The sequence below is a fragment of the Macaca nemestrina genome, chromosome 14 (assembly GCF_043159975.1).
Source record: "Macaca nemestrina isolate mMacNem1 chromosome 14, mMacNem.hap1, whole genome shotgun sequence".
Taxonomy (NCBI): Eukaryota; Metazoa; Chordata; class Mammalia; order Primates; family Cercopithecidae; genus Macaca; species Macaca nemestrina.
The window spans coordinates 24,367,056-24,439,144 of NC_092138.1; the positions used below are offsets into that span (position 1 = coordinate 24,367,056).

The following is a 72,089-nucleotide window of genomic DNA, read 5'->3' on the forward strand; positions in this document are numbered from 1 at the left end:
GCTTCAAAAACATATTGAAATCTCAATTGTGCAAGGCAGTGATTCTCAAAGTGTGGTTCTTGAACTATAAAATCAACATGCCCTGAAAACTTGTTATAAACACAAATTCTCAGATCCCAACCCAGAGTTACTGAATCAAAAACCCTGGGTTTGGGACCAGCAATCTGATTTTAAAAGCTCTCCAGGGCATTCTGAAGTATACTAATGTTTAAGAATCACAGTTGTAGACTGTTGTTATATTTGTATGTGACGAAAGAGAATGCAATGTTTGATGATAATTTGCATGCACCTTCTATAAATTAGCAAAGCAATATGCCAATTAAAAAATATTTAATGAGTAAATTTAGTGAAAACTCCCTAGTATATAGTCAATCATGTAACCAAAAGCAGGAAAGAAAAATAGCACTAACATAATATTAAGGAAGAATGCATCATCCATCTCTACCTAAAGTAATTATCAGTAAAAGGAATGAGGAAGAGCCATTAAGAGATTCAAAGTTAAGAAAAGCATTGATTCAAACTCATATATCTGTATAAACGAACTTTAAAGTGATGATGTATCAATTTGCATAAGAATGGCAATTAAGAAAATATTTAACTAGGCAGAAATATGTGCTAGGGATTTCATGATTTTTATTTCATTATTAAACTTTGTAAGGAAAACTACAGCTCAGAATCCTACTGAGGGATCATCAGTCACGTTTTGTAACTTGTGATCTCTTGGCCACATCTGATATCAAAGCTCAACATCTGATACCAGGGGAGATCTATAATTGTTATGTGGCCCCAAATGATGTTTCTCACATCTGGAATTCTGTTACCAAGAAATTTAAAAAGAATTAATAGAAAAAAAAAAGTGACATGAAGTAGAGTTAGGGCAAGAGGAATTAAAACAAACTAAAGATCAGGCATGGTGCTTGCACCTGTAATTTAGGCAATATGGGAGGCCAAGACAGGAGAATCACTTGAGCCCAGGAGGTCAAGACCAACTTGGTTAAGATGGAGAGAACCTGTCTCTACAAAAACAAAAACAAAATTAGCCAGACACAGTGGTATGCACCTGTAGTCCCAGCTACTTGGGAGACTGAGGCAAACGGATTCCTTAAACAAAGGGGGTTGAGGCTGCAGTGAGCTGTGATTGTACCACTGTACTCTAGCCTGGACAAGAGAGAAAGACCCTGTCAAATAAACAAAAAAACACCACCACCAAGAATAAACTGAAGTTATAAGGAGGCAAGAATTGTAAACCAGAAAAGTAAATCAACCGAGAAAGAAATAAATGAGCAAATAGGTAACGGGAAGCAGAAGAGTTAGAGAGAGAACTGTCGTGCTGTTCAGGAGAGAAAAGTAAAAGTGGAAATACGTTTTGTAGACTGTAGCAGAAAAAAGGGAAAGAAAGGAGAAGGTAGGCTAGTTAGAAAGTTGTATGAATTTAGGCCGGGCGCGGTGGCTCACGCCTGTAATCCCAGCACTTTGGGAGGCCGAGGCGGGCGGATCACAAGGTCAGGAGATCGAGACCACGATGAAACCCCGTCTCTACTAAAAATACAAAAAATTAGCCGGGCGCGGTTGTGGGCGCCTGTAGTCCCAGCTACTCGGGAGGCTGAGGCAGGAGAATGGCGTGAACCCGGGAGGCGGAGCTTGCAGTGAGCCGAGATCGCGCCACTGCACTCCAGCCTGGGCGACAGAGCGAGACTCCGTCTCAAAAAAAAAAAAAAAAAAAAAAAAAAAAAAAAAGAAAGTTGTATGAATTTAGGAGAGAGATGGTGATGGTCTAGACTTGGTCAGTAGCAGTGGTTATGTAAAAGAACAATGAATTCTAAAGACTTTTTGTAAGTGTTGGAGGAAGAGGTATGGGAATCCCAAGTCTTCAGCAGCAGAGATTAGAATAATGAAGAAAGATGTTGTTGAGAGTTTTCAGCAAAAAATTAAAAAGGGTTGAGATCTTAATAGTCAGGATTCTCCAGAGAAACAGAACTAATAGGATGAATGAATGGATAGATAGATAGATAGATAGATAGATAGATAGATAGATAGACAGATACAGAGAGATGATACACAGAAAGACGATAGATCAACTTATTTTACAAAATTGACTCCTATGATTGTGGAGGCTAGCAAGTTCAAAATCTTTAGTGTAGGCTATCAGACTGGAGATCCACAGAAAACTCAATGTTACAACTCAAACCTGAAAACAATCTGGGGGCAGAATTCTATCTTCTTCCACTGACTGGATGAGGCATGCCCGTATTATGAGGGGAGTCTGCTTTACTCAAAGCCTACTGATTTAAATGTTAATCTCATCTAATAAATACATCACAGTGGCATCAGACTGGCATTTGACCAAACACTCGGGTATCATTGCTACCTCCCTAAGTTGACTCATAATATTAACCATCACAAATTAGAAATACTGTGTATTATGAGGCAAGTAGTAATATGCTTCACGTAGAGTAAACAATCAATAAATGTAATTATGACTATTGCTGGGTCAAAGGAGAGGATATCAGGCTCCTCCCTAGTGAAGAGAAGTGGTAAAATATCAAGGATGTTATTGAGAAGTGAGCATCAAGCACAGGCAGATTCTCTCTACCTCCTTCTTCCTCAGCTTCTACTCTCATTGTCAGTACTTATCAGGCTTTATTTTATTCCTCAATAAACTCCCAGAGAGGCAGGGTGCATTGTAAACATTTTTTTTTCCTATGCTCAGCCTTTTCTTGCCTTTCAGTAGGATTTAAAATAAAGTCATCACTAGGACAATAACCAATGCGTAATGAGAATTTTGAGACTTGGATGTTCCCACAGTCATACTCTCGTTTTGACTGGATGTCCTCTATTGAGATGTTGGATTGAGAGCAATAGTCTCAATAGGCTCAACATCTGCATGGCCAACTCCTATATCTCTTAATGTGTATAAGTCTAAAGTCAGAAGTTATTAAATGAGAGACTTCTTGTTCTTGAGAAATACAGAGCCAAATTCACTGAGATTTAAAAAAATGAATGTGTACATATTAAATATTGTCAGAAAATATATAAGAGCAAAAGTCTACATTGAATCACCTATATTAAAGAACAGCAATATTTTTATTTTCAGGAGACAAACAGTTTCATGTTCAACAAGAAGAAATGCATCTTTCCTCCATAACAATTGCAAAAGAAATTCTGTTATAGAAAACTTTTTCCAGCATAATAATTCATATGGGCTCTAGAACCAAAAATCCAAGAATCTTACCTCCACCAGTTACTATGACTGTGTTTAAATTATTCAGCTTCTTTGTTTCTCTACCTACAAAATGAGGACAAAATGGTACTGAGAAAGAGGAAAGTGGCATCAGACAGTTAGCAGATAGCCTGGCACTGAGCTAGGCCTTGTTGTTAAACCTGCCTCACAGTTAGGCTGTGGTGTTCTCCCATTGAACACATAACGTCAGACATCGCCACCATCAGACAGTCGGTCTGTGACTGAGATAAAGTGAAGCAAAATCAACGTTACTTCATGATCATATCTGAGCAGAGACAAAAATACTGTGATTGCACAAACTACAATCCTCTCCCAGCTAACATCAAAAACATAAGCTTATTCATCAATTACATCTTAGCCCCTCTTCATTCATACTATGTTCTACATAAAAATTACTATGTCAAATTCTAGAATTCCCTAGGCTTCCTGGCAATGTCCTATCGAGAGAAAAAGTCTGCTTCCTTGAATTTTCACTAAAATCACCCAAGACTAAATTCCCTAAGTCCCTTCCAACACCTTCTTACTCCACAGGATTTCTTTTTTTTTTTTTTTTTTTTAGCTTGTTGACTTTTTTTAGGATTTTAGTTTTTTCGTTGTAATGCATCAATAAGCCCAATTTTTCATGATTTGGGGTGTATTTATCTTAATCTTTGGCTGCAGACTGTGGGACTGTTATAAATATTAAATTGATTAATGCACAGTTTGCATTTAAAACAGCATCTGGCATATAGAAAGTTTAAGCCATCATTACTTTTAAACGCAGTCAAAATGCCTCATGGAATGTCAGTATTCATATTTAGGTATGTTTATTTTATTTATTTAACAAATGTATTTTTATTCAGCATCTTCTACATTTTAAACCCATTGCTATGTACATGGATATAAAGAAATGATAGTTTTCCTGTCTTTAAGTTAAACAGTAGACACCTGTGGATTTCCAGGACTATTTAAATTTTCCAGATAACTCCTTCTTACTGTTCTCTGTACCACTGCACAGAGATAATTACTCAGCCTCCCTTACCTTCATACCTCTACAGTTCCACAGGCACAGATCTCTGTTACATGGAAATCATCATGGATAGTTGAAGATAATAGGAGGGAATTTCATTGCAAATATAATGTAACCTAAAACAAGACATGAGGGGTCCTTATAAACAAAAATGGCCATCGTCAGAGAGATTACTAACAGATAAGAGCAATTTTCTAGTTTATATAGCCAATTGAGTATATTCCTGCTCATTGGGTATAATTATAAACAGGGACTCTTCCCTGTCAAGCATATCTTGGTTTGGATGGTAAATTTTGCAGTTCCCTTGTTTAGTGGTCATCACTCTTTTTGATACCTCATCTTAAAATTGGGGTCCACTTTTCCATCTCTGCTCTCTCTTTTCCATTACAGGCACCACAAATGACATCGAAAGACCAAGCAAGCAATCACTCTTACAATCTATTATTTAGAACCATTTCATTTCATATTCATCTTAACATGACTTATCCAAAAGATAGGATGGTTGTCCTCCTAGGACGAATATGTTTCAGTACTTCCTGGAATAGTTGGAATAAATGGCAGCTGGATTCTAATACCACAACAATGTTTTATAACACAAGTTTTATTCAATAAAATATTGGTAAATTTTCATCAGTGATATAGTAAGAATACATATAGCATTACTTTCTTGATAATATTGTAGTCCACTATATTACTATAACATAATTTGTTAATATGTTAATTTTTTACTGTTCCAAAAATGTTTTAATGATGGCATTTCTACAAATTTCTTTATATTATTTTCTTTTTTTTTCATTATTGCTCCAAAAAAATGAAATACATGTGCAGAACGTGCAGATTTGTTACATAGATATACATATTCCATGGTGGTTTGCTGCACCTATTGATCCATCCTCTAAGTTCCCTCCCATCACCCCCCAACCTATGCAACAGGCCCTGGTGTGTGCCTTTCCCCTGTCTGTGTCCACGTGTTCTCAATGTTCAACTCGCTTTTATGGGTGAGAACATACAGGGTTTGGTTTTCTGTTCCTGTGTTAGTTTGCTGAGGATAATGGCTTCCAGCTCCATCCATGTCCATGCAAAGGACATGATCTCATTCCTTTTTATGGCTGCATAGTATTCCATGATGTATATGTACCACATTTTCTTTTCCAGTCTATCATTGATGAGCATTTGGGTTGGTTCCATTTCTTTGTTATTGTAAAAAGTGCTGCACTAAACATATAAGTGCATGTATCTTTATAGTACAATAATTTATATTCCTTTGGGTATATACCCAGTAATGGGATTGCTGGGTCAAATGGTATTTCTGGTTCTAGATCCTTGAGGAATCTCCACACTGTCTTGTACAATGGTTGAACTAATTTACATTTCCATCAACAGTGTAAAAGCGTTCCTATTTCTCCACAGCTTCGCCAGCATCTATTCTTTCCTGACTTTTTAATTATTGTCATTCTGACTGGCATGAGATGGTATCTCATTTTGGTTTTGATTTGCATTTCTCTGATGATCAGTGATGTTCAGCTTTTTTTCATATGTTTGTTGGCCACATAAATGTCTTCTTTTGAGAAGTGTCTGTTCGTATCCTTTGCCCACTTTTTGATGGGGTTGTTGTTTTTTTCTTGTAAACATGTTTAAGTTCCTTTTGCATTCTGGATATTAGACCTTTGTCAGAAGGGTAGATTGCAAAAATTTTCTCTCATTCTGTAGGTTGCCTGTTCACATTGATAATAGTTTCTTTTGCTGTGCAGAAGCTCTTCAGTTTAATTAAATCCCATTTGTCAATTTTGGCTGTTGTTGCCATTGCTTTTGGTGTTTTAGTCCTGAAGTCTTTGCCCATGCCTATGTCCTGAATGGTAATCCCTAGGTTTTCTTCTAGGGTATTTATAGTTTTGGGTTTTACATTATTTAATTTGGGGATCAAAGTAAATGCACATTTAAGGCTCCTGATACATATTGCCAAACTGTCCTCCAAAGAGCTTTTATCAATTATAGGCCCTCCAATAGTAAATGTGACTTCCTATCTTGCTTAGATTTAATTGCTACGAATCACTAGTGACATTGATTATAATAAATATTTTAAATATTTTCCAATAATGGGTATATTTAGTTATTTGCATTTCTGATTGTTAGAAGTGTGAACATTGTTTGACATGTTCATTTATTATGTATTTCTTCTTTGGTGATTTACCTAATCTTATTATTTGCACACTTTTATTTCTGTGATTGTTTCGATAATTACTCTTTATATGTAAGAATATTAATGCTTTGTTTTATAGCGAGAACAAACATTTCACCAGTTTATATAATTATTATAATTAAATCATGCAAGTATACATTTTTAAAATTTTATAATGTCAAATATGTTGATCATTTTTAGCACAGATTCAGGGAGTTCCAGGTGTGAATTTATTAGATCTTCATATTATCACCTCTCAGTTTCCATGTTCATGGTCAATCAATTAAGGTTAAATTAGATAATGCCTGCAAGGGATTTGAATTTCAGTGCTTAGAAATTTGTAAAGTCTCAGTCAATAATTACTGAGTTACTTTTTAATAATGCTTCTTCAACAAAGTAATGTATTTATTTAACCTTATTATCTTTCAATGCTTTAGTGGTTCTTGTTTATATTTTAAGTCTTAATTAGAATAGAATTTGCCTTTTATATATGGTAAAACATTATTTATGTACACTTATTTTATTCATAATGCTCAGTACTCCAGAATCATTTTTTAAGTAAATTACATTTTTCCAAATTATTTAAAATGTAATTTCATAATAGACTGCATACAGTTCTCCCTCCCGACACATGCACTTTCATGCACACACATGAACACAACACACTTTGATCTGTTTTGTATTTTTTGTTCTGTAATAGGAACGTGTCTATTCTGGTTTTAGTATGATACTTGACACTTTAATGATTTTATCTTGGTGCAACATCTTTAACACTGTAATTTATTTTCAAGAAATTATTTGCCTTTTAGACAAGTTTATTCTTCAAAATATATTTTGGAATTATTTCATCAAAGATCAGAATAAATATAACAGCACCTGAGTATTTTTATGATAATTCTTTAAAAATAAACTAGTGTAATTTTTATTTCAGATTTGAGATTTTCTTAAGACTCTTGTTATCCTAAACAGATTTTTAATATAAGATAGATATTTTAATAGTACGTTTTGATGATCTATTAAAAATGTGATTCGTCTGTCACAGTCTTAAAATTTTCAACTATTGCAGAATGATGTCACCTACTGAATAGAGTCCCATTTTTTGAAGAACTTAAACTTTCTCCTTAGAGGTGTAAGAGAGATTAATACATCTCTATGTAGTAAGCACATTGAAATATACACCATAGCAGGATTTTAGAGGTTATTGGCTATTGTCTTTAGAATATTAGTATAAAGCTCTGTTACAAAGCACTGTTTAAAAGAAAACAATGAAAAAGAAGAACAAAGTTGACTAACTACACTATATGACTAAGACTTGCAATATGGCTCCAATATCAAGACAGTATATATTGGCATAAATATAGACATAGAGATAAATGCATCATAATAGGAAACCAGGTTATACCTACCAATATTTGGGCAACTGTTTTTGGAAAAGGTGTAAATGTACTTCAATGGGGGAAAGATAGTCTTTTCAACAATTGCAAATAATTGAACCTCTATCTATACCTTGAACCATACTCAAAAATTAACTTAAAATGAACATAGATATAAATTAAGCTAAACCTACACATTTCTAGAATATAACATAGAAGAAACTCTTTGTGATCTTGGGCTCAGAAAAAATTTCTTAGAAAAAATAAAAAATGCACAAATTATAAAAGAAAAAATGATAAATTAGACTTCATTAGAATTAAAAGCATTTACTCTTCTTAAAGTAACTATTATTAAAGGTTTAAACAAGTCACAGACAGGAAGAAAATATTTGCAAAACAGAGTTGACATCGTATTTGTTCCTCCAATGTATTTTAATAAACTTAGAACTCAACAGTAAGAAAACGATCAAATTTTCAAAAAGAGCAAAAGATTCGAAAAGACACTTTACCAAAGAAAAAAGCCAAATGACAGACAGGCAACACAAAACAATGCTCAACATCATTATTGACTGGGGAAATAGAAATTACAATAAAATTCCACTACACAAAGCTTAAAATAGCTCATGAGGATGTAGAGCAACTGGAAATCTCAGACATTGCCTATGGGAATGCAAAAAAAATAGTCCCTTTGGAAAACAGTCTGGTAGTTTCTGCTTAAGTGAAACATACAAACAAATATATTTATGACCCGCTATGTATTTACCCAGATAAATGAAAATATAGGCCCGTACAAATATATATACATGAATGGTTATAGTGATTTTATTCATAAATGTTAAAAACTGGACACAACACAAATGCCTGTTAACTAGTGAATGAATAAACAAAGTACTTCCATTCAGTGTAATACAATTTATCACTAAAGAGGAATTAACATGCAAAAATGCAGATACATCTTAAAATAGCGCTAGGAAAAGAAGTTTACACAAAAGACCACATACTGTGTGATTACAATTTTATGACATTTTAGTAAAGACAAACATATGACGACAGTAATGTCAGTAGCAGCCAGCCAGGTTGGGAAAGTGGATTGACCATAAACAGTCATGAAAATATTTTTCTGTTGACTGTGGTGGTGGTTACACACTTAGAATATTTGTCAAAACTCATAGAAAATGGTGCCTCTTCATGTAAGTTATACTTCAATAAATTTGACCTTTAAAAGAGTAGAGAATGATGCCTTGACTAAAGGAGATACTGACCTTGTAACTTGGGTGGAGTTTTCTAACTTTGAAATTTCAGTGTACCTATCACACTATTGAAAATAATCGTAGCGCATACAAAATGCTTGACATAGAGCCTCCTTCTGAGTAAGTGTTAGTTATCATAAAAAGGATGTGATGATCATATCCCACTTAGCAAGAGGAGTGAGGAGTGGTAATGAGGTAAGTTAAAGTGCACAAATGTTAACTCTTTTTTTAAGATGAACAGGAAAAACCCATGTACCCAACACTTTTGAAGCTAAGTCTTATCTTGTCAAATAGATTCAAATAGAAGATTCTCACAGCTTACAGAAGGTAATTTAAAAAGTTTCATTGCCAACACAGGAAAAATATAAACTATAAATATATGTGTGTGTATCATATACAGTTTGTTAATTGAAGTGTGAATGCAGTAGAAAGAGGGTATGAGTAATAGGTGGCTTAAGCCAAATTTAGTTTAGTCATATCCTTGCTCTGCCAATATACCTCAAGTTTAAATGGTATCACTGAAACTGTTTCAGACTTGAATTGCTCCAAAGCATTATTCTTGTGCCAACTGGGCTGAAATCTGGTGGTAGTTTACTTCTGCAGCCAGATAGGCAGTATCTTTTATGTTTTATTTATTTATAGTATCACTTAAGCCATGCATAACTTTATATGCACTTATAAAGCTAAACTCACAATTTGTGAAGCAAACTTATGATGGGATGTAAGCAGTTTACAATGTGAAACACATTATTGGATAAGAAAAGTTATTAGAGAGAGTGTAGTAAATTAAACATTCAGCCCCACACAAGCTATTTGATTGCCACATGGAACAAGTAACGCTAGAGGTCTTAACCAATTTTTGTGACTTTTTCATGGACAAATTTATTTCAAATTTGACTCTGATTCCATAAATTTAGCTCCTCACTGCACCCAAGTAATGATGAGAAAATCCTCTTCTTTTCCTAGAATCTAATAACAGAAAACAAATGCTAGTTATCTGTCACCCATTCAAGAGGCAGATTCGTGGTAAAGACCCAGATTATCCAAAGCTATAGGGATTTTTTGTTTGTTTTTCCATTACACCTTATGACCTTTCTTTAGAATACTTATCCTGTTAAGGAGATGGATAGTATATGTTTACAGTGTGGCTATACTCATTTTTTAAATACTCAAGGATTTGAATTTTTAAATGGTAGATTTATAATTGGTATTTTTATTTACCATTTAACATTTAATGACAATGAATTATGAGCTCAAGTGCCTAGGAAATGTCTCCTCTTGTCCATAGATCATAAACAACTTGACTTGAGGGATAAGTAATGGTTAGTTTGAAATCTTCCGTTAAGAATAACTGCTCACTGAAAATCAATAAAAAAATGAACTCACATAGTTTTGTGATTCTGATGCAATCTAACAGAAGTTATTCAAGCTATTATAAAATAAGCCATCAATTAATATTATGAGTAGTTGTAATTATGTAAGCAACATAACCACAGTACAGAGGAAATAGTTGCCATAATTTCATTCCCCTAAGACAACTATTGTCGTTTTATAGCCTTTTAAATGTGAATGCAACTTTTGCAGTGTAGTCTTTTACAAAGTAAAACAGACCTGAATTTCTATAAAGCTCCACCAACTATGACCTAATGGCCCCTAACTTTTGACCAGTGAGCTAAGAATGATTTTTATGATGTTAAATACTGAAAATTGAAAACAGAAAAATATTTCATGCCATGTGAAAATAATATGAAATTTAAATTTCAGTGTTATAATTTTTTGAAATACAGGCATGCTGATCTATTTATGTATTGTCTGTGGCTGTTTTTGTGCTACATGGGGCTGAAACTAGGCTAAGGCAATTTAGGTACTCACCTCAGGCACAGAACCTAAGGGTGGGGAGGGGTGCAAAAAGTTCAGTCATGAAGATAAATCATATCTAATGCAATATGTTAAAAATTAAAATTAATTCAAAAGAAGTTATAAGCAAAATATCTAAATATTATTAAGACAGCATAAGTTCTACAACAACAGAACTGAGCAGTTGTGACCAAGACTGTATCACCTGCAAACCTAAAATATTAACTATATTTAGTTTATTTGCTAACTCTTACTCTACAACATTTAGGCCTTAGAGTTATTTTCATATTTCCTCTTAACAGTTTCTACTTTAGAATATAATGTAGATTAGTAAAGTTTTGTTTGACAAAGATATTCCTTGCCAAAGACTCTTTGTCAATCAGAAAAGAAAAAATAAAATAAAATAAAATATATGTGGACAATAATATGGCAAGCATAAACTCTTTTGTATTCTTACTTTGGTTTTCTTAAAAGGAGGAGGAGAAAAAGGAGGAGCAGGAGTGGAGAAGAAGGAAGTCTTAGGCTGCATGACCCGGAAGATATTCTGTGGAAAGGGTTGATTTTATCTAATATGATACCAAATAAGATACAAGTGTGGGAGGCCATAAAGGCTTATAAAGACCATCACTCACCCATATTTACCGAACAATGGTTGTTCTAAAAAAATTACTTTTCCTTTAATGTTCTGTATTGAGTATTCTCCACCATAATCGCACTCTGAATAAGTTAAAGATGTGAGGCACCAAGCCTTAGATATTATCTAAACTCTTTAACAACAGAGGAATAGACTCTGCCAAGCCTCAGGCTACACTTCTCCATTATTTTCAAAAACTAGTTACCTAATGACAGTTGCTTGGACATTAAGCCTAATGCTAACTATTGGAGATACTTCATACCCTGTCATATGCTTAAATATCAGAGGGAATATTCTAAAAACCTGATTTCTAAAGATTACTTTAGAAATTCTTACTTGTTTCTCTGAACTCTAATTTTTTCACACATCAGTTTTTATAAATAATTTGCTTCTTACTGCCATTAAGAAGGGGTAAGCTGGCCGGGCGCGGTGGCTCACGCCTGTAATCCCAGCACTTGGGGAGGCCGAGGCGGGCAGATCACAAGGTCAGGAGATCGAGACCACGGTGAAACCCCGTCTCTACTAAAAATACAAAAAATTAGCCTGGCGCGGTGGCGGGCGCCTATAGTCCCAGCTACTCAGGAGGCTGAGGCAGGAGAATGGCGGGAACCCGGGAGGCGGAGCTTGCAGTGAGCCGAGATCGCGCCACTGCACTCCAGCCTGGGCGACAGAGCGAGACTCCGTCTCAAAAAACAAAAAAAAAAAAAAAAAAAAAAAGAAGGGGTAAGCTGACAGTTTCTCATATTTGCTCAAAGAAATCTTTGACACCAGTTTGTCAGAAGTCTTTTATTACTGTTGAGAAACTTGAGAAAAATATTTCCTGGAAAACACACTCAGGATTCCCTGTCCCTTGGGAGTCATTCTGCTTTAGGAAGATTCTGTTCTGTAACAAGGATTCATGTGCTTGTTACCAATGCAAAGTTATGTTTTACCTGCTTTTCTAAAAACAGGAAGATTGCATAATATTTTATTTTTATTTTTTTCCTAAAATGGAAGTGGTAATTAAGCACAATATTTTAAAATCGTATTCTAGTTTTGTAAACAAAAATGTTTAATTCTACAGATTTGCAACAAATTAAAGAATGAAAATTTTTGTATTGTCATCGTATTACTACATATAACTGACATTTAGCTGGACGCAGTGGCATGCACCTGTAGTCCCAGCTACTTGGGAGGCTGAGGCAGGAGGATCACTTGAGCCCAAATTCAAGACTGTATCACACTACACTTGTGCCTGTAACTAGCCACTGCACTCCATCCTGGGCAACATAGTGAGATCCTGTCTCTAAAATAAAGTGACGTTTTATTTTTGCAACTGTGGTAAACACTGAAGGACTTTACACATATTTGTGATTTTAAATTGTTTATTTACCTATCAGGGGTTCAGAGTGGCAAGCTTTATAAACATTCTAAATTACATACTGATCAATCAACTCAATTACATAGTATGGTTAGAGCATCTAGTATCTTATAAAACTTACCTTTGAGGTCTGTCACCAGCAATTCCACCTTTACTAAAATAAAATATTTAAAGAATTCTAGAATTTAAATATTATGAAAAATTGATATTATGTCAAGTTTAACATTGTAAAATTACTCAAAGGCATAATATGTACCTGAAGAAATGCATGGCATCTTTGCTATGTAGAGTGGTTATTAAGTGCTCAGTGGTTGGCTCAGCATTTTTCTGTGTGTATGCAGTGAATTGCATAGAGTTCTTTTTTGATAAATATTTGCTGAATAAATAAACTTAGTAGATTGAACAAACACTGATAAAGTCTTGTTAACACAGGCTATCAATGTGAACCTTGACAAAGCCTCATTAAGCATTTTAAACCAGTCTTCATTAAAACCTGAGTCTATATTAGAAATATGTATACAGATAAACAGATAATTAGGTATATAAAGTACATAATAACTCTGTAAGTAAATTTAGGTTCATGCATAAAAGAATCAGAAAGTTTATTTAAGGCTTTATGTCTAACAGGAAATATAGCAATCTCTATCTTTTCCATTTTGATGATAATTTGGATTCGGAGTAACATTTCAAGTGAAATTTCTTAAGGCACATTAAATATCCATTGTATTCAGGGCTATCACTCTGAGCGGATGCTGGTGGAATGTTGGCTCATTCTGTAATATCAGACTGTCGGATGGCTTTCATGTGTAATGTCTTCTCCCTATCATAACCTCTAGGTGGTCCCATAAGCAATTCTCCAAATCAAAGGACTGACAATTAACATTTTGAAGTAGTTACTAAAGAAAGAACAGCATTAGAAACTTTGAGAATTTTAAATAGATTTTAAATCTACTTATACCATTAGGTATACTTTCTCTCAGGTCAGAAACGTGAAAAACACCTGGAAATACCTGAAGAGTTTGTTTCAAAGAATACAAATGGTATGTTGTACAGAAGCACTCGAAGTGCTAAAGAACAAAAACGAAACACTCATCTGGGCATCAAGAGATGTGTATTTTCTTCTCAGCGGAGCTAATGACTGGTTGTGTGATCCTGGACAAGTCACTGACTTTGTCTTGGCCCTTCAGTTTTTCACCTGTTAAATGAGAGAAGTCACAGATGCGTTTGATTATTGTAAACCCTGAGAGTTTAAGCCCTAATGGATTCTACAGAAAGTAGAATCAAGTCAGGGGAGTATGAAGAAGGCACCTGAGTTCTGTTGGCAAGGGAAGAAGTTGGCCATCAAAAGTTGGGGTGCAAGAAAGGTAGAGGGTCAATGTGCCACACATTGCTTCATGCTCCGAGGAATCTCCCTTCTACTGCATAACTTGCTAGCTCAGTTCTTTTGGTTTTTCTGATTCTTATCCACAGGACACTGCAATCACTTGCTGGATGGTGTGTATGTGCTCAGAGTAATCATTTTACATCCAGCGACTTAGAGTGTGGTCCTAGGAAGTGGCAGCATTTCAGCTGCAGAAAGGAAGAGGATCAGTCTGAGCATTCTTGAAGAAGATTGCAAAACTGCTTTTAGTTCATGTAGTGTATTTCTAGTCCAAGATTTCTTTTAATGGGCAAAAAGAGATTTTTAAAAGAAGGAGAAACTTGGATGTTTCCTAAAGCAACATTCAAAGCAATTAAATGGAGCTTTTTAAGCAACATGATCTTTTTCACTCTCACAATCTCCTCTTTAGCCTTAAGTAAAAACCAAAAGAGATCTTTGAAAAATGATGATTTTTTATATTTAATATATGATCTTTTCATGTTTCTGCTGTTGTATGCTTTTGAGCTGTCTAACAACTATAGCTATGTAGCCAGCAGAAGGGCAGACTTGTCTTATATCCTGTGAAGAGGTGACTACCTGAAGTGTGAGAATGAAAGAAAAAATAAGAATTCTATGAAAGGTTTTACTACAGAGAATATAGGGCCAAGACCTTCATCTAACCCTGGATACACATTATTCTTAATAATGCATACCGGTATCCTTTTTTTTTTTTTTTTTTTTGGCCAACTTTAAGTCATGAGCTTACAAAAACTGACAATATTTTACAGAAACAGATATTTTTTTAAAAAGCATAATTCTATTTCCTGTATCTTTCACAGTTCTTTAATTTGAAACATATCACTTTTATCTCGTCTTGCTTTAACACCAGATTTGGTTTAATTAAATTTATGTCAAATGAACACATGAAACGAAAGGAAAATCGGAAAGCCTGCAGTTGCCCATTAGTGAGTCAGTGACTGCAGTGAAAGGCTTTTGAAGCCTGGCTTACTGCCAGGACAAGCTTGCAATGATGCTCGGAGACACCCATGATGCTTTGAAGGAAAGGACTTAGCTGACCTGAGCCTGCTCAATGGAATCAGTCAAAATCCTCATGGGCTGGATATAAAATCTGTAAGTCTTCTGTCTTCAACCATTTACCTGTCAAAGACAATGAGTAGGGGGCGTGAAACCACAATTCACATAGAAAATTAATTGTACTAGGGCCATTTCTTCTTATTATGATTACAGCATTATTGATTATGTGGGTGATTTTGTTTGTTTTGAAAGCTACATGCCAAGCCTTTGAAAGGCAGTGCCAAACTGTCAATCCTTGGAGCTACTCTATCAAAACAATGTTTAACTTTGGCTCTCTTAACTGAAATACCCGTCAATTAGTCAAATAATACATGCTATTAGCGAATATAAAAAGCATAACCTTCAGGAGCTAATATTTAGAGCTTTGCAAATTTGTCACTGTTAAAACACCTACGTTTAAAAATACATGAAGCCCTAAATGTTTTGACACTGCTGCTAAAATGCAAAGTAAAATCCCTTGTCTCATACTGTTTCTGATACCACATGATCTTTGCATCTTTGTACTTGAACACATTTATACATTCAGCTTCTGCACTGTCATATAAAAATATATCGAATGACTCCATGAATCAAATAATGATGTTTGTTCTGATTTTGTATTCAAACAACATGTCCTTAAAGGATACATATTATTTGCTTTCCTCTTTTTGCTTAGTGGGATCTGATCCACAGGTTCAGTTGTATTTTGTATTTTCATACTTTAGACATTAAAGGCTTTACACAAACTTTCAACACTAAAATAAATAACTCATTAGGGAGCAGCAGGGTGCGCTGATGTTAGTAAAACACGATATTTAAAAGTAAGCTTGGTTAGCATCTAGGAATATCAAAGGGACTAGGGAAGGCAAGAGAGGGCTATCAGTAGCTATTTTTTCTTTGTCCTGCTTAAAAATAATTCAAAGAAAGGTCTAAATGTTCCAAAAGTCAAATGGATATTACTGGAGGTGCTTCAACAATCCATTCATACCAAACATCATCAATGTGCTTGTTCAATTTCTAATTTACTCAGTTCTGCTATTCTCCTACAGGCATACTGTTTTATATTTTCCACCTCTTCTGTATGCTTTGCTTTTTTTCCCCATTATTTCATTTATAACTTAAAATAAAAGTAAAACAAACCAAAAGTAAAAACCCTCTAAGGGTTGCGATTTTTCCATGTGAAAAAGATTCCATTCACAGATCCAATGTGTCTTTCTATGTTCTAAGATAAGTGTCTGCACTGGAAAACCATATTAAGAGTTTCCTTCGGTAGAACATAATTTTGAGAAGAGAAATGATTTCTGCCAACAGTTAAAGATGAGACATCATTTCTTGGCCAATAGAAAAGTCCTTAATTTTGTGGAATCGATGAAATATGTTCATCTGGATTCTGCCACTTGCCTCTAGTTAGATATTAGTAGTCTTTTCATTTTCACGAGATCAAATAAGATATGAAAATATTCAGTGTTTGCAAATTCCACAGGATATAGTACAATCCTAGTAATATAAGAAAAAAGATGGGTTTAATTTGCACTCACATCACCTCTGATGAGGTTGAAAATGTAAGTTTATATTTAAATAATTTACTCCTTAAAATCATTCTATCTTTGTTCTCAATATACATTTAACATGTAAAATATTTTATAACACCAACCACACTTCTTTAAATGTACATACTTATAACTAAAAAGGAAGAACTGCATGTTTATGAAACAGGAATTATTATACTTTAATTCAAAATTCTCAGGGCCATATTTTTCTGTATAAAATTTTGTCAGTTCTTTCAAATATTTTGTCTTGTAAAGTATGAATTATATTATTTGTTACAAATTGCACATGATCATGATAACTGAGAATAATTTTTAAATGCTCTAAGAGGCTAATAATGAAAGTTTTAAGAAATTGATTATATTTGTCAACATGATATGCAATAGTCTTGCTTGCTTTTTATTGTGTTAAGATATTAGATATCTGCTTTACTTTATTCTTGGAGACTTTTTCAAAGGGTTAGAGAAGAAAATAAGCAACCACTCAAAACTATCCTAGAGACTGCGCAGAAATATTTATTTTATCTTGCAAAATATTTGCCAAGTAAGGTCTTTTCCAACCAGAATACATAATGACCACAGTATTCAGGCAAATTTTATCTTTTTTTTTCTTTTCTGAATTATTCTAGCAATTGTGTAGTAGAGCTTTTCCCCCTGGCACTAAGGACCTAGTCTCTTTATTTCACATTTTAAAACCAAATTGCCAGAAGTGTCTGAAAGACTGTACTTCAGGGGGAAAAAAAAAAAAAAAAAGCACTTCAGGGCCAAGCTTTTGCTAACACACTGAGCATTAAGAGATGAATCAAGGGCGTAACAGAATGCTGAGAGCACCTTTGCACTGGAATCAAAGGCACATCACGAGGAGTCAACATTTTGCCTGAAGTTGCTCGCTCTGACTCTCCCATTGCCTGTAATAAAGTAGCTAAAAGGACATTTGGGACAATCCTGGGCCAAGCAGAGCTGTTTCAGATCCACCTAAAAAATCATAGCCAAAAGAAAAAGTGATTCTGAGAAACATCTCAATCCAATTCTTTATACCTGTCCATAGAGAAGAAAACGTATGGTGAGGCATGGCCACACTTACTGGGATTGAGGTTCAGTTAGTTGTTGCTGAACAGACTCCAATAACTAGCCACCAGTTTGAACTCTGCCATCATTTTGATTCAGTCAGTGTTAGTTTTGGAGTCTCTGTTTCACTAAGATGCAAATTCCCGAGTTGTATTTTCTGATTTCTTCAGGTACTCAAAGTGGAAATTTTGGGATGAAATGACAAGAGAGAAGAACAAAATAAGTCTTTTAAAAATGATCCATGAAGGTGTTTTTTTACCCCAGGTAGCTGTCAACAGTAAGAATATCCATCAGGAAGGGCTAGTTCAAAGTAGAGATTAATACAGAAGCCGTACGGTTCTGATTTTGTTAATGCCTCACAAAGTGTCTTCATATCACTGCCAAAGAAAAGAAAATTGCTCACAAATGCCATTTATTCATTTATACTTGTACAATGAAACAAACAGATCAATAAATGTATATAAAGCAGTTGAAGCGTTGAGAAACCAAACTTCATTGCACCAATTTTTTGGTTGTATAACTAACTGCATTCCTAATTTCAAACAGATGCTAAACTGCAAAGACAGTCCCATAATTTCAGGTACCTTTTCAACACAGAATTCTTTTTAAGAATTAAAAGTAGATAACTCATTTTCATATTATCCCCTAAATAAAATAAATGAATATATAAATATGTTTATTTTCTTAGGTTAAAATGGTGCCATTGAGAACAGATGGTTAGAGGTTAAAAAAACTGTTTCTAATATAATGTTAGAAATATGATTATTCCTCATATAAAATGCAAAATATTTAAATGGAACAAAGATCTTATTTATGCAACTCTAGCTTAAAACTCAAATGAAAGCATTTTTATTCAACTTGAAGATAATATTTTTTTCATAACTGCAGTCATCCACAGGAGAGCCCGTGTCACTTTCGTTTTTTAGAACAATAGCTTGTTTTGTCTCTTGTCAACATTGGCATGTAAAATGCTTGTAGTCATATTTTAGAAATCACACAGGGTTCGTCTTCAAGTTCTGTCATTACAAATCTCCTAATTCTAACAATATAATTACAAAATATTAAAATGTTCACAGCAAAGGGACATACAAGTTTGAAGGTTCCAGTCAAACTGATTATACAAAATGATAACACTAAGGTTGTCCCAACATAAAAGCTGACAAGTCAAAAGTGGGGATAATGTGCATTTTCACTAACAAATAATAAAGATTCTGTGCATCAGGACAGCCATATTCTCATGATCAGAGCCATTACTGGAAGAAAGGGCTTTGATAAAGACCACTAATTTTGCACAGAGGCAGATTTGAAAGAAACAATAAGAGTGAATGTGCCCAATCCACCTCTAAAATATTAATTAGTACACCTCTGGAAAGATGAGCCCTTATGTTCCAGTTACAAAGACAGGGTTCATTCACGAACTTAGTTCAACATTCACCCTGCATAGCGATGGGGTGCAAAAAGGAAGGCAGCGATGAAGTCACTTACAGTTTGCAATTCAGCTGTCATGTGGAAGTCTGCAGTAGGTATGAGCAAAATATACTGTGAAGAATATGTGGCTCAATATTATACAGCAAAATCGAACTTTGCAACTGCTTATGCATAATTAACTACCTGGGACTAGCCTGCTCTGGTGCACCACTTTATAGAGTAATAAAAATTTAAACTAAAAATACAGACTCCTAGGTAACTGTGGTCACAGTACAACTCTATCTTCCTTTGCAGGCTTATTATTTCCTGAAGCTGTGGCTGACAGGTTCTATGAGCACACATTTTTGCATATATTTTGTTTATGTGCAAGCCTTGGCATTTCAGCCATCTCCTGCTGAGGCCCCTTCCAACCATATGCTTCTGTTTTTCTTCATTAGGTGATGTGATCCCTTTTGACTGTTGCATGCACGTGAAAGGACAGTGGGCTTTGGGGGGAGAAGAAGCCCTGCTTTAAGAGAGTACACGTCAGTTGGCCTTCAGCTGTTTGGAGTTGATTAGATCTGACAAGTGTTGAAGCTACTCATCGTAATGGATGTCTCTGCTTTAGCAGAGAGGGGGTGAAAAGGATGTAATTCCCAGTGAAAGAAAGCAACATGAACTATTATTTAATTACTGCTTAATATATAACTCCCTAGGAGTCCCTGTTGATTTACAGTTATAGCTTCTTCTTTTCTTTATTAATGGAACAATCTAGCCTTTCAATGCGATGTGGTTGAACCACACCTGTTATTGATAGGGACTTTCCCAAATGAACAAGGCAAATAATCCATTATAATACCCAAGCATGTATGATTCTGAAATGATTAATTTCTTTTCAAATATAGAAGTTACTGTTTTCACCCCATTAAAAAACAAAACAAAAAACCAAAAACCTTGCGCTAGTATTGCCCAGGCTTATTTCTTTCACTGGTTTAGGATATGGTGTGCATATTTCTGAATACTCTGAACACCAACCTTTTTAATTCTCTAGATTCTAGGAATCAATTAGGAGCCTCCACTCTCTCCTTCCCACTTCAGTTTTCACACCAATAGGATGCCGAGTTAAGTAGACATAGCTTCGTATTGTTCTTTGATCACATGCAATTTCTGGATGCCCCAAAGCTGACTATTGTCAACAATCCACCTTCTACACAGAATTTGTTGTCCTACTGGGGAAATGCAACTTTAAAATCTGAAAGTAGTATTGCAAGTCTGTTATTCATTTCCAAATTACAGTACTTTTTGGATACAAGTTCTAAAGTATTGTTTTCATTCCTTTCTTTTACTGGGAAAACAGTCAAGGCAAAAGAGTGATTGGGTTTTGGGTCTGGGTTTGATTCTACTCACATAGTATATTAAAGTTGCATACTCACTGAAAATATTTAAGCAGAAGGGTTCTGTCCACATATTAAATATATAGCAATAAGATTATTTAATTTTTTATTCTCTTCAATATATAATATGTAATAATTACATTGGTAATGTTTCTTCTATTTTCTTTTTTTGGCTACAGTTTATATTTGCCTTACCCAATTTTGCTGAAGGATTATTCTTAACATATAGCATCTATAACATATAGTAGTTTATGACATTCATGCAAATTTTTCAACTAACATTTCACAAATACACATTAGCTTATATCATTTTTAAAGTATTTTGCTGTATCCACATGTAGGCTGATAAAACTTTGAAACTTGTGGCTTTCTTTTAAAGGTAGCCAATTCACTAATTTGGATATTATCAGAAAACAGTTCATATGATAATACTAGACTGTCTAATGTTTTTATACTCTACATTTTTGTTTTCCTGAGAAATTATCACATCCAGCTGACTTAAGTATATATAAAATAGAAGCAAATACCTCACAAATCACAACAACACAATTTTATTTTGAAAGTTTTCATTTAGGTTTTCCCAAGCTAAATCCTGACCTCTTCCACATATTTTAATGTTTTCCCTTGCAGTCATGTAGGGAAATACATTTTTTATCCGATGACTCTCATTAACGTAGATCTTTGATTTGTATGGAAGGAGGGTTTATTTTCCATTTGTGAGTATGGAGGCTGTTGCCTGTTTGCTTTGGAATATTTTATTACTTTGAAACAGAATGCAAGTGTATAATTTTGTGAATGATCTCTTTCTTTAGTTTACTTGTGTAAATATAGATCAAATATTGGTAATCTTGGAGAAGGAAGGGCTATTTACGTGGCAGTTTCTAAAATGAAATAGTAGCTATGCCAAATTGAACAATTTGAGCTTTTATGCCAATTAAACAGTTTGACTCCTGATATAAAACTTGATGGTTTGAAACCAAATGTTAAAAATAGGGAGCAGAATTCACCATATATTGTGAAGATAAAATTGTATTTTTAAGTTTGCAAAACAATTTTTTTTGTAACTAATATTACTATGTCTAAATTTTCCCTGATAACACACGAATGGTTTCTTTCTTTTGTGGTTTCTTAAGAAAAAATAATTTAATTAAAAATTTAATTCTAGCATTTTGAATGTAAGGTCAATCAAGCTTCATATAATTCCCAATGTTTTTACATTCTTACTTTTTTCTCTGTTCTTTACAGTTTTTTTTGTTTTCAGGGAGAAAGCAAAAATAAATAAATAAGAAAAGTAACCATTTTATGTCTTATGTGACAAGAAGTCATCGTCATTCATAATGAGAAACTAGGGTATTTCATTCCGTAGTGCAGCATAGAGCAAAAACTGCTGATTAAATTCAAAGTGTAAACTCCCTCAGTAATTGAGCTATAACAAAAGAGTATTGAAAGAGTAGGTGGGTCTCTTCCCCCCAAGACAAGTATCTTACTGTTAATTAATCTGGTTGGGGGATTATGAGATAGAATAATTTACAATACTACATTTGCTATACAACAGATCATCTTCTATTTTAAGGATTTTTTTCATGATTTATGGGATTTTACAGGTTTAAAAGAGAATTGAATTTTAAAAAAGTTTCTATGTGGATAAATATAAAGCTACCTAAATCATACAACTTTGCTGATGCAGAAGAAATTTCAGTGCTTAGGTCTGGAGGTAAGAAATTTCCCTCAGATGATCAGAAACATTAATATCCCTTTTGCTTCTACTTTTTTTAAAAATGAAAAACACACATACACACACACACAAACACACACACACACACATACACACACACACACATACACACACACACACACACACACACCCCAGGTTACCACAGCTGCATAACAGGCTCCTGTTGGCCCTAAGGACAAATTCCTGGGTAGTTTTAATGACTAAAAGAATTCTAATAAGAAATTATTACTTAAGGGCATCAAAATCCCTTATAAGGTAAAATATTTTAAAAAGTGTTTCTTGTCTCATACTCCCAGACAACAACAAAATAACCAACACATAAAATTTTAGGGAAGCAGAAAACACTTAAACTAGATTTTGTGTCTAAAGAGAAAATTTTATCCACAGAGCTCATAACAGATTTTGAGTTGCTTTTACTCAAATCAGAAAAAACACTTGCCATTACTTTCATGTTTTCAAAGCAAGTTCAAACATGACTATTGCATAAACGATGTAAAGGTTTAACCTGAATCAAATATATAACACTTGTCTAATTACAAAGAATCTTCATGAAACTCATACAAAGTATCCTTCTATCATTTATGCAAAGAGATCTGTAGATGAGAATTTTGTACCACACAGATATTCGATGAACATTTAAAAGAATAAAATGATCTTTTTCATACATGTATCAAATGGATTATTAGTAGCGGTTAAAATAAAATCTTAGGTCTCCTACTTTATATTCCTATTTGATAAGTATTTTAATTTTTATTAAAATAAATTCTTAGGTCTTCTAATTCCTATTTTAATTTGATCTAATATCCAGAAAGAATACTGCTGCCCAGAAATTCGTCTAGCAGCAGCAGTTTTCTCCAGTAATACACATGAATTGGATATCCGGTAGAGGAACGGTGGTTAGTTTAAGAGGAGACACATCACCCCAAAATACAGGTACTACGCAAATTAACAATTCAAGTTCTATCTCCTTGTTTTTCAGAGAGCAGCGCTCACTTTACATGGCTCTATAAGCTGTCTGCACTAAAGACTCAATCCTAAATCTAAAGGAAAACAGTGGAGGTTTACAAACTACTTTTCTTAATCATCAAAAGTACAAGGGTGGTATTCTTGCTTCATTTGTGGGTCCACTCCAACTCCAAACTCCAGATCTGAAACCATTACAACACATGGCAGTTGGTCGATAGTGTGGAAAAACCTCATTTACTGACTGGCCAGACAGTTTTAAAACCTTCAGATTTTTCTAAGTCTAGGTTATTAACTGTCTGACTGTAATCACATCTTCACCATAGGGAGCTTCAAAAGCTTTTCATTTGCATTGAATCAGTTGCCTTCCTCTCTGTCTTTCTTTCCCCCTGGAAATAAGCTTAAATAATTCAACAAACTACACACATGGCTAGTGATTATTGAACCATTCTGAAAACACTCAAGGCAAATGGGCCATTATGTGGTGGGAATTAAAACTTTCCTTCCAGTTACTGGGAGGGTACGTATCCATACATAGCACATATATTTATCTGAAGCATTTCTTTGGTACTCTCCTTTCGCCTAAAACAATGTAGAAAAATACCTACAACTGTGCTATAACTTTTATTTGCCGGTGCTGTTTTTGGAGGTTATTAGGTCAGATAAAATGCCTTTTGGTGTGCAAAACACTTCTTTCCCCAAGTGTGGAGACTAAGTTACTTTAAAATAAAATATAGTACTTTTCATAGACATACTACAGATGAATAAAAACAAAGAAATTACATTAGCTTAGTCATTCATTTTCATACTTGGATCATAACAGCATTAAACATGTTTGGCCACTTGATGTAGCCTTCACTACAAAGATTTATATTTGGTAAGGACTGTGTGTAAAAGTGGTTATGGATGTTTTACAATTACAGACACACCAACTTTTGAATTATCCAAAATCTGAAGAATATTTTGTCATTTGTGTTGCCATCTGTTTTTGTAGATTTCATGATTGAAGATAAAACCCCCAAGCAATGTCAGAAATTACAATTTGATGCTAGATTTTAACAATAACAAAACATATAAATTTTAAAAAGAACATTTTTATTGTCATCGTGCTTTTGTTTCTCTAAGCAGACAGCAATGAAAAAATCAAAGAATAAGGGGCAGAAAAAACAAATATTTTACGAGAACAATAAATTTTCAATGGGATATTGAATAATTGTCAGTGGCTGCAGAGTGGAAAATTTATTAAGAATAGGTATTTTTTTCTTTAAACATTGACTTTGAAGTCTTAAAAATGAATACTACTACATTGCAGAAGGCTAATTCATATTTTTATTAAAGCACCAGCTATTAGATATTGTGTGTGCCCTGACACTCACCAAAGTTAAGAATTTGGCTGCTAACAATTTTATAGTAATGTATCTTTTGTGATTAGAGAGACAGACATATAATTTCCATTTTTGTTTTATATTTTAGTATTTATATAGCTCTGTAGCTGACTTCTAGCAGTGTACAACCTTTGTCAAACAAGATACATTTGTCTACATTATGATCTATAGAAACCATATATGTAAATGAACTCAAAAACCTTGTGTTCAATTAACATACCATGTATACTATGTGGAATTAAACTGGCCTCTATTATAGATGCAAATAAATAAATAAAAATGTTTCCACTGATTGAAAAAATAAAAGATTTTTGGGGAATGAGTATTTTATTGCAGATCTTATTGAGAATTGCCAGTTCATGATGATAATGAAAAGTAAATCAACTTAAAAAAATGCATATGGATTCGACAGAAAAGAATCGTGTGTGTAATGAGTGATCAGTGACAACACGTGTTGTTTCAGTTCATGTATCTTTGATCTTCTGTATACCATTTTTCTAATTCTTTATCACAGAATGGATCCTGGCTCATAACCAGCTCTTACTATTTCCTGTTGAATGCACCTACTTGCTTTACTGTTTCTAGGTAGATATTACCATCAAAAGCAGTCACAGGGCACAGCGTGGTGGCTTTTGTTTGTAATTCCAGGACTTTGGGAGGCCAAGGTAAGCGGATCACTGGAGGGCAAAAGTTTGAGACCACCTTAGGCAACACAGGGAAAACCTGTCTCTACTAAAAACATAAAAAATTGCCAGGCATACTGGTGCATGCCTATAATCCCAGCTACTTACGAGGCTGAGGCAGGAGAATCACTTGAACCCGGGAGGTGGAGGTTACAGTGAGCCTAGATGGTGACACTGCACTCCAGCCTGGGTGACAGAGTGAGATTCTGTCTCAAAAAAATAAAATAAAATAAAATCAAAAAAAAAGGAAAAGAAAAATCAGTCAGAGCCATCCAGAATTTTATTTTAATATGTGTTTTTATGATTTGTTTAATTTAATATAGGTTTTGTTGATTATATTTTTATTACATGTGTCTTTACTGCTATTTCCCTGTGTTTGCTAATTACTCCTGACAATTGCTCCAACAGCTTGGGTGTCTTAACTACTCTTACTTTACTATAGCCCCAAGGCAGAGGTTCATCCACTTCTTTGAGGGTGAGGGTAAGAAGTGGGTTATTGGCTGCTTTGAGAATCTGATTTCAATTATGTGTCCTCTTCTTCAAAAATATACATGCCCAAAACATTTTACATAGAAACTTCAGGGTTCACAGACCCAGTGAAATCTATCTACAATTAATGGAACTCAGATTAAGAGCACTTAACCTAAAGAGGGTTATTCACCTTATTGCATTGATTTTTAATACAAGTAGTGCAGTTCTTGTCTGACTCTGTTGGACAAAATAAGAGGTGTGCAGACTATTGTCCTCAAGTCATGCCTTGCTGCCATCTATTTTTATAAATAAAGTTTTATTGAGACACAATCCAGCCTGTCCATTTATATATTATCTCGTGGCTGTTTTTGTGCTACAACTGCATTGTTAGTAGCTGCAACAAAGACCATATGTCCAAAGCCTGCAATAATTACCATGTGACCTTTTACAGAAAGCAGTTTGCCACCCACTGGCCTAAATGTGTGGTATGAATACAGAGAATAGTTCATATTCTTCAAGAAGCTAAAACTGTATGTTTAACATGAACTAATATAACCAAGTGTCTACAGAACAAGTGATTTTTATTTTATATAAGTAAAAAAATAAGAATAATAGTATGATGGTACCTGTCTACAATGGACATCCAAAGGACATTAGACAGTTCTGAATATCACATTTCAATAGAGTTATTAACATATTAGTGCTTTCTTTTGTTTTGTTTTCCTGTAAGACTAACTTGATGAAAATACACAAAACAATATGTTTAGAAAAAAGCAGTTGAACAAGGAGGTTTAACATGGAAAAGAAGAGATAGGAAGGTAGTGGCGTGGGTAGAGGGAAATAGTAGCCATTCTAAAATATTTTAGTAACTTATTGTGAAATGTGGAGTTTAATGTATGTTACCCCAGAGGCAGTGAGATGTTGGTAAACTAATTTTTTGAAGTAAAAATTCTGATTTGTGGTATTTGCTGATTTTTGTAGTGTAAATATTTCCACCACAGTTAATTTCAGGCTACCAATGTGAAGCCATTGAACGCAGAGCTGAGAGGAGATACACAGGATTGCTTTTCAAAGCCATCAAGCTCAGCTCCAGCACACCACTGCAGCCAGAGGGCAGAAGTGACACATTCAGCTTGAAGCTATCTCTAGAGAGAAAACATGGCTTACTGTAAGAAACCTTATGATTTCAACTGATTTCCTCAGACTGTGGTAAATTCCTTTTCTGAGAACATGTTTACCAGAAACTGTGTATGCACTTGATGAGCACACTAAGTAACTAAACGGAAAGTAAGAAGAAAGTTGTATTTTAATCTCATGCAATGGTTTATGATTCTACGATGTTTAAATATGAGTTAAGACACGTAAACTAAACATAGTAAATAACTAGAGATGACATCTTTTACTTCTTTTCCTGTGGCTTCTTGAGGGAAGGAATCTCAGAAAACCTCCCCCGATGTATGTAAGACATTGTGTGCGAGTGCCTAAACACATCATTGATACGTAGAAGAATTAACTTCCTTAAATGGCTGAAGGGAAAAAATGGCTTAATGTCAATTTCCCCTCATAATTCTCATTTTATGAAATGAAAAACCAATGCATTTGACAAAATCTATTTCTTACCAAGTTGAAATAATAAAAGTGAGAGCAGGTCTAGGCTAACTCTCTTGGTTGTCTACCCAACAGCCAATTCCTACTCTTACAGAACTGCAATCGCATCGGAGCAGTCTTCCATGTTAGGAGGATCTGGGCCTCTGTACAACCTTCAGGGAAAATGTTAGTAGCAATCTCCTTGTTAAAGAGTATTTTAAAAGTAGGTAGGTAAAGTTATTCAAACCAATGGGCAATGAGGAAAACGTGCTCTTTGTGTTCTGAGAGAAGAACAAAGAGGCATTCTCTTTTCAGGCATTCATGCACCAAACTATAAGATTCTTTGGACTGATCCAGCCATACTATGATTATGAAGGTTAAGACAAGAGCCAACATTCCTAGGGTGGCAGAGAATAAATATTTTTAAAAACTGAATGCTGAATGGAGCTGTTGAATCACTGGTTTAACCATCCCTGGAACCATGCTGCTTCTGAACTTCTTTTAATATAAAGATAAAATGAAGGTAACATAAATAAAAAGATAAAATGAAGGTAACAAAAAGTTGAGATAATTCATTAACAGCAGATCTGCATTACAAAAAAATATCAAAGAAAGTCTTGCAGGCTCAAGTATGATACCAGCAAGAAATTTTGATCTACACAAGAAATGAAGAATTTAGTCTTTGCAAACTAAGAGTAAATATATGATGCATTTTGTTTTTAATTTCTGTGAAGTATAATTATCTCCAGAGCAAAATACTAACAATATATCATTTGCTTTATAATATATATAAGAATAAAATCTGCAAAAACAATAGCCAAGTATGAGAGGGAAGAGATTAATACTACACTGTGAAGTAGAATAATACTATTTGAAGATACGGTTTGGTAGCTTAAAAATGTATATCTATTTTCAATTTATTCTAAAATAATTATTCTATGTACAGGTTTGTTACATAGGTATATGTGTTCCATGGTGGTTTGCTGCACCTATTGATCTGTCCTCTAAGTTCCCTCCCCTCATCCCCTGACCCCCACAACAGGCCCTGGTGTGTGATGTTCCCCTATCTGTGTCCATGTGTTTTCAATGTTCCACTCCCATTTATGGTGAGAACATGCAGTGTTTGGTTTTCTGTTCCTGTGTTAGTTTGCTGAGGATGATGGCTTCTGGCTTCATCCATGTTCCTGCAAAGGACATGATCTCATTCCTTTTTATGGCTGCATAGTATTCCATGATGTATACGTACCACATTTTCTTTATCCAGTCTATCATTGATGAGGAATTGGGTTGGTTCCATGTGTTTGCTATTGTAAATAGAGCTGCAATAGACACACATGTGCATGTGTCTTTATAGTAGACTGATTTATATTCCTTTGGGTATATACCCAGTAATGGGATTACTGGGTCAAATAGTATTTCTGGTTCTAGATGCTTAAGGAATCACCACTCTGTCTTGCACAATGGTTGAACTAATTTACATTCCCACCAACAGGGTAAAAGCATTCCTATTTCTCCACAGCTTCACCAGCATCTATTGTTTCCTGACTTTTTAGTAATTGTCATTCTGATTGGCATGAGATGGTATCTCATTGTGGTTTTGATTTGCATTTCTCTGATCATCAGTGATGTTGAGCTTTTTAACATATGTTTCTTGGCCACATAAATGTCTTCTTTTGAGAAGTAGCTGTTCCTATCCTTTGCCCACTTTTTGATGGGTTGTTTGCTTTTTTCTTGTAAACATGTTTAAGTTCCTTGTGCATTCTGGATATTAGACCTTTGTCAGAAGGGTAGATTGCAAATCTCTTCTCCTATTCTGCAGGTTGACTGTTAACTCTGATGATAGCTTCTTTGGCTGTGCAGAAACTCTTTAGTTTAATTAGATCCCATTTGTCTGTTTTGGCTTCTGTTGCCATTGCTTTTGATGTTTTAGTTATGAAGTATTTGCCCATGCCTATGTCCTGAATGGTATCGCCTAGGTTTTCTTCTAGGGTTTTTATGGTTTTGGGTTTTACATTTAAGTCTTTGATCTATCTTAATTTTTGTAAAAGATGTAAGTAAACAGTCCAGTTTCAGTTTTCTGCATATAGCTAACCAGTTCTCCCAGCACATTTACTGAATAGGAGATCCTTTCTCCATCGTTTGTTTTTGTCAGGTTTGTTGAAGATCAAATGGTTGAGATGTGTGGTGTTATTTCTGAGGTCTCCATTCTGCTCCATTAGTCTATATGTTTGTTTGGTACCAGTATCATGCTCTTTCGTTTTGGTTACAGTAGGCTTGTAGCACAGTTTGAAGTCAGGTAGTATGATGCCTACTACTTTTTTTTTTTTTCTTAAAATTGTCTTGGCTATACCGGGTCTTTGATTCCATATGAAATTTAAAATAGTTTTTTTCCAATTCTGTGAAGAATGTCAATGGTGGTTTGATGGTAATATTATTAAATCTATAAATTACTTTGGGCTGTATGGCCATTTTCACGATATTGATTCTTCCTATCCATGAGGATGGAATGTTTTTCCATTTGTTTGCATCCCTCTTATTTCCTCGAGCAGTGGTTTGTAGTTCTCCTTGAATAAGTCTTTTGGCATACCTTGTTAGCTGTATTCTTAGGTATTTTATTCTCTTTATAGCAATTTTGAATGGGGATTCATTCATGATTTGGCTCCCTGCTTGCCTACTGCTTGTGTAAAGAAACGCTTGTGATTTTTGCACATTGATTTCGTATCCTAAGACTTTGCTAAAGTTGCTTATCAGTTCAAGGAGTTTTGGGGCCGAGATGATGGGGTTTTCTAAATGTAAAATCATGTCGTCTGCAAACAGAGACAATCTGACTTCCTCTCTTCCTATTTGAATACTCTTTATTTCTTTCTCTTACCTGATTGCCCTGGTCAGAACTTCCAATACTATGTTGAATAGGAGTGGTGAGAGAGGGCATACTTGTGCCGGTTTTCAAAGGCAATTCTTCCAGCTTTTCCTCATTCAATTTGATATTGGCTGTAGGTTTGTCACAAATAACTCTTACTATTCTGAGAAACGTTTCATCAATACCTATTTCATTGAGAGTTTTTAACAGGAACGGATGTTGAATTTAATCAAAGGCCTTTTCTGCATCTATTGAGATAATCATGTGTTTTTTGTCTTTGGTAAAAATCCACGTAAAAAAAAAGTGTATATTGTAAACCCTTGAGTGACAATTTAAAAATTAAAATGAGGTACAAAAAATAAGCTGATCAGGAAGATAAAATAAAGTCACTTTCAAATGCTCAAGTATCCCAAAAGAAGAAAAAGAAACAAAAAAACATTAGACAGTAGAAAAGTAGCAAGATGGCAGATGTAAATTGGATGATATGAAAAATTGTCTAAAACATTCATGGTGTAAACACCTTAATTAAAAGGCAAAGATTGATAGATTTGATAGAACAGAAGAACTCACTTCTGTATTGTCTATAATAAATCCACTTTAAATATAAGGATATAGATAGGTTAAAAGTAAAAAGACAGAAATCAGATATACTATGCAAATTCTAATCAAAAGAAAGTTGGATTGGCTGTGTTAATATCAGACAAAGTAGACATTAGAACAAGTCATACTGGCAGGAATAATGAGAAACATTATATAATGATAAAGGATCAGTTCATCAAAACTGTATAACAATCCTAAATGAGTATGCATCTAACAATAGGCTTCCAAATTTGACCTTGATATGTACTAAGAATGATCCTGTTTGAGAGATCGTTCTTATACACACTTGTTTTTTAAAAGACTGTTTATTCTTCAACTAATAGTCATATCATGTCATACGTCCACTTGCAGAGGTAATTTTCTTAGTTTATAATTAGTAGCATACATCTCTAAGATATATTAATAAATAATATGAGCCCGGTGTGGTGGCTCATCCCTGTAATCCCAGCACTTGAGAGGCCGAGGTTGGTGGATCACTTGAGGTCAGTCGTTTGAGACCAGCATGGACAACATGGTGAAACCCTGTCTCTACAAAAAATACAAAAATTAGCCAGGCATGGTGACATGTGCAAGTAATCCCATCTACTTGGGAGGCTGAGAATCACTTGAACTCGGGAGGTGAAGGTTGCAGTGAGTCCAGATTGCACCATTGCACTGCATCCCTGGGCAACAGAGCAAGACACCATCTGAAAAAAAGAAAAGAAAAAAGAAAAGAAAAGATAAGAAAAGAAAAGGATAAAGAAATATGAATAACCACTGAGAATTCCTTCTCCTCCACTGGTTTGGCAATTTGACAACTTTGAGATCAGAAAATGTTCAGGGTCATATCTTTTAGAATACCTGGGTACAGAGATGAGTCTTGATCTTTTTTTTAGAATATTGAATATGAAAACCTAGGCAGACATAAGAAAATGCACTCTGCAAAATATGACAATTTAGTGGATCAGTCTTTTTCAACAATACACATCTCTGTTTGGTAGGCATTAGGTTGGGCAGGATTTATTTCTCCTACACATTCCTTCTCTTATTCAAAGTAATATCCTAATTTTAGGATGGGAGATTGCATATGCAGAGTTAATCAGATTAAAAATATAATCAACTTGGTTACTTTTTTAAAGTAAGATTTCTACAGATCTAAGTGTCTGCAGTTTTATATTTTGCTATTATATGTTCAATTAGATTCTGTTATGTCTACAATTTTAATACTAAAATGTCTTTCAAATGTTCACGTCAGAATATAGTTCTTCTTTTAAAAAATCTTACAATTAAAACATTTCTTGGCAAATACCTTAATGTTCCTTTAAATGATGGCGTTCCCTATGACTGTAAGAGATTAATCGATTTGTTCTAAATTGTTCAAAATCTGAGCCTTTTCATAGAAAAGCAATTTTCAAATATGTCACTTTCATATTAGGCCCATACACACTCTATTAAAGGGTTAACACCGTTAATTACTGCTTCAAAAACATAAATTATAATCAAACATGCACAAATATAATTAATTTCTTTAGAAAGAAGACTACATTTCTTTTCAAAAAATTTTAGTTCATTTAGTCAGTCATCATATATATTTTGATTGAATTTACTATTCTTAATGCTGGGAACACACAAGGGTATAAAAATTCAAACTGGTTTCTGCCCTAAGCAGCTTAGTAGAGGAGACAGAAATATTTACTTCATAAGACAGAGAAATTTCACCTTGGAAAGTTGAAAAAACTACACAGTGCAAAGAATGCCCCTAAAAGGAGGAGTTAGTCTATGGAAATGATGCTTAATCTGAGATCTAGAGAATGCATTAAAATTACTGGATGAAAAGAGAGGGAAGAAAGGTCGAGGGATAGACATCAGGGGGTACAAAGTCCCTGTGGCAAGAAGAAGCATGGTAAATAAAAGGAATTTTTTTAAATCATTTAACTTAAATGTAGAGACTGAAGAGAATCTGGTAGAAGATACAGCTAGAGAGGTAGATAGGACCAGGCCGTGCTACTTACTGTATTCTTTGTAAAAATGTATTTTATTTGTTTCCTATCAAGAGCAATGGGAAACAAAAATAGAGTTTAATTTAGGGAATAAAATGATCAAATTTGTGTTTGAGAAAATTCTTCCAGCATTAGAGAAGGGAACAAAGATGGATCAGAATTCGTTTTGGTACTGCCTGGCAACTGTGACGTATAGAATTCTATGATAGTTCCCAAAGTCCTTACTTCCTATGTATATACCCTATATAATCCATTCTCCTTGAATATGAGTAAGACTTATGAATAGGGTGATATTTCACACTCATGATAAGGCTATATTATATGGCAAAGGTGAAGGAATTTTGAAGATGTCATTAAAGACTTTGAGATCAACAAAGGCAAATTATCCTGGACATGAGCTAATCAAGTGAGTCCTTCAAAAAAAATTCAGTCCTTTCCTAAAAGAAGAGATTCAAAACAGGAGAGCTTCTGCTGCTGGCCTCCAAAAAACATAAACAAACATATTGTGAACTGCCTATGGAGACATCCACATGGAAGGACTTAAAAGTAGACTGTAGGGGCTGAGAACATTCCCTGGCCAACAGTTAGCAAGAAAACAGTCCTCATTTTTATATCCACAAGTAACTGAGTTCTGCCAACACTCTGAATAAGCTAGGAAGAAGGCCCTGAACTCCAGACGAGAAAGCAGCCTAATCAACACCTGGATTTAAACCTTGAGCCACCAAGCAGGGGACCCTCTCTGAACTTCTGTTCTACAGAAATTGTAAGATAATAAATGCAACATGTTTAAGCTGCTAATTCTGTGGTAATTGGTTATACAACATGGAGACTATTACAGCAGTTCTTATAATAGACCTGATGGAAGATGATGGTAGCCTGGCTAAGCATGGTGGCAGCGTTGGAGAGAGATGCTTGAGAAAAATTCGGAAGATAGAATCATCAGCACTTGGCAGTGTATTGGATGTTAAGTATGAAGGCGGGGTGTTAGGTTTTCTCCAAAATTCCTAGTTAGCTGAATTAAATCCAGGATCTACCAATTACTGAGATAAAGAATATCCTAAGAGGACCAATTGTTTAGTGGCTGATGGTGAGTTTGGATTTCAGCAGTTTAAGAGTTAAGTAGCTCTGAAACATTTCAGAGTAAATGTTTCAAAGTGATTATGAGAGTTAAATGATATATCAGAGTGTCTGCCCTAGAGTGAGCATGAATAAGGTTTTGCTTTTAAAAAAAAAAAAAAAAAAGAGGCAAGATATTTAAGAACACAGAGAATTTGAAATTGTTGGGAAAATTTGGAATGTGTGTTGATCAGAGAAAGGTAGTAGAATTGATGGCAATTACAGCATATTTGAGATTAGTGACTAGGAATACATGCCTAATGTATTTTGAGACTCCCCACAGACAATTCTAGGTGTTTTATGCAAGCTGGGAAAGTGGACAGTAAGGCCCACTTTCCAATTAAGTTTTGCCAGATCCGTAAGATTAAAGGACAGTTAAAAAAACAAAAAGGTGTTCAGGGCATTGCTGTTACTGTAATGACCCTATTCACATAGGCTCTATTATGAATAGAGAGAAGAAGTAAAGAAACCAGATAAAAAGAAAAGAAATAACCTGTTGGAGAAGGGAAGCTGAATTTAAAGGAAAACAAGCAACATAACTCAATATAATTAAATAGCTAAGTAAATACTCTGAAATGAATTTGATACGTAGGTCATTTGGTTTTGAGTTTTGTTATCCATAGTGATTATCTTCTTAGGAAATTTATGGAAAAGAACTACATTTAAAGAAAAAAATTATAAGATTATTTTATTTTATCCCTTTTCTCTCATAAAATTTTAAGGGTAAAAAAGTCATATAGTAGATAAGATGGCAGATTAAAAAGCCTTTTGTGTAAATACTGTATTTGTTTATATATAAAAAGTAAATGAACTTGACATCTGGATCATATGTAAAATCATGGTTAACAGATTATTCTTTGAAGTATGGTTCAGTTTGAATATGCATACTAGTAATGTGACATTAGGCAAGTTACTTAATGAATTCCATCTCATTATCTCTAAAGTGGGCATAATAATAGTAGATAACTAATGAGATTTTCATGATAAGTAAAAGATAGAATGCACTTAGCACAAAATTTGGCAGTAACTCTGAGACAAAATTACATATTGTTAAATTTTACCTTGGTTTAACTCTACAAGCCTCATGTGTTTAGAAGGTGAATACTGAAATGATAGTATGGGATGCTAGGGAAAAAATGGTAAGTTATATGGAGAATATATTATATAAAATGACTGGTCTAAAATACTGTAAACATTTCCAAATGGCTGGGATCCTAACTAGCACAGTCATACTAGGCAGGGATACACGTAGTAGGTATTCAATAAATCTTTAGTAACTGAATAAAGAGGACAATACTATGCTGATTATTATTATCTAAATAATAGTCAGTTAACTTTTAAGCAATTGTCATACTGCATTTAATTATTTGGTACCATTAAAAATACATGATTCAGGTATTCTTTTAGCCTGAATATGTCCTCCATTATAGAGGGAAACTAAAACAACATTAACAAAAAACAAATAAAAATAGAACCACTTATTTTCTATAATAATTGGCCAGTAAGAAATTGCTCTCCTTTCATACTGCATACAGAAAATTAGAGTGTTAAGCAATTTGAGTTTGCTAGACAGTGTGATTGGGTAAATCAGAATGATAATTCAGAGGGCACAAGGGCTACCAAATTAGTTATTCAGCAAATGCTCCTTTTATAGCACCCATGAGGCCCAATTTTTCAATTTTTTATTTATTTTCCATGTACACCTGTTTAGCTGTTAGATTTCTTCTCTCCCCTGTTACAGTCTCTTGCACCATTTCTTAAGAACTGCACATACAGTGATATTGTAAATTAAATAAGTACAGGTGAGAAGTGGGAAAAAAAAGAGCTCTCAAGAGAGGGAAAGGTGAAAGGACACTAGAGCTCAAGTACATTAAGTGATTTTTACCCCACATTACTGTAAAAGGCAATCCTTTCAGAAAATATGCCATTAAATAGGTTCAATTTTATTTTGCCATAATATTTTATTTATTTTTTAAATAAAGAGTTAAACATGTTCTTGTTTTTGAGGGAGATGTGTAACATTAATCTATTTTAGTGTCCTCCAAATCTCTTGCAATAACATTCCCTGTACTATAACCAGTTCACTGCAACACCTGACACTTGTAGTGTAACTTTAGATTATGGTGTACAATTAGCTCAAATGTTTCCCCCTGTGACATCAACACAGTATTTGGATGGAAAGTTATCTTGATCTGTTTCATCTAGAACAAACGTGGTACAGATAGTTTACCCTGCTATTGACTTAGAATAATCCCAAACCAAGAAATCTGGACAACAGAAAGCGAAATCAGAGTATTCATCAACCAGAGACTAATTGGACTTCTGGTGGGAAATACAGGTTTTAAAGTACTGACATGGCGGATGCCAGAGATTCAAATTGTTCTTAAGGGGAAAAAGTTAGAAGTCAGATGGTAACTCTCTTGATTTGGATGCTGTGCTGGTTTTATTGCAAGAATACAAGTAGCATTGCAGTAGTCTCCTTTGGCAACGCTTTTTCCTCATTCTTGATGTGGTATAATTTAAGGATATGAAACACTTTGTTAATCTTTTGTCACATTTATCCAATTTTGGCTATTCTCGTTATGACAGCTATTGCAAATTAGCAACCCATGGCAAATATATATATATATATATATATATATATATATATATATGTATTTAGGTATGTATATATGTATATATACATATATATGTATATGTATATATTTGTATGTATGTGTATATATATGTATGTATATATGGCCAGGTTGAACCTCCTGGAGTTCCTTCAATTTTTCGTTTATCTGAAACCACATTCTGCAGTTAATTCATTACTCAGAAGTTACATCCATTCTCTATTTTTCCCTATTGGCACAATAGAAATTAACCTTTAATTAACAGTTTATTTGGAGGTCTGAGAGTCTTGACCAGATCAAAAACAAATAATCAAGCAAATAACATCACACATAAAAGTCTTCCTTTATTCACATCTGGCATTAAGGCATTTAAAACTGAATAAAATATAATTGGCAAATAACCATTTCTATGACTATATAAAATCATGTTAATAATTCCCTTCTTAGTTTTAAGTTGATTTGACACCATGTTTATCCAGCATCGAATTTGTGTTTACACTTTACACTTAACTTGAATTCTTTAATGCCATTGAATTTTATGCTTAAATTGTATCAGAAGTAAATTGTCCTAACAAAGCAGAGTTTTTTCATTAGTTGGTTCCTTTTTAAAATTGTGTTTTATATTCTGCCACCCATTTTTTGTGTTATTTTTATTAGAGGGAGCAGGTAACGTGGTGTCTAGAAAACAAAGTACATGCTTCGTTTGGTCCAAATTTGCAATTTCCTTTTAGTGATTTTCTGGTTGCATATCTTTTGAACAAAGTATGTATCATATTTTATATTAAAACAGGTGATCTTCATTCATTTCATTTTTTATTTACAAAATACTTGAGCAAATAAGCACCACTATTCTGGTTAATAAAGTAAATGTTGAAGTAAAACTGCAGAATTTTCTGAGACTTTAGCAACTCTCTGGAAAAACCAAGGCTCTTAGCAGGTGGTGATTGCATTTTCTTCATCTAATAATAGCAAAACTTCTCTGACCAAAAGATTTTAAAGAATTGACTCAGCACATTTCTTAGCACATATGAAGTACTAACTTAATATTTGTGGTACTTCATAGATTTTAATTGATGTGGGCTTATGTACTGTGAGCATAATTTTAAAGTTATTCTTAAAAAATAAAGATGTCCAATATCCACTAGGAATGGATATTGAAACAGCTATCTAAATTTTGAACCATAACTCTTCATGTGGAAACTATAGTAATGTACTTATCTCATATATTTAAGAAATTAATATGGAAAATCAAATAAAACACTTAATTTTTAAGTGCCTGGTGCATGTAGGCACTCAAATATTGGTTACAATTATTACCATTTTTTTACATTACATTGCTAACTAATGCTCCAATCATTCTTAATATTTGTCCATTCGTTGACTTTTGGAAGCTTTTTCTTACTTTCTTTTTTCACTAGTTGAAAGTGAAATGCTACTTGTCAATCTGACCTCAAAGACAAGTGGAGTAGTTTCCTCACCATATCCCACACAATGACCTGAAACAACTCAGTGGTATTTTCTTCCTGGTGCCTACATCTTTAGGGAGAATGGTATTTCCAAGATAAACAGTTTCATGTGTTCGATGAAAACTCTTTTCCTAAATACACTTGTTGCCCCGTAGGTGAGCCTAAAGAGACAGCAAGTGAGCGTAACAGGCAGCCATTTTGCCAAGCAATCAGCTTAAATAAGGCAGTATGTGTGGTGGTTAAGGGGTCTGATTGCAGGGATTAGGTTTATATCTTCCCTTCTAATTACTTGTGCCAATATTTTTAGGAAAATAGGGTTCTGGGATTTAAAAAATAATACTTTGGAAGCAAAATAAGGTAATTATGTTAGTGAAGTTGTGTTTTCTAATTACAAACAATAAAAAACTGTGATATATATCACAATGAGCTGCTTCAGAAATGCAAACAATGCATTGAAAAACAGCTTTTAGAAATATTCAATTTATCCAGAATATCAGATACTGAAACCAATAGACCCTGATAAGCAACAACTATATTAAACCTTTCTATTGTCAAAAGTGTTTTGCATATCTTTTGTAAATGATAGCGTATTAGCTGACAACTTCAAGTTTGAAGCCATAGAATGGGCTTTTAAAAATATGACCTTAAAAAATAAAGTGCAACATAGGTAAATTTACCTTCTTCCAGCCTCTCCAAAATTTGATTCATTACTTTTACAATACAGTAAGATTTAATACTCTTCTTTTGCTTAACTACCAGTCAAGGTATTGTGTTTCTATTTGTAGTGGTAGTCATTAATAATAATATATAATATCGTTGCACGATCAATAGATTGAAAAATTATTTGAAAGCCATCTTTTCTAACTTTTTTAAGTTAGTGTAGAAATGTGGAAAGCAAACTGAATCCTGAATTTGCTTTTTATTTTTGCTGTATCATTATCACATCAGTACCATAGCTACCTAAGCCAGGCAACAGTACTATGCATCACGTCACTTATGAATTTTGATCCTATACTATATATATCAAAAAGAATAAAGATGCATGCAACTATAATATAATCTTTTTAATAATGGGAGATGGAAGTTTATTGCTGCAAACTAAAATTTCCACTTATTTTGTAGCCAAAATGAAAATGCTCCGTATGACAAAATGTCAGCGCATTTAAGAACAAATGGATCACCATTCTGTAAAGGTAAGAGAGAAATTATTGATTAATGTTACTAGTTTGACTTTAAGTTCTGTAGTATATGCGTAGAGCTGAACATTTTCCAAAGGCACACAATGATATTAAAATACAGCAATTTCTTTAGAGTCTGAGAGACTAGAAGAATTGGACTTACATGAAAGGACAGTTTATGATCTATGCCAACTGTCAGTACTACATAAATTGATCTTTAAAAGATAATCTCTGTGCTCTGAAAAATAAATAAAACAGAACAAACAACTGCAATCACCAAAGCAAAGCAAACAAAAATACAGAACAAAACATGTTAGGTAGATTGAGTACTCACCCCAGAATCAGAAGATTCAGGTTCTAGTTTCAGTTCCAATAAAAAATTTCACTTACTACCTGAAGCGGGGAATTGGATTGGATCATCACTCTAGATTTTCCAGTAATAATTGTCTTTGACTTGATGGACAGATGGATGGAAGAAGGAAGGAAGGAAGCAAGGAAAGAAGGAAGGAAGGAAAGAAGGAGGGAGGGGGGAAGAAAGGAAGCAGGGAGGGAGGGAGGTAGGGAGAGAAGGGAGACAGGGAAGATGAGAAGCAAGAGCAAAGGAAAGGGGAGAGAGAAAAAAATATATTGAAGGCCAAATTACCAGAGTATTTTGTTACAGGCCAGAGCATTGTGAGTCTTTGGACTACCAAAAGTAGATAAACAAAAGTAGAAAAATAAAAAATAAAAAGAGCAAAATAACACAACAACCTCAGTTTCTAATGAAAGCGACATAAACTAAATTCCCCCAAACAATGACATATATGAAATAAATGAGTTAATGTGCATAATTTCTTAAAAGTGTGATAAACAGGCTGGGTGCAGTGGCTCACACCCGTAATCCCAGAACTTTAGGAGGCCAAGGTGGGAGAATAGCTTGAGGTCCTCAGCAACATAGCAAGATCCCTGTCTTTAAAAAGAAGTAAGAAAATTAGCTGGACATGATGTTGTGTACCTGTAATCCTAGCTACTCAGGAGGCTGAGGCACATGGATCACTTGAGCCCAGGAGTTTACGGCTGTAGTGAGCTGTGATCATGTCACTGCACTCCAGCCTGGGCCACAGGGTGAGACTCTATCTCTAAAATAAATAAATAAACAAATACAGTGTGATAAACAATGATAAATTATAAATTTAAAACTTTTGTTGCATTTATTAGCAACAGTAGTTGGTTCAGGACGGATCTTTGGCTTGACTTTTGGGGAAACATATTTTAACAATGTGTTTTATGTAAACAACATGGTGCCAAAGAGAGTCCATGAAGTTCTATAGGCCCAGATTAAAACACTGTATATCCAATTTCAGTGGATCTTGGATGTCTCAGGTATAAAATACGTATGGTATTGTCTACCATTGGAAGTAGTGGATTAACCAATTGAGGAAACTGATAAGGAAAAGCTTAGCACAAAACATGGCGAAAGCAAGCATTTAAACATTAACACTCCAATGGTATCACTGTCATTTTTAAAAGCTAACAACAAAACAATCTGGAAATTAAATACTCCAAACAATGTTCTGAGATAAATTATGTATAAATTTAAATTTCATTTAAGTTATGTGATTTTGAAACATTGTTTAATGTGAAATAGAACTAATGAAAATGTTCATTAATTTCAAGAGAAGTGAATTAAGGAAACCCATGGAACTCCAGAAATGCATAATTTCCAGATATACAGAGTATGACCAAAGAGAAAAGATACCTTGTACAACTAAGAAAAAAAATCTGCATTACTTAATAGAGCAGGGAACCAATTAAGAACAGTCCCCTATCCGGTTTAATTAGGCTAACTACAGGTAAGGGAATCCTATGGTACAGGGAGGAGCATTAGGTGGTGAATTCTCACTGTATCTCTCTCATCTATGACCCCTCCACTGTGACAATGTTAAAGATATGTAGTGCTTGACTTTCACCTAAGATCGCCCTTTTAATGTGGAATGTAAATGAATTAACACTTTCACATTACTAGAAAGTGAGCTCCAGGAGTACCTCAATGCTGTACAAGAAGTAACAAATTACTTGCTCCTTTAATGATTTTTCCAGATTATCACTAGATTGTGCACATTTATGTCTCACATCAGCTTTAGTACCTTGGTATCTTTCAAAAATCTGTGTGCGACCTGTGATAATAAAAAGAAAGATGTTCTACACATTAATCATGCAGTGTCAAGAGCTAAGCTTCAATATACTGCTGAAAATGAAATCACACGGTAGAAAGAAGACTTTATTTTTCCATTCTATGTGGTTGTATAGCTGCAACCCTGACTTATTAATTTGCTCCACTTTCAGAGTCTTAATAAGGCATGTTTGATCAAAACTGGATCTTCTTTGTTTCTTTCTCCCCTAACATATTGATTTTAGTAATTAAGCAATGAGAAAACTCCAAAAAGGGTCAGACAACTAAAAAATTTAAAAACAGAAAAAACCTTCTAGCCCAGCCAATACATATATATGTAAAATTTCTCTTAATTTTATTTTCTCATTCATGAATATATACACACAAATATACATGTATATACAAATATACATACATATATGTATATTTGTGTATGTTCATGAATGCAAAATATACATACATATATGTATGTATATTTGTGCATAAATGTTTATGAATGCAAAATATGAAAGAACTAACTGCAAATGAAGTCAGAGTTAGATTAGAATATGGGTTATTTTTACCTGAAATAAGTTGAGATGCTAGTGTTAAGCAAATACAAAAACCTTAAGATTTGGGGAAAATGTATTATTTCTCTTTAGCAGTTTCTGTTTACATTAAAGTTTTTAATTCATGTATTTTTTTAAAAAAGAATTGATCTGCCCATCACTAATGTGACACATTTTAATAGGTGCACATTCTTTTGTAGATCTGAGTGTTGACATTACTGAGAATCCAGGGACAGAAAAACAAGACACTGAAGGAAGTGAGGAAATTTTGCTGAGGGAAATAATTATAAAATCAACGTGAAAGGCGAAAAACTCTCAGGTCATGTTTTTGAGGATACTCTGCTCTTTAAGCAACAATTTGATTTCTTTCTTCAGTATATACAGCTGAAAAACAGGAATAGTAAACGGTATTTCAAGGTTATTAGGGTAAATAATTACTACAAATTAATGTTAAACCATATTCCAAATTTATTTTACATATATATATGTATGTGTGTTTGTGCATGTTTGTATGTGTGTATATGCATGTGTGTATATATTCTTAAAATGTATCTCTAATTATTTATAGCAGTCTACCTGCCTGTCTTCTATCTACTTCTCTCCTTAAAACATTTCTCTAGTTTTTGTGACTATGCAGAAAGGAAAAGGTTATGGTAATGCTAGCAAAGACAGAAAAAGAACATATTTTAGAGTTAAGGATCACATAAATTAAAGCAGAGTAGAGCAAAAGGTATTAAACCTGCTCATTCGTTTCTGAATGTTCATTTCCACCTGACCATAGAAATTAATGTTTTCTTGGGTATTTGTTTTCTTTTATCTACACCACTGCAGTGAGCGTTACTCTCCACAGCAGTTAGTATTTCATGGGGTAAGTAATTTCTTTCACAGATTTCAGAAAAGAAAACACATTTAGAATTAAATTTCCTCATTCCTGCTTAAATACAAATGCACAGCTGCAACATCAAAGCAATAGGGATTATGATTTTATAATCTCTCAAGTATTCTCTAATCTCTGCATCTGAAATGACTTTGTATCTGATAGTACAACAATAAATTATATGCCATTACTATCAGATCTGTATCTGAGAGTACAACAATAAAGGATATGCCATATGATGAAATTAAGCATCATATAATAATATGGTTATAACTTCATGTGAATATGTTTCAAAGACTTTCATTTAAAGGAGATTTAACTTTTCATATTAGTTTGCATGAAGAAAGCAGCATTGCTCAAATAACATTATTTGAGCACCCACTCTGGGCACTCAAAATATAACAGGCATTTTGGAAGGATGCAAACAACTTAAGACATATTTAATTTTCTTAAGATGAGACAGAAATTTTGCGTAATTTTACACATCATTACTGAGTGATCTTGGGCAAATTCAAGACCAGGATTTGTGTGATCTGACTAAGTCAAATTTGACTAGTTAGAAGATCTCTGGGTTTGACAATAGTGAAAACCAAGTCAGAAATTTGAGCTATATTTTAGATTAGATTAAATTGTCCAATTTATTCATGTAATGCAGATGTCAGAAGATCTCCTGCAGTAAACTATATTTTATAGCATTTTAAGTACTTATACAAACAAATTATCAGCAACATGGGTGGGAAATTTATACTGGAACAAAACACTAATAAAACATAAGCTAAATCTTGCAAAGTAATTAACAGATTTTCTTACAGTATTGTCACTATTGATAACGAAATTGTTTTAATGGCATAGTGTGAAATTTAGAAGGGCAGTCATGCATCAAAAACACACAAAACAAAAGATAAAAGTTAATTTATAAAATAAAAAGAGAAGGGAAAATGTATTACTAGGTAAGTCTACTACTCTACTGCAGGGAAACATCACAAACATATCATCATCTATATTGAGTCATAATAGTAGGTCTTTCGAATTTTAATAAAAAGGACTCAGAGGCATACAAACAACATTCAACATTTAAAGAGTGTGGTAAATCAGATTGTGTTCCTTTTGAAAAGGCTTTATGACGCAGTTGTTTATTCAGCAAAACAAAACTGTTTCCTGTGTCCGTTAACAAGCCTGGCTTTGTGCTACACAGACTTCTGTGGGGCTGACTCCTGTTTGGAACCATTTCACACTAATTAGAAATAAGAGAAAAGGCAGTGTTCATAAGCGCTACAGCTCTGGGCCTCTTTCAACAGCTCTCTTCCAAAATTAACTCGGTTGTAGCCCTGCGTGAATAATAGCTTTGCAGCAACAGTTTAGAGAAATATATTGTTAATAATTGCCATCTTGCTGAGCAAAATGCTGGAGCAAATTTTACATAACAGTACAAGACAAAATAGAAAGGTGAGTTTGTGAAGCTCTGAAATACACAGTTTGCAGTTCACTTTTGTTTCTAAGACTCCTCTCATGATTTTGGAGAACACAAACAGGTAAGAAGAAAACAAATCAGTGGCCAATGAAAAATGGTTGCTTAGTTTGTAAAATATTAATTGCTTGTGTTGATATTAATCCTATAGATACAGATAACTATAGAAGTGCAGTTTCTTTTTCAAATAACACATATGAAGCAAAATAATTACATTTTAGTTTGATGTAATTAAATAGCTAAAAGTAGGTAGAATTATATTTAATAAGTAACAGAAAATTTGCAAAGTTTCTAAAGTAAAATATGCCTTAGAATGCACATAAGTTCATGCATAGAACAGAGATAGAAAGAAAAGGAGACAATGAGGAACAATTTTTTGAGATAGGAAAATGTAGCAGTAGAATCTAGGGCTTCGCCTAGTATCTAGAAAATGTAAGATAAAACAAAAGAAAAAAAAAAAAAGAAAAGAAAAAGAAAAGAAAAGAAAAAAAACATTCCAAGAGGAATGCCACTCTTTGAAACAAATAGTTTATCCCATATGCATGTTGTTTTCTCTCATTAAACCAGGTTCCTAAAGATTACCTGTTCGGACTATGCGTTGGACTATATGATTTTTTTCTATGTCCAAATATCTCCTTTCCAATAAAGCAAAATTGATTTAAAAAATGAAAATTGGCCGGGCACAGTGGCTCATGCCTGTAATCCCAGCACTTTGGGAAGCCGAGGCGAGTGGATCGCCTGAGGTCAGGAGTTTGAGACCAGCCTGGTAAATATGGTGAAATCTCTTCTCTACTACAAATACAAGAAATTAGCTGGGCATGGTGGCGGACATGTACAAACCCAGCTAACTGGGAGACTGAGGCAGGAGAATCTCTTGAACCTGGAAGGTGGAGGTTGCAGTAAGCCAAAATCACGCCACTGCACTCCAGACTGGGAAATAAAGAGTGAAAATCTGTCTCGAAAAAAAAAAAAAGAAAGAAAAAGCAAAGATAATTGGCCATAAGATTAGAAACCCTGCATGGCAGCCTTAAATTAGTTCTATTTGGCTATGGGTTTATGCTCTAATCCAAGGCATGGCAGAGGGAAAAGTTAGGTTCTAATTGGTAAATAAGCAATGAAATTGAATGAGATCAACAGCCTAGACAGACTGTTTGCCACAGAATCTTCCATTCATTTGCTCAAATAATTCATTTTTAAATGGCAATCAGACTTCAGGTTTTTGGTATACAAAGGTGAATAAGCATACTCACCCTTGCCCTCAAGCAGCATACACTCTTTGTTTAAAAGGGGGGAAAAAAAAGTCAATGACTAATTTGTACAATGTGCTCCAGAAGCACAAAGGAGTCGATTTTCTTGGAAATGAAGGGAAGGCAGAGAGGGGTGAGGAAAATTTTCATAGAGAACATAAACTTGAGGTGGGAATTAAGATACACAAAGAGAGGTATTCTCCATCAAAAGAAAAATATGTAAAAATCTAAAGACGTTAAAAAATAGACCTATTCTCGATTAAGAAAATGTGGCACATATACACCATGGAATACTATGCAGCCATAAAAAAGGATGAGTTCGTGTCCTTTGTAGGGACATGGATGCAGCTGGAAACCATCATTCTCAGCAAACTATCGCAAGAACAGAAAACCAAATACCACATGTTCTCACTCACAGGTGGGAATTGAACAATGAAATCACTTGGAGACAGAAAGGGGAACATCACACACCAGGACCTATTGTGGGGAGTGGGGAGGGAGCAGGGATAGCATTAGGAGATATTCCTAATGTAAATGACGAGTTAATGGGTGCAGCACACCAACATGGCACATGTATACATATGTAACAAACCTGCACCTTGTGCACATGTACCCTAGTACTTAAAGTATAAAAGAAAAAAATAGACTTATTACCCAATGAATTTCAACAAAGGAATAATGTGAGTAAAACATGCTAAGTGAATCAAAGACAAAAGAATGCCTTGAAAATTGAATCTGCTTTTCTCCATAGTGTATTTCATAGTGTATTCATTTGTAAATTCTAAATTCAATTCAGTCAAGCAGATAGTTGTTAAAGACCTCGTCAATGCTTTATATGCTAGAAAAGGTATATACAAATGAATTGGAAATCACACCTAAAAAGCCTACAATTAAATAGCAGAGAGACAACAAACTGCATGTTAAATAAAGATATCAAAGACTAGAGAAGTGCAAATGAAGGAAAAATATTTTGACTAGAGATGAAGGTATTAATTATTAAGAAAAGGGGTCGAGCGCAGTGGCTCACGCCTGTAATCCCAGCACTTTGGGAGGTGGAGGCGGGCAGATCACGAGGTCAGGAGATGGAGACCATCCTGGCTAACACTGTGAAACCCCGTCTCTACTGAAAATACAAAAAATTAGCCGGGCGTGGCCGCGGGCGCCTGTAGTCCCAGCTACTCGGGAGGCTGAGGCAGGAGAATGGCGTGAGCCCGGGAGGCGGAGCTTGCAGTGAGCCGAGATCACGCCACTGCACTCCAGCCTGGGCGACAGAGCGAGACTCCGTCTCAAAAATAAATAAATAAATAAAGGCTGCATAGGGGTGGGTATCTGGAAATATTCTTACAGGCCTAGAAAGACATCACAGTTTGATGTCAGTAGTGAGAAAAGAGAAGAAGGCATGAATTATAAAACTAATCTGGTGGGGAGGGGAAGATGCATAAAACCTTAGCATTGACTCAGTTCTACCTTGGAGATTGATTTATTTTCCTAGGTTGGGATTACAACGTGTGTGTGTGTGTGTGTGTGTGTGTGTGTGTGTGTGTGTGTGTGTTTTATATCCTCCCTGTGATGCTAATGAGTAACCAAGATTAAAGATTGAGAACAAGTTGACTGTAATTGTTTATGTCTAATTCTAAAAATTTTAAGAGAAAATCTATTTCCCTAAAACAATACAGCTGTAAATATTTAGATACATCTACAATGAATTTATTGAATATAAACACACTGAAAATTGCAAACATCATTATTTCCTTTGTACTACCCCATTAAGTTAAAAAATGTTGTATATAAGATATTAAGACTGTGAAAGCATCCTTTTTTGGACGTAATCTCTTCATTTCTTTTTTCTATGAAATTAATACTACAAATAGTGTGTTTACAGTAAACACTGCCTAGAACTTAACAGTATTCAAAGTAACTTTAACAAACAACTTGTTTTAAGGAACAATGTTTTTCATTACCACATTTGACTCTAATTTTCATTTGAAATTGCAATTATGCTGGCAAGTTACTTGGATTGATGGATTTCAACCCAATTAAATGCTCCTGTTATAAAGCAGGGAATTGGGCCAAATTACGAAAGACTGCTCCAATTCTAAATTTTTCGGTACTGAGAGTTTCCTTCAAGCTCTGATATATATGGAGAAGCAACCAAGTTAAGGCCATAGTTGAGGTTCATTAACAGAGATTTGCAAATTTAAGGCAAAGAAACCCTTATCTTAACCTTAAACCTTAACAGCACATTGCACACTTACAAAACTAGGTCACAGCTCTTTAAAAGTGTCCTATAGGTTTTCCTGCCATTTTAACAAGTCCATAATAATCCCATTCTTAGACTAACGAAAAAGAAAAGTATAGAAAATGCCGAAAGGCAGGTCAGTACATTTTAACACATTAAAACTGTCAAAAAAGTGTCGTCCAAACTTAGTGCCAGGTTAGTGAAGGGATGGTCTACAGTAGTTAGTATCCAAAAAATGTAAAGCCGTATTTAGATGTTTGCTAAGGAAGGCAGAGTCGCCTAGTTGCAGGTGTACAAACTTTGAAGGCAGACTGATTGGGTTCAAATCTTGCCCTCTCCCTTACTGACATCTTAGGCAGGGTAGTTAGTAATCATCTCCGTTCTTTCACCTTTAAATTGAGATCCATATAAGCACCAACACATTCAACAGCATCACGTTCAACAGTTGTGTAAAAAGTAATATGTAGTACCCAGCACAAAGCAAGTGATATGTATTAGCTGTGCTCTCATAACCCAGAAGAAAAAAAAAGATCTATGTTAACTTGTTTTAGGAAATTTTTCATAAGCTATAGTTAAGTATATATGGTGTAATACTCAAAATAATAAAAATAAATATTGATGAAAAATCTATTAATAGTGCAATTTATCTCAACTCCAAGAAGAAAACTGTATTTTAACCTTAAACAATGCAGTGAAAATACAGAATATTGAGATAAAATTTTGAGAAACATGTTTTATTTAAAATATAGCTTTAGGATCAAATTCATACCAAATCTTACGGTCTTTGTGTGTGTGTGTGTGTGTGCACGTGCTATATTGAAAAACTTATTTAATAATGAATATTAACTCTAGCAATTTCCAATTTCCAGATAATTAACTACATTATAAATAGGTATTTCTTTTAAAAAGCTATAAAAATAAAATATAAATTAGAAATCTACTTCTACATACAAACATAGAATCAAAGTGTCTGCAAAATAAAATTTTTAGGTGAGAAATTTGTGGTCCAAGAGTGCGTAATACTCTGAATGTTTTACTGCTAGTTAATGACAAGGCTCAGAAGAGAACCTAAATTTCTTAACTTTGAACCTTTCTGTTTATAATTGTTACAGTTTGTAACCATGTATTTATTTTAAGTTATATTTTAACTACTATTTCTATTTATCTCCCCACTATATTCTAAGCTTCAGCAAGTCTGTTATATCACGATTCTATTTTAGCAGAATACTGAGGACATAGTTGGAACTCAAAAATAAATGAATCAAAGCTTTAGTGTTATACATCACTTTACAGTACAGTGTAAATATGAAAATTTTATTTTTTTCAAAAGATATTACTAAATTAAAATACTTACAGACAGTAATTACATTAATGATTTACCAGTTTTTGTTTTTATTTTTTAATAGAAAAATACAAGAAATGTTTTCATGAAATATAGGTAACTCTAGCTAGAATATAAGGGATTATAATATAAAGTTTGGTAATACCTAGAACAGTGCCTTACAAAAACTAAGTGTATAATAAATGATAAACAAGATTGATGATGATTACAATAAATGATGATAAAAAAGAAAATAAAGGAATGCCTTTTAGCCCCATGATTTCATTCCTACTGTATTAATATTTCTAAACTTCTTAATGTTGTTATATGGCGGTCCATAAATATTTGTTCAGCAAGAAACATAATTTCACTATTTATCCCAAATTCAAACAATTCAAAATATATTTTCAGTGTTTTTGATGGTTCTTCATGATCTTCTCCCACTATTGGAAGCTCTCTTTTGTTTTGCCTTCCTGTTTTATTTTCTCATTTCTTCTCTATATATTGTTATGTTAATTGTGATAGACAAAGTATCCACTGTTCTAGAATTAGCTCCTGCATGGATAAATGTGGCCACCATTACAGAATTAATTGCATTGAAATTAATGAATGACATTTGAATTAGTGAAGATTTAGAAAGAACAATGTGTCTGATTTCAAAAGGAAAATACCATAAGAGTGAGTAGACACATTTTTATTAATTTTTTAAAATGTTTAATTTTTTATGTTTAATAGTTTAAGACTCATGAGTTGCTAAAATTATAGTTTCCTTGTGGCCCTCACCCTATTTCTTCTACTAATGTTATCATACATAACCAAAATACACTGGAAATGACTTCAATAAATGGACTTACTTGTCAATTTAATTTTATTTGAATTTAGTATATTGATATTCAAAAGATTTTTTTAAGTATAAATGAAATCATTTTATTGCTCACTAGTTGAGTGTTGCTCCCCACAAACATGTTTGAAACGGTCAGAAATCGTTTTGAACATCATGTCCTTATGTCTCTGTGAGCAGCCAGTGAAGGAACTTATCAAATACAGCCCTAGAACGTGCTCTTGACCATTTCTGGGGAGCTGAAGGAGGGTGTCTAAGAATCACCAACACCGTCAATTGCTAATTCGTTTAGCCCCTATGCCTATAACCTTGAAAATATCCTAACTATGATGGTAACATTATAGCAAAGGTAACTCCAGCATTTCCCAAATCTAAGAAGTAAACAAATTGTCTTTAGAGAGATATCCAAATTACTTCCTGCAGTACTTAGAGTTTGTAGATGACTGTGTTCTTTTATACCCTCTCCCCTTAGTATCTAATGTTTTAAGAAAATGTGTGAAATATAGGAAATATTCACAAGAAAGACTTAGCATAGGCCAACAGCTCCACCACTTAAATACTAAATCACTACATACTGTATACAATTTTTAAAAAATCAATGCAAAGTCAAGGTATGACAAAAGCATGTGGTTTGGAGTCAAATCTGAAGTAAAAACTTCATCTTATGACTTGCTGGTTGAATGATCTGGGGCAGCTGGCTAAACTTTTCTGAGCCTTAGGAACCACTCTCTGTAAAATGAGCACAATCATAACTATCTTGCATTGCTATTGAGAGGATTACATAGAGAATTATGCTTTAACGTGCCAGCTATTAGGATGCTGCTGTGGAGAGTTGCTCAGGCTGTGCACTAAACAGCTCCAGGAGGTTGTGCCTAATGACTCAGTCCCTGTTGACACAGTCCTGGCCCATAACTGAAGCTATAATAATAGTAATAATAACTGTTATCATTATAGATAATAATAAGGATAATAATAATATGGATCTTAATATACAGGATACATTACTGAGTGCTTTAAAAAATCCATGTAAACATTTTATAATATCAGGACTTAGAGGAATAACCTGGTTGAAAATCGGAAACAGTACACGTAGGCCAAGTTGAGGAGAGCAAAGGATACATTTCTGTAGTGAGAATTAGTGTGCATAGGTGGTTATTCTTTCCATCTCTGAAATTCAGGATAGTAAGTAGTTACACATCAGGGTAGGGGGATATCAGAACAAAAGCAGGAACTAAGATTACGTAGAGACTGAGAGAGATAAACCATAAAGTCCCAAACAAGCTACACGTAGAACCCAGACAAATGAATACCAAAGTTGGGACAAAGCTTCAGGCAGGAGAGAATTTAAAACTGCCAGTGTTCAGGGTACTAAAGTCAATCAATAATTTAAGAGCTGTAAAGTAATTGAATTAAAAAATACATTCCATTTGGAGCAGAAGTTGTAGCTCACAAATCCTGGCCATACCACTACAACAAGAAGGACCCTCATCATAGAAATTAGCCTGAGATTGGCCAAGGGTGGTGGCTCATGCCAGTAATCCCAGCATTCTAGGAGGCCGAGGTGAGCAGATCACTTGAGTCTAGCAGTTCAAGACCAGCCTGGGCAACATGGCAACGCCACATCTCTACAAAATTAGGAGAATTAGCAGAGTATGTTGGTACATGCCTGTAGATACAGTGATTCGGGAAGCTGAGGTGAGAGGTTCACTTGAGCTCAGGAGGTCGAGAGTGCAGTGAGCCATGATGATGCCACTGCACTCCAGCCTGGGCAATACAGTGAGACCCTGTCTCAATAAATAAATAAGAAAATAAATGAAGTAGTCTGAGATGAAACAATAGTGGTAAACTGTGTGGTTTCCTAGGCAATTGATATTTATCTTCTGTAAGAAATTCACCTGGATGCTAAGGCAATTCAAAATTTCATAACCATTAACTCTAGTCCTCAAAGTATGGGCAGATCAACACAATTTCATACCACAGCTAAATAAATGACCTGATGTGTGTAAACTGAGTATCCAAAGAATAGTTCCAGCTTTTTGACAAAGCAGGTAAACATTGCTTCATGTTTTCCAGTTTTATTCTCATTTAAATCTTGTTTTAATGTTTTATGCATGTTAAAATTTCATTTTATCTATATCCTGTAAATTTTGTCAACATCTTGATGAAATCTTAAGACTTATAAATAACCAATAGATAAGCAAGATCTGTGTAGTAAAATCACAAATCTAAAAGGAAAATGGAAATTTCCATCATGAAAAAGAATATAGTTATGGACTCATAAAGAGAACAAATATCTGAATTGTAATCCAGCCTATATGACATTTCACAAAATGTAATGCCAATATTTATTGTGAATCTATATTTTTGAATATACCTATCAAAGACTACTAATTTTCCCATAGAGTTCATTTTTATAAGAATCACATAAAATGTGGATCAATTATTTTTCTACTAACTCTATCAAATGCCTTGTCTGAGCTAATTATTTCCATCTCTTTACTGCACATTAGTTCATTATATCATTTGAAATCCAGTTTCTGCCACGGAAATTATTTTAAGACCACTATTTCCCATTCTTTCTTGGCTGAATACATTTTGCTCAGAATAAAAGTCATAGAAAAAAGTCCTTGGCTGCATAAAAGTCCTTTGTTGGTGCTTTTGAACTCCCTGGTCGTGGACTACAAAGAGTCCGGCGCTCTGCCTCTCACCCCTGTAGAACAGAAACGTCGCCTTTTGTGGATCTTGATATACAGGATACATTACTGAGTGCCTTTAAAAGCTTTGTGAACCTTGATGGAAATCAGAGGTGAAAATGACAGTTCAAATGTCTGGTCTGGGTTTAAAAGATCCATGGTAATATATTTTTCTTCATAACAGATGCAGATAAAATAGTGAGAGTTGTTCTACCAGTAAAAGCAGGCTCAGACTTACGGTCACCACTCTTTGTACTTGCCAAAGCCCTAGCCCAGTAGACTAGGGAAGCAGACTCACTGCTGGGGGGGTGGGGGTGGGGGGGCAGTGTGCAAATAAACGTTATTGTGCCTACCAGGATTGGAAAAGATTTGTATCATCAATGTCTTTAAATTCTGAGATGAAATTGGGATTGAAGTCATCTCTTTAATTGTACAAATTATATTTAATCATGATGAAATTATTCATAGTAATCTTAAAGAGATTTGAATTATCAGTGCTAGGTCAAAATAGGGGCCCAACAAATGTCTATTTCATTGAAAATGGAATTAGTTTGGAAATACATAAGTCAGGGTTCATTCAGGGAAGTGGAGGCACAATAAATGTTATGAGAATGAAGAATTTATTGATTAGACCTTCTACAAAATGTGGGAGAGTATGAGAAAATGAAGCTATGGAAGGAGGATGTCAGAAGATCAGAGAAGAAATCAATAACTATTCCTACTGAAGCCCCATTATGAGTCAACAAGTCAGATCTTACGGGAAATTCTGAGAGCCCAGCACATCCGGCCTTCAAAATGGCTCTGCTCATTGATGAGCGATGAGCAAAATGGGATGCTCATTGAAAGGTCTCTAGAAAGCCATTGCCTCTGATTGGTTGCCACCTCTGTGGCTCTGCAGGCAAGCATCTGTGGGTGGTAGTCAGCAGGACCATCAGTCAGGAAGATGAACTGGAGGTAGAACAGAGAGTAAGAAGGCAAGCTGGGACTCCTGGGGACTTCTGTGTCTGCCCATCACTCAAGATGACCCATTAACCCCTGGTAGTAATGGTCTTTACTTCCCTCCACCTTCCATATTTCATATAAGTTTCTCCTTTGACCAACTCTAATCCTAACTCTTATAGGAAAGATAATTCTAGAAAACACAGTTTCCAGTTTAACTAAGTTGACAATAATTCAGTTCAGCCCAAGAGTTTTCTTTCCAATAGATATGAAAATAATTGTACTGTTAAAACAATACATTAAAATAATCAGAAAAGGAAAACAAAAGAGTTTTCTGTATGCCTCCCAGATGAACTCATGGATCATTTACCTGACAAAACAAACAAAAGACTTATAATGCCATATCTCATGAAATAGAGCTATGTATGCTGATATAATGTTATTTTGGTAGCACACCTTTGTCTAGAACACTAAAACATTTGCTTTAGAAATGCACCATTTGGTTTGGATTTACAGCTTTAGTGGGTTGAAAATTTATATTACCAGAAGGTTGACAAACGCCTGTGCAGAAGTTAAAACAATAGTTATCTATCTGAAACAATTTTTCTCTTGAAGAATAATTTCCACTGATTATGGAATTATGTTTTACAAATATATAGTAACTAATTCAGTACAGGGTTTAAGTCTCTGTCTTGTTTGGTAAAATGTGAGTAGAAAAAACAGTATTGCTCCATCCAGTTTGCAGTCCCTTTTGGGAGTGATATAAAATCTTATGTGTGGATTTGGAACACACATGTAGAGTAACATCTGCTCTGTATGCTCTTCTATGTTCTTTCTGATCATTTTTCAAGAATAACATCTCTTTTTTGATCTTTGCTTTGTGCTGCATATAGTCATAATTGTAAGAGCTTAGTCATGATTTTCAGTCATCAAGTTCACAGAGTTACTATATTCTGTTCCCAACCTTCACACTTCTGCTAACCTTCTTAGTCATTCAGTACTCCTTGAGAGGCTCAAAACTCCTGACTACCAGCCTTCTCAATCTTAGGAAACTCAGGATGTCCACTCCATTCTGAACTCCATAAGCAAGGCCTCATGTTCATTTACCTAAGCACCCACTTGAGACTTTGATATTTGACTTAGCTTGTGTCTAGAAAGGAGAGACTGATCAAAGGTTTAAGTGCAAGTACTTTATTTGGGAGGGCAATCCAGACAGTAGGAATCTGGCACAGAAGGAGCAAGATAGTACATGATAAAAAGTCATTATAAAGAAGCATATTAGCCTCTTCTATAGAGGCTGAATGTTTAATGCTATGGACTTCCTAAAATGAGGCTTCAGAGACATCTGCCTAGAGAGATACTATTTATCCATCAGCTCCCTCACTCATGGATCAAAAAATACCCCACAGGGTATTCACTCTTCTGTACTTCTAGATTACACATATGTGAGTATCTAGTCTTGGAACAGGAAATGAGAGGTACATAGCCCAAGCCTGCACTAAAGCACTGTCACAATTCATCATGTGAAGCTGACTGGACAAAACAGAACAGATCACCACAGTAGCATCTGTAATAGGATTAGGACAGTAATCAAAGTAAAGTCCAAGATGTATCTTTCTAATACCGTCCACTCTTTGCACCACTTGGATCCCATGTGCCCTCTAATAAGTCTAATTCATCTCAATCTCCTTCAAAGTAAACAGCAGGAATCCCTCTACAAATATTTAATACAAGAGGGTTAATAAAATATAATCTCAGTTACTGTAACTTAATTGATCCAAAGCATTAATTGGTATTTATTTCCTTTTCCTTGACCAACCATATTATATAGACTTTACCTCCAACAAGCACTTTGGTATATTTGGGGCCCATGAACAATGGAGTGACTAAGACTCATCCATAAGGAGTCAGCTTTTACTTAATTTGGCCTTCACGGCACAATTACCCATACACCATCATCACTAGACAAGGAAATATCTAGGAGATCAATCAGACAATCCCCTAGTTGTCAGATACATTTTCCTTTGCCCATAGTGTATAGTATAATCCCTACCTTTATTTGATAATCAATCTATTACCTCTACAGTACAGTAACTGCTATCTTTTCCTGCTATTTAGCAGGCACTAATTACCAAAGGTAGTTGCCAATGGTAGTTGGAGCTTAAAGTTCAGTGGAAACTTTATTGTATCCTCTGGTAGACATGTTTCTCATTCCCACTACCCCCCCTTTCTTCATCAAACAAAACAAAACAAGGTATGTGTATATATATAGCATACTCTAAAGTGGACAGATGGAGAGCACAGGTTTCACAAGTGCTTCCTTGAAAGTAATGGTAACAGGGTGAGAAAGACCAGGCCTATAGCTACCTTACTGTTTCTAGGTCCAAGCATTTTAGTTATTAGAGAAAGAACTACAAACCCTATTTGTGGTTAGCCCCTAGATGGCACACAATTTCTACACACAATTTTAATACCAAGTAGCCCAGTTTTATGACAATGCTGTCCATGGTTAATTTCTGCCTATGGAAGAGAAACATGCCTGAGCTTCTGAAAGATGCTGGTAGATCCTTCATCAGTAGTTTCATTATTGCCTTAGTGAATCAAATGTTATCTGGGCTTCCTCATGCAACACTGTCAGTTGATGGGGCCTCAGACTCATATAATAAATATAATATTCACACTCCTTTGTTCTTTCGACCTCTTATACTATCATGCACAATCCAGAGTCTCCATTTTATTATAATTATTCCTCATGTCCATACTTCAAAGAGGTACTACAACTGAGTCTTAGAACCACCAGTGCTGATACTGAGTGCTCATTATCAACTTGCTGGCAATGAGTTATGTTAGGAGTACATCCTGAGGAGCACCTTTTTGCAGTGAAGTGAGAGGTCTTATGATCCCGAGGCAAGAGAAAGCTTTCATCTCAGGCAATTGGGAAGGAGCTGCTTCTGCCAGCCTGGAAGGTTCAGGGGAGTCTGGTTTTCAAGATTCTAAGAGTTGTTCACACGAAACCTCCAAGTCAGGTCTCAGTTTTATTCTTTTCTAACAAGACACTGACTTTATCATAGAAAATGTGCATGTCTAATTTCTACAGTTACGCCACCTTGATATTACAATGTGTGTCTAATTTTCAGTGTAGTGTAACCTATCACTGCAGTTGATTGAGTTCTCTCTAATTGCTTGCATACATAACTTCTTGCTTTCACATGACTTGAACTAACCTTTAGCTGAACTGAGCTTAACACTTTATTATTTTTGTTATTAAAACCTAACATGATAGTAATACACAATAATTATAAAGCTTATAATTTGTGTTTTTGCAATCTAAATACACCTGTATGAATTATACAGCAAGATCAAAACCCAGGATATTACCAGCAACTCAGAAGTCCCCTCAAGTAGTCAGTTCTCCCACTGCTATAAAGAAATGCCTGAAGCTGGGTAATTTACACAGAAAAGAGGTCAACTGGCTCACAGTTCTGCAGGCTGTACAGGAAGCATTTTGGCATCAGCTTCTGGAAAGGCCTCAGGAAAATTACAATCATGGCAGAAGGCAAAGGGGAAGCATGCACTTATTACATGGCAGGAGAAGGAGGAAGAGATACAGATGGGAGGTGCCACACACTTTTAAACAACATGATCTCCTGAGAAATCTGTCATGAGAACAGCACCAAAGTGATGGTGCTAAACCATCAATGAAGGATCCATTCCCATGATCCAGTCACCTCCCACCAGGCCCCACTTCCAACACTGGGGATTACAATTAAACATAAGATTTGGGTGGGGACACTAATCCAAACAATATCACCCCCCGCTAAACTCTCTTCAACTTTATAATCCCCACAAAGGATATCATTGTCTTGATACCCAGCACGAATATTACTTTTGTTTATTTTTGAACGTTACCTAAATTGAATGTTACAGTATAGATTCTTTGTTGTGCTTGAGTAGTTTGATATTTATTCATGTTAATATTGTCATTGTTTGTTGGTCCCACTTTGTGGATACCCTACAATTTATTAATCCATTTTGGCATTGATGGGTGTTTGAGTAGTTTTTATTTTTAGTCAATTAGAGCTAGTACTGCCATGAATATTTTTGTATATGTATTTTGACAAACATGTATATATTTCCACTGGACACATACCTAGAAATAAAATTATTTGGTTATCACATATTGATGGATTTAGCTTTAGAAGATATTAAAAAGCATTTTTTGAGATAATTGTGCCAATTTATACCTCTACAGCAATGAAAATAAGAATTTTGATTGCTCAGCATTCTTACCAATATTTGACGTTTTGTCTCCCTCTCATTTACTTCATTTTTTAAAAATTTTAGCCATTCTCTTAGTTTTGTAAGCTATTTCACTGTGGTTTTAATGTCCAATTCCTTGATGATATTCTGAGCATAAGCATAGAATCAAACTTTGAGTCAAAGGTTGCTGTGTGAGTGATGTGTTGAGGAAGGGTTCCCAAGAGAAATAAGTGAATGGGAAGAGCTGGATGAGGAAGGAGAAGAAAAAACCAAGGGGGCAATTCCGAGTGAAGTTCCAGATTTTGCCTGATTCTGCAACTCAAAAGTCTTAATATACTCCAATTTATCATTCTTCTCTCTTGACGATTACTATGTTGTAATCATCAAGAGAATATAATATTCAATAAATAATCCTGCTTAATAAATCTTTGCATGCAAACTGAATATCACAAAGATACTCTCCTGTTTTCTTCTGAAAACAGTATTGTTTCCCTTTTTTTTTGCATTTAATTATCCAATATATCTGGAATTAACTGCAGTGTGTGGTGTGAGGTAGAAATCAATATGCATTAGTTTTTCCACCTTGATCTAATTGACCCAGCATCATATATGGAAAAATAGCTTCTTTTCCTTTTTGTCATTTTTATTTTTAAAGTTTGTAACAGTTAGTTATTCTCATAATAATGTTTTCCCTATATAATTCAGGTTCCATAGTTATTACATAACAAAATGCTTTTTTTTTTTTTTTTTTTTTTTTACACCTAACTACAGATAAGCATTTTAGGAACTGTGAAACCATTGTATGGCGGGGTGCTTGAGAATGCAGGTACTTTATTAGGCAGTGTGATCCAAGGAATAAACTATAAGATGGCAATCCAATAAAAGATGCATTAATGATTTGGCATCTTCTATGTTTTTATTAATTGCTTAATCCTAAGGACCTAGTTGACCTTCCACACAGGAGAAAAAGAGGCAAAACAGCTATCCATTGAATTCCATTTTCCTCTTGGTCAAACGTTACTTCACAGAGCGTTAATACACCTGTGCTACCAAGTTGCACATTTGGAAACTCTAAACTGTCCCAAAGCATCTCAAAGGACAGCAGTAGAGTATCTCTGGGGCAGGAGGTGGGAGTGACAACATGAGCCTGTGGAAGGAGCTGCCAGTTTACACTATCTTTAGCTGGTTGAGACCTGTAGTTATTGTAGCAGCTCTGGATAGGAAGTAAGACAAAGAAGGTTTGACGAGGTTCCTAAGAGGTTTTCATTACCTTACCCAAACACTGAGAATCTCATTGAAAGAGGGACTTTCCTGAGAGTGCTGAAAAGCAAGGCCAAGATGTCTAAATGCCCCACATCTACCCCAAATTTGTTTCAAGGCTTGTGCAAAAGGGGAAGAGAAATGACTCTGAGGACATCTTAGAGAGACAGTATATTTAAGCCCTTGCAGTGTCTACTCACTTGCTTTGCGTTCTTTTGTTAAACATTTGGGGGAAGTAGTGGTTAAAAAATAAATATGTTTGGCCATACAATCTTCCCATCAGAATGACTCATGGTAAAGATATCAGGCTCGCTCTTTTGCTATTTGAAGGTAAGTTTGTTGAAAAATAAAAAATAGTTACAACTTTTTAAAAAATTATTTTTATTTTTATTTTTATTTGAGACAGAGTCTCGCTCTGTCACCCAGGCTGGAGTAAAACATTTTTAAACACTATTCTCTCCCAAGTGTCTGGAAATTGATTTCAGGGCTTCCAGGGTATTGTTTCTGCTTGGATTGCAAAAGTCAGCTTCAAAGTTTAGAATTTCATTCTTTGTTCTTTACTTATCCTCCCTACCCTGAAGGCAGTTCACATAGAAAGTCTTTGCTGGTGGATTGAGGAGGCTAGGAATAAGATGAATTAAAAACAAATGTTTAATTTGAAAATGTTGCTCCACTACACAGTGGCGGTAGGCTACAGATAGGCATGATGTCGTCCTAACGACACATCAAAAATAGGAGACAGGCATCTATAATGTGGCCCACAAAGAAGTACCGGGGCTGAATCTTGAATGTGATGTAGCCCCTCCTCTAAGTTACTTTTATGGAAGGCATCAGTCCAGAGTATTTGGTTTCTCTAACCTAGGGAGTTTCTTACCACATTGGAAGTTCACTACCAAAAATGAGTCTAAGCTGCCTCTGAACAGACAACTGCCCTTTCTCATACATTCCCCTCTTTAATGTTTGTTTGCTGATCGAATAATGAACTCAAGTGAGAGAAATCATCAACTGAGTATTAACATTTTCACTATTTATTAAATCTTAATCACACTATTTTGAACTGGCTTATTTCATTTGTCATGGTTCCTTATGGTTACAACCTTATTTAAGTGAAGAGTTGCATCTCATAGGAGGCCTGGGTCTTTGTTTTTGCTAACAGGTTACTAGTCACATTTCATTGCTGATCTACTTAAATATGAAAAGAACACTTGGTTTGGGAATGGAGGCCTAACTTTATCAGTAAAACAAAAAAAGATGGAAGCCTAAGAAATGTAAGCAGTTAGAATAAGGAAAAGTCGGAGTCCCTAACTTCTACAAGTAAACTCCTAAATATCTCCAGAGTTTTAGATCAAGGGCTTAGCCCCAAAAAGGCCTTCCCAAGAGATCACACAAGGAAATGCTAATAAATACTGCCTGGAAGGCAGGTAGATTACGAAGGCCTTAAATAGTGCTACTTGAGCACTTCACTTTAGCATCTGTATTAAGTGTGCCCTCCACCCACTATAAAGAAATACCTGAGACTGGGTGATTTTTAAAGAAGAGAGGTTTAACTGGCTCGTGATTCTGCAGGCTTAACAGGAAAGCATGATGCTGGCCTCTGCTTGGCTTCTGGGGAGGCCTCAGGAAATTTTCAATCATAGCAGAAGGCAAAGGGCTACCGAGCATGTCTTACATGGCCAGAGAAGGAGCAAGAGAGAGAGGAGGGAGATGCCACACACATTTTTAAACAACCAGAACTCTATCCTAAGTACACCACCAAATGAGGATGGTGTTAAACCACGAGAAACTGCTCCCAAGATCCATTCACCTCTCAACACCAGGCCCCAACTCCAGCATTGGGGACTGAATTTCAACATGAGATCTGAGTAGGGATATAGATTCAAACTATATTTGCATCCATCCCAAAAGGATGCTCCTTGTTGATCTAGGTCCTGAGAGCCCTTATGGCCTAGCTTTTCCCAGCTCTAAGTAAAGTTTTCTGATACTTCAGGAGCCTTCATGGAAGAGCAGAAAGCCTGCAAAAATGTCAGGGCTACCACACCTTCTTTGGCAGATAGTGCCTGTAATATGACAAAAATGCGGGGTAGAGCCAAGCTATCCACAGATCGCAGTGATGCTGTAGATGCTGGTTAATGATGCAACCTTCTGTGTTTGACTGTGCCTCCATGGAATATATGCATGAGAAAAGTGCTTGTAGGCTGCCTATATTCACAAAGTTCAATTTAGAAGTGATGGATCAACCACCTCATCGTTCCTGAGGAATAATGGATGACATCAATGGTTTCAAGGTGACGTAAACATGAGAAATTGAGCCAATCAACAGCCAGCTGGATATAGTCCTTTCTATGTCCTGACAGTGCTTATTGCCTTATCCTCACCACAATCCCAGATAATCTCCCTTGGTATTCTCTGGTTTTTCATGTCCTTTTCATCTGTATGTGTCACTTGATAAAAAATGGTCCATTCACCATCTGTAAAACATCTCCACTCCTTTTTCTGTACATATAGATATATCAATAAATAGACATATGGTTATGTGCTGCATAATGATGTTTGGGTCAGCAATGAACCACATATATGACAATGGTTCCGTATGACTAGACTATATTTTACTGTGCCTGTTCTGGGTTTAGATATGTTTAGGTGCACGAATACTTCCCGTAGTGTTACTATGCTGCGCTATATAGGTGTATAGCCTAGGAGGAATATGCTATACCATGTAGCCTAGGCTATATCATCTAGGTTTGTGTAAAAACCCTGATGTTCCCACAAGAATGAAATCACCTAATGACTTAAGCAATACATGACTCTATAGATATCTATCTATGTTTACCTACCTACCTAACTATACATAGGTGGGTGGGTGTAGGAGGGGTGTTTTGAATTATATCAATATTTTGGAAACTGTTGACAATTGTTTAATTATTTTGTAAATAATGTGTACTAAAAATAACATTCTCCAATTAGGTATAATGTACTATGTATTTCCATTAACTTAATATTATTCGCACTATTCAAATTTTTATGGATTTTCTCAGTCTGCCTTGCTTTGTCTGTCAGTTACTGAGAATTATGCTGAAATCTCAAACGATCATGGATTAGTCTAGATCTTTTTGTTGATCTAAAAATGTTTGTTTTTATATTGTAAGAATTTGCTATTGATGACATAGAAGGTTCTTATATATTCCTGAGTAAAGATTTTATCAATATGTAGAGACTCTTGATCTCAAATTAATGACTTTAAAACAATTTCTTTAACTGATGTTGATATAGACAACATACTCCTTTTCCTTGTATTTGCTCTTTTACTTTCCACCTTTCTGTGTCATTATGTTTTAGGAGGTATGTCTCTTGTAAACACAATTTATCTGATTTGTAAAGATCTAACCTGATAATCTTTGTTTATTAACTGGTATAACAGAAGCTGATGGTGCTTCACCCTTGTCAGCCCAGAATTGACTATGTCTGGTAATGTTGATACTTCCTAAATAGAAAAAAATGGTGACTCTATCTGACGACTTCCTCTGGTGGCAGGAAGATGTTGGGGGACAGACAGAAAGTACTACAGAACTAATGGCCCCAACAGCAGTCCTGAGACAATGAGGAATAAAAGTTGTTGAATAGACATGATAGCTCCCTCACCCTGGAGCAATTCTTCCAGTGACTCTACTAACTATCCTAGAGAGCCCCACTTGGATGGAACCTCAATTGCCCAGTGTTTCAGCTCTCACTCCATTCCTTTCTGGAATCAGCTCTCAAATTACTGCCCACAAATCCTCGTCTGGGGGGTCTGCTTCTGAGAAAACCATCTAAAACAACCAAAAATTTAAACTATTTATATAAATTGTGATTACTAAAAAGTTTAGATTTATTTTTGCCATTGTAATCCCCAAACAGACTGCATAGACTAAACCAATTCACTGAGATTGCTATATTGCAGTAAAGAAAGATTTAATTAATTCTAGACTAGGCACATGGTAAACAGGGTTATTACTGAAATCAGTCTCCTTGAAGGCTCAGCGGTGAGGGATTTCCAAGGATAGTTTGGTGGGCAGGAGACTAGGGAATGGGTGCTGCTGATTGTTTCAGAATGCAATCATAGAGGTATGAAAAATGATCCTCATGCACTGAGTCTGCCTGTGGGTGGGGCACCACAAGACCAGCTGACTCTTGGCTCCTGAGTCTGGGTGGAATCAGTTGGTTGCCAGAGTGTGAAAGTCAGGTCCAGGCACGGTGGCTCGTACCTGTAATCCCAGCACTTTGGAAGGCTGAGGCATGTGGATTACTGGAGCTCAGGAGTTCAAGACTAGACGAGGCAACATGGCAAAACCCTGTCTCTACAGAAAGTACCAAAATTAGTCAAGCATTGTGTCACACTCTTGTAGTCCCAGCTACTTGGGGGGCTGAGGTGGGAGAATCGCCTGAGCCCAGGGAGACTAAGGCTGCAGTAAGCCATTATCACAACACTGCACTCCAGCCTGGGGAACAGAGTGAGACTCTGTCTGGAAAAAAAAAAGTCTGAAAAACATCGCAAAAGGGCAATCTTAGTTGCTACAGTGGTGATATTTTCTATGGAGCAGTTGGGGAAGTCATAAGTCTTGTGACTTCTGGCCACATGACTCCTGAATAGTAAGAGATTATAGAAACTATGCCTATATCTTAGCAGAATTCAGGCCACTACCATGATTCTAATCTTGTGGCCTTTCATTAGCTTTGCAAAGGAGATTTCAGCACCTGAACAAAGAGGGAATCAGTTTTAGGGAGTGACCATTATCATGCTTGCTTCAAAAGCTTAAGCTATAAACTAAATTCCCCTTATGGCTAGCTTGGCTTATGCCCAGTAATAAGTGAAAGACAGCCAACCTGTGAGGCTGGAAGCAAGATGGAGTCAGCCATGCTAGACTTCTCTCACTATAATAACTTTTGCAAAGGTGGTTTGGTGAAATTTTTTTTCCATATTATAAATGTGTTACACTTATAAGCTTTTTAAAAACTATCTCTTCATTTATTCTTTCATCTCTTGCCTTATTTAAAGTGTTTCAGAAGCTTGTTTCTTCTTATTTCATCTTTTCTTTTTTTTCTTTCTACTATTTGGGAATAATCTTCTCTATGTCTATTCTTTTCCTGGCTACTGTGATATTTTTTTCTGAGAATAGCAAAAAGTAAACACTTTAAGCCTGGAGAACTGAATTGTGGGCAGGCAGTAATCAACATGACATGTTTTCACAGAACGTCAATTTTATCCAATCATTTGTTATTTAGATAATTATTTTTATGTAAAATATAAAACGAATACAGAGCAACAAATTGGTAAAATTCTAATGATTAACAACACAGAACTTCAGAAAGATTGCATTTTCCTGAGAGCAACTTCAGCTAAGTCTCAAATCCTTTCAAGTTTCACTATTGTCTGGCAATCAGGTTTTTCAGATGAAATAACTTGAGATATTTCACAAATTTTTAAAATCAATCTGTTGAGGTGAAAGTTATGCTAAAGTAATTAGCATAATTACTATTTCAGTGACATGGCACAATTAAATTTATTTCATTTTAAAAGAAAATCCGTTGAGGCCCAGGAACTTCTTTCAGGCACGTGTCCTCTGTATGCTCAGAGGCAGGCTGCTTTGCTGTGGTGTCACTTCCATCTCAACCTAGGCTTTCCTAATTGCTGCAACAGAAACAAGCAAGTCTGGAACCAAAAAATACATGTTCCAGTTCTGCAGCACACACATCACTCCCCATCACATCCCATTGCCCTGACATACTTAGATGATCCTGCTTCACTGCAAAAGGGAAAAAGAGTACTACTGTCATGCGGAAGAAGAGAGATAATAGCAGATAAGCACTACAAGTTTACCAGTTTTCAAAGAAAATTGCTTCTCCCAGTAATAATAGCAAATATTGCTAGTGTAAGTATTTACTTTAAACCTGTGAAAGACATCTAAGTAGACAGCGCAGTAGTGAGAAGTATTCCTCAGCTTGGTGATGATTTTTTATTAAATGACTTCCTTAGTGATAAATGCACAACTTTTGATGAGTAATTGGTGAGCCCCTTAGATGATTATTCAACTATTTGTTGTATCATCTGACCTTTTAAAATGTCCCAATTAAACTAAAATCATATGATTTTAATTTTTCTTACTGTTTAGAGACATTACTCACTTATTTTTCAATCATACTCTTCATCTTCACAATATTTTCTCAGTAATCACTTTGTAATATTTCTATTATGAGGCACCCAGCATTAATAATCGCATATGTAAGTGTGAGTGTTAGACTTTTACACTGGGGGGGGGAAGTATATTTCTGTAAATCTTTCATGGCATGCTATATTCCGGTGATATTTTGTCTGATTCAGCATTTTATTTGAAAATTCTGCTTATTCTTTTTTCTATTACTTCTTTCTTGCATTATTTTAATTCAGGGAAGTAATACATAAACATAATATTTGAAATCATGAATGAAATAATATACATCTTCTAATGAGCATTACATGGAGAGTATATTAATATCCAAAAAGATTGTCACTCATAAATATTAAAAACATTTTCACTCTTCTAATATCATATGTCAAATGGTATTAGAAGTCTAAACAGACTTCCCAAGAAGGGGAAACAAATCACCCATGCTATCATTTACTTGTATTTAAACTCACATGTGAACTTGTAAACACGTGTTCTGTTAAAAGGTTTATCTAAAAGAGACTTAGTACAGAATTTTAAAGCCAAAGTAATTAAGTTTTAATGACAATGCATTTTAAGATTCACAATGCATATTTTATTTGTCAATAGTTTTATGTATTTCAGGATAAATTATTGAATCATGTGTTTTGACTCCTGCCTATCTGCAGAATCACCTCCCAGGGTAGCCTGCATATATTTTAAAATATAAAATATTTTATATACAGGCTGAAAAGTTGACTTATTGATCCTAACTTTCTAAATTTTGAGTACTATCAAGCTGTAGTATATATTGTAGAGAAATAAACTGAAGAACCATGAATTCTGATACAAGGAATTTTAGAAAAGACTAAATATATAGAACCATATATACCATGGCTCATCCCTGTAATCCCAGAACTTTGGGAGGACTGCTTGAGGCCAGGAGTTCAAGAGCAGGGCAGCCTGGGCAATACAGTAAGACCTGGCCTCTAATGAAAAAATAAATAAATACAACATTTATGCCCCAATTTTTCTTATTATGTGGAAAATAAACATTGAATAAATGAAAACTCTACTTACAGAGTTATAGTTACATATTCCAGGTTGCAAGCTGAAATATTACACATAATAAAATATCTTATCAATAAATAATATGTACAAAGTTTATATAATTGAAAAATTTCTGGCAGAATTGTTTATAATGACAATTTTATATGAACTGCAAAGTGAAATACTGCTATGTAAAAAGTAGAATGGCATAAAATAACTAGAAATAGATATATCATAATATTAATAGTAAAAGACTAATGATGATTTTTCACCTTTTATACTTTTCTACTCGTTGCTATTTTCAATGACCTCTAAGGGCCTACATTAATGAAATAATGGATTTCTTTTTTTTTTGAGACGGAGTCTTGCTGTGTCGCCCAGGCTGGAGTGCAGTGGCATGATCTCCGCTCACTGCAACCTCAGCCTGCCAGGTTCAAGCAATTATCCTGCCTCAACCTCCCAAGTAGCTGGGACTACAGTTGTACACCACCATGCCCAGCTAATTTTTTGTATTTTTAGTAGAAACAGCGTTTTACCATGCTGGTCAGGTTGGTCTCAAACTCCTGACCTTGTGATCTGCCTCCGCCTCCCAAAGTGCTGGGATTACAGGCATGAGCCAACGTGCCTGGCCAGTAATGGAAAATTTAAAATATTTTTGATTTCTTTTTGTAACAGAGTCTTGCTGTGTCGCCCAGGGTGGAGTACAGTGGCGTGATCTCAGCTTACTGCAACCTCCACCTCCCAGGTTCAAGTGATTCTCCTTCCTCAGCCTCCTGAGTAGCTGAGCTTACAGGCTCCTGCCACTACACCCTGCTAATTATTGTATTTTTAGTAGAAACAGAGTTTTACCATGTGGGCCAGGCTGGTCCTGAACTCCTGACATCAAGTGATCCGCCCATCTTGGCCTCCCAACATAATATTCTTGAATTGTATAGGCCATTGTTATTTGTATTTTTGCCCTGTCAATCAATAGGCTCCAGTAACTATTCAAGTACATGAAAATATAAGTTCACTATGATTATCTCTTTTGATTGAATCTACTCTTGTTAATGGAAGAAAGTGGTGCAATTTGTCAGTTAAAAGTCATGTGACTATTAAACATAAATCAAAAGGAAGATTATCAGGCAGCAGCCACAGACAAAAGGAACTTTAAAACAAAAATGTTACTAGAAACAAAGAGAGATATATATAAGGAAAGTATCAATTCATTAGGAAGACGTAACTATAAACAGAAATGTACCAGAGCCCTTAAAAATATACAAAGCACAAACTGACAGTATTAAGGGAAGAAATAGATAATTTCCACAATAATACCTGAAGATAATACTTCACTTTCTTTTTTTAAATTTTTTAAATTATACTTCAAGTTCTGGGATACATGTGTAGAACGTGCAGATTTGTTACATAGGCATACATGTGCCATGGTGGCTAGCTGTACCCATCAATCTGTCATCTACATTAGGGATTTCTCCTAATGTTATCCCTCCCCTAACCCCTCACCCCCTGACAGGCCCCAGTGTGTGATGTTCCCCTCCTTGTGTCCATGTGTTTTCATTGTTCAACCCCCACTTATGAGTGAGAACATGCAGTGTTTGGTTTTCTGTTCTTGTGTTACTTTGCTGAGAATGATGGTTTCCAGCTTCATCCATGTACCTGCGAAGGACATGAACTCATCCTTTTTTATGGCTGCATGGTATTCCATGGTATATATGTGCCACGTTTTCTTTATCATCTATCACTGATGGGCATTTGGCTTGGTTCCAAGTCTTTGCTATTGTGAACATGCTGCAGTAAACATACATGTGCATGTGTCTCCATAGCAGAATGATTTATAATCCTTTGGGTGTATACCCAGTAATGGGATTGCTGGGTCAAATGGGATGATATCTCACTTTCAATAATAGCTTCACTATAAAAATATGTAGCAGACTCAATACTGTCAACCATGTTGAGCTAATGACATTTTTAGAATATTCCACTCAACAGTAAGAGAATACTCATTTCTTAAGAACACATGAGATATTCTCCAGGATAAACAACGCTTACATCATAAAACGAGTTTCAATAAATATAAAAGAGTTGAAATAATACAAAGTGAGTTTCTCTGACCACAACTGAAGTAAATTAAAAATCAGTGGCAGAAAGAAAATTAGGACATTTGTGAATAGTTATTAAACAACACATTTCTAAATGACCTATGAGTCAAAACAAAATTTATAAATGAAAATCAGAAATATTTTAACTGACTGAAGAGAGAAACACAAACCAAAACTTTTGCAAACTTATGCTAAAGCAGCTTATTTAAAAAAATAAATAAATACCTTTAAATGCCTATATTAGAAAAGAAAATCTCTAAGCAATAACATGTTTTTTATTTTAAAACATTAGATAAACAAGAGCAAACTAAACACAAAGCAAGCCAAAAATAATAATAAATTAGTTTCCTCAAAATTAAAAACTATTTCGTTTTAAAGGCACCATTAAGAAGGTGAAAAGCTACAGACTGAGACAAAAAAGGTTTGCAAATCAGGCTAATAAAATCTTTGCAAATCATGTGACTGATAAAGCACTTGCATCCAGAATGCATCAAGAATACTCATTCTAGTAAAGGAAATATATGAATGTCCATAAGCACATGAAAAGGTGCTCAATATAATTAGTCATTAGGTAAATGCAACTACAACCACATTGAGATATCACTTTGCACACATTAGAATGGCTGAAATTTAAAAGATAGATAATAACAAATACTGGTAAGAATGTGGACAAATTGAAACATTCATAGCTTGTTGGTAGAGATGTAAGATGATGTAGGCACTTTGGAAGAGTTTGTAGCTCTTAAAATGCTAAATACAAATTTACCACATAACGTCACAATTCAACTCTTAAGTTTCTACACAAGACTGATGAAAACGCATGTCCACACAAAAACATGCATTTGAATGTTCAGAGCAGCATTATTCATAATAGGCATAAAAGTAGAAATAAATCTGAGTGGCCTTCAACTGGTGAATAAACAAACACAATATGGTATATCCATATAATAAAATATCACTCAAAAATATTTTTAAAAATGCATGCTACAATATGAATGAATCCCTGACATTATATTAAGTAAATGAAGCCAGATACAAAAGACCATATATTTAATTATTCCATTTATATTAAAAGCCTAGAGAAAGCAAATAAATAGAGACAAAAACTGGATTAGCAATTGTCTGTGGCTGGTAGTAGAAAAATGGAATGAGTGTAAATGTGCACAAGATATATTTTTGGAGTAATAAAATATTCAAAACTAGACAGTGCTTATAGTTGCACAACCTGGTACATTTACCACATCTTTATGAATGTTGCATTAAAAATGAGAAATTTTATGGTATAAAGTTTTGGGATTTTTTTTTTAACAGGTTCTCAGGGCTGGATGTGGTGGCTCACACCTGTAATCCCAGCACTTTAGGAGGCTGAGGTGGGTGGATCACGAGGTCAGGAGTTTGACACCGGCCTGACCAACATGGTGAAACAGCGTCTCTACTAAAAATACAAGAAAAAAAAAAAATTAGCTAGGCCTGGGGGTGCGCGCCTGTAATCCCAGCTTCTTGGGAGGCTGAAGCACAAGAATTGCTTGAACCTGGGAAGCAGAGGCTGCAGTGAGCCGAGATTGTGCCACTGTACTCCAGCCTGGGTGACAGAGTGAAAAAAAAAAAAAAAAAAAAAAAAAAGAGGTTCTCCAACCAGTATAGCTTCTCTCTGGCATGACTTTTCATTTAGCATAGTTATAGTAAAGCTAGGCTGCAGTGATAAAGACACCTTCTGATGTGGGAATTGTTTCAGGCAAGTGAGTGGTTTTGCGCCACCGGAACATTTTGAGGTCGTTTCTTTCTATGTTCTTTATCTGTGTCTCCCATAGCCTATGTTCCAACTGATAAAGGTAAACATGACAAAGAATATTGCCAACTGACATCAGATACCCCCTGATAGGATATGCTAAGAAGGACATCACGTCACGGAAGGAGCATTCTTGCCAAAAATAGATAATTTGAACTCCTCATGAGGAAAAATCAAAATTGAGGAACGTGAAAAAAAATTGCCTGTACTTTTCAAAAATGTTGATGTTATAAACTGTTCCAGATGGAAGAAGAATAAAGAGACACAAAAAGTAATTGCAAAGTATGATTCTAGATTAGATCCCAGCTCAGCGCAAAGTGTGGCAGTCATGATAGACAGCACTGAGAAAATTAATAAAACTTTAACATGTATGGCATATTAAATAATAGTATTTTATAAATGTAAAATATCCTCAATTTCATATATTTACAAATAAATATTAGTTTCATAGTTGACATTGTAGTATGCAGAGACAGTAATCAAATTGAATCTAAAGCTATTTAGATTAAAGCAAACATTGTCCTGCTTAAAAAGTAGAGAAATAACTTGTATGGACTATCAACAACTATTTTAAATAATGACAAGCAAATTATTTGGGGATCATAGTTTTCCAAAGAATTCTTTATTTTGTATCATATTAAATAGATTTTTAATGCATTCAGTTAAATAGAGTTACAATAAATGCTATCATTTATAATGCAGGAAAAACTGTCCATAGCAGTGTATAAGTATTTAAATGTTGTGACAGTGGAAGATAATTTTAAGTGGATTTTGAAATGACTAGAAATTATTATTTCATTAGGGAAATAACTTCATTTCATCACAAATTTTAGATAATTTTAATTATTGTTCTGATTGTAAAGAAATAAAGTTGCTTATTTAATTGTTAATTTTTCCTTTAGTCTGTTTTTTGGGGGCATGTACCTTAGTGAATAATTGTGTACAAATCCTTTTATACTATTGATGTCTTTGACCTTTCTCTGATTACAGCTTTAGTACAATGAAGATACAAATGAGATATACCTTTGTTAAACTTCCAAAACTCGTGATTCATTATGGAAGGGTATGTCATGATCATCTAATTTAGCACCTTTATTCTGAAGAAATTCTAGTATAGATCATCAGATTACAAGTCAGAATATCCTAGCAGTAAATACTATGAGGTTTTCTAAAATCTTAGTCTACAAAATATTCTCCAAGTGACCATAATCAATGATGACAAATGATCATTTATTTGATCCTATTTACTCTTCTCTTTAATTTTACAATTGAAGACAATTACAGCAATTGCTTCACATATTACTGTGAGAATTTAATGAGATAAAGCATCTTAAACAGTTATGACAATTTCTGGATGATAGTAAATGCTCACTAAGCATTAGTAAAAGTATTAAGGATAATTACCAAAACAATTATATTATTCCAAGGCCTTAGAACAAGTTGTTTGTCTGCCAATTATAGTTGGTTGATTCTACTTACCCTGCAGAGGGCATTCTACTAAAGCAACTTCACTGTAAAAGAAAAAAAATTGTTATTATAATTGGTGGTGTGTATATATTAAGGGTTTAACTCAGAAAAATGTGGTGTGGGTCAAAATTATATAATTTGTTAATGAGCTGGCACTAAAGAAACAAAAGGTGGTGTTAAATTAAAATGCTAAAATTTGTTCAAAGTATGGCATTACTCACTACAAAAAAATATGAGAAGAGTTTAGGGAATAGCAGACTATAGAAGTTATTCATTATGCATTCCATTACCAC

General features: G+C 34.7%; 1 long non-coding RNA gene across 1 annotated transcript; it reads left to right on the plus strand.

Annotated features, from left to right (window-relative positions):
* The first annotated feature begins 33,234 nt into the window (after nucleotides 1–33,234).
* LOC139358298 (uncharacterized) lies at nucleotides 33,235–42,502 on the plus strand. Its single transcript, XR_011613043.1, has 3 exons — nucleotides 33,235–33,779; nucleotides 39,336–39,406; nucleotides 42,292–42,502. It is a non-coding gene; the product is annotated as an uncharacterized lncRNA (long non-coding RNA).
* The last annotated feature ends 29,587 nt before the right edge of the window (nucleotides 42,503–72,089 follow it).